This window comes from Amblyomma maculatum, chromosome 10, assembly GCF_055883805.1.
Source record: "Amblyomma maculatum isolate TAMU_Amacu chromosome 10, ASM5588380v1, whole genome shotgun sequence".
NCBI classification, from domain to species: domain Eukaryota; kingdom Metazoa; phylum Arthropoda; class Arachnida; order Ixodida; family Ixodidae; genus Amblyomma; species Amblyomma maculatum.
In genome coordinates this window covers 125,440,169-125,508,942 of record NC_139353.1, presented here as the reverse complement: position 1 = coordinate 125,508,942, position 68,774 = coordinate 125,440,169, and the positions used below count along the sequence as shown (strand labels likewise).

Genomic DNA, 68,774 nt, shown 5'->3' with positions numbered 1-68,774 from the left:
GTATCGTCGGGCGTCGGTGCGTTGCTGGACTTCGATGCGCAGCATGTCAACACATCGGGCTTCTTCCGCACGCTGCAGGTAGGCTTTGACGTCGAAGTTGTCTGTCACGTGCGGCAGCTTCGCTTCGAGTGTCGCCGGGGATTCCCTGTCGTACACAAGGTTGAACGGGGCGCCTTAGCTGTCTCTTGGACGGCTGTGTTATACGTGATCACGTACAGGGCTTGCGTTTGACGTCGACGTACATGGCGAGCATGTCCGCGATAGTTTACCCAGAGGATCTGTAAGTTTTTGTATTTGGGTGGTAGGCGGTTGTCCTCCGGTGGCTTGTCTGACTGTACTTCAAGATGAAATTTGTTAGATCCGCCGTAAATTCTGTGCACTGTCCGTAATGAGCTATTCGGGGGCGCCAAGTCGCAGGGCAATGCGCACCACGAAAAACTTTGCGACTTCTGCACCATAAGCCAGCTTGGGCGTGGCGGGTAAGGTAATCGGTGGCCACGATGACCCAGTTTTTACCCGCTGATGAAGTAGGGAAAGGGCCGAAGAGATCCAATCCAATTTGCCTAAACGGCTTGGTCGGGACCGGTATTGGGTTCAGTACAGCAGCATGTTTGATTGGAAGTGTCTTGCGTGGCTGACACTGGCGGCACGGCTTCAAGTAATGTGCTACTTTGGCAGGCAACCGCGGCTAATAATACTTCTCGCACTCGAAGCAAGATACCCACGCTTTTTCGTCGGTATAGATTTCAGTCTCGCCATATTCATCAAAAAGACCGAGGACCGATGAGGACTGTAAGCGGCGCTTGAGTTCCTCGAAGGATTCTGCCTGCGATGCTTTCCACTCAAACGGCAAGGCTGCATTTGTAATCAGCGTCAAAAGTTCATAGAAGCATGAAAGGTTTTTGACGTATCGTCAGTAATGCGCGCACAGTCCAAGGAATCGGCGCACAGATTTCTTGCTCCCTGGCTGTGAAAACTGCGAGATCGCAGCTCATTTGTTCGAGTCTGGACGAACACCGTCCTTGCTCATGATGTGTCCCAGGAACATGGGCCCGTAAGCGAAGTGGCAGTTCTCTGCCTTCAGTATCAATCCAGACTGCTCGATTGCGTCGAGCACTGTGCGAAGCCTGTTCACATGGCCTTCAAAGGTCGAAGAGACGACAACAACGTCCCCTAACTACACCAGACAAGTATGCCACTTCACGCCAGCCAGTATGGTATCCATTACTCGCTGGAACGGCGCAGGTGTGGTTAGAGGCCGAATGGCAATACCTTGAAATTGAAGAGACCGTCTGGTATGATGAAAGTGGTCTTCTCGCGATCTTTTTTCTCGACCTCAATTTGCCAACAGCCGCTCTTTAAGTCCAGCGAAGTGAAGTACTTAGCATTGAAAAGCCGGTCCAGTGTGTCGGTTGTGCGATGGAGAGGGTAAACATCCTTCTTAGTTATGCAGTTCAGGCGGCGGTAATCGACGCAGAAACGAAGTGTCCCGTTATTCTTCACCAGAGCGACTGGTGCCGCCCAGAGGATCTTTGCTGGTTCGAGGACGTCGTCACGATGTATTTCGTCGACATGCTTGCGAATGGCTTGGCGTTCTCGCGGCGATACACGGTAGGGTCTTTGGAGCAGCGGTCGGACGTATTCGTCAGTGATGATGCGGTGCTTTGCAAAAAGACATGGTTACACCTTCGGCACTAACGGAAAGCACTCGCTGTAGCTTTCAGAAAAAAGTGCGAGTCTGACCTTGTCTTATCCGGGGTAGAACTGGGTTTATGTCGACCTTTATATAGCTGATCTCCTCGGCTTGATGAATCGTCGGCGGGCTGGTCGGCTAGAAGTAAAACTTCTCGGATGTCCGCTAATTCGTCGAGAAAAGCGATCATCACGGCCTTGTTGAGATGGCGGTATTCTGTGAACTTCGTTGCCAGTACCTGAGCTATTCCTCTCAGAAAATGCCTCTTGCGTTGCAAGACATCGCTCCAAGAGTAACTGAGTGGTTGTCCCTTCGCCGACGCATTCGATGGCATCCATCTCCGCGATGTCTTCGGTGGTATCAAAATAGAGGCGATACGGTCCATTCATCATCAGGATGTTTAAAGCGCAATTGTCGAGGTCGTCGTTATAGGCATGGCGTTGTCTGTAAAAAGATTGATGAGCTTTGGTCGCTGGGAAAAACGATGTCTGATGTTCGCTGATCAAAACGATGCCCAAAATCATGTTCGGGGAGCAGTTCTGTAAAACCATGAAGCAGATAGGATATGTGCCGCCATTTACTGATATCCTTGCGGTCCATCGCCCGTACGGGGTAATTAGGTTACCACCAGGTCGTCCTTTTCTTGAGCTGGGCGGCGAATAGTCGCTGTTCACAGAATAATCAGCTCCGGTGTCCACTAATTCAGCAATCATGCGACCGTCAATATGTACCTGAAGGTCACTTGTTGTCGTCCTTGCATTATGTGTTTGCCTTGTTGTTTGATATCGTCTCCATCATGTACTCTGGTAATGGCTGGAGCACACCATTGTCACTCCTTTCGCAGGTGGTCTCCGATTCAAATCCGGTCGTTTGGTCATCGATGTCTTTGTGTGAAACAGCGCTGTAAAGGCTTGGCTGTCGTTGCTCGTCGTCGGCGGTATATGATCTCAGTCGTTGTGCAACCTCAACTCCAAAGGTTGCTGTCTTAGCTTCCCTTAAGGAGACCTACGTTGCACATAGCGTCGACCCGACGACGCGAAACGTGCCCCGAACGGCAACTGTGAGCCCTACAGACTGGAAGACGACGCGTAGTCCTCTCTGCGCAGAAATTAGTCGATGTGTTGTGGTCTCTCGATAGAATGGGGTCATTGGGCGTCGATGGAGAAACCTCGCAAGCCTACACGCCGGTACGGACAGTGACGGAGGGTGTGTCCTGCCTCACCACATTTTGAGCAGCGTGGTCGGTTGTTAGATTTCGTCTAGACGTCGCCATTCTTGGAGGTTGAGGGTCGTTCGTAGACTTGGCGACCGGAGGCCAAGTGGCGACGTTGGCGTGGAGCGTGCCCGTGACAAGGGGAAACTGGAGGGTCTCGTTGCAGTGCTAGACCTTTAAACGCGACGGCGTAGTTCATCACAATGGGTTGCTGCGTACGAGCCGTCACCAGAGGAACAGCCAGTGCATGCTGAACCCTTTCACTGATGACGGATGCAAGTGTCGCTACCTGAGGTGGTTGTGTTGATGGAAGCAGTCGGCGCAGATCTTCTCTAATGACATCGCACATAATGTTTCGCAGTCTGTCTCCCCTTGTAGGTGATTCAAGGTAGGGGCTGGCATACACCGCTTCAAGTTGCCGACCGAATTGGTGCATGCGGGCCTTAATAGTCAATTCGATGGACGATGCTTCTTTTTGGAATTCGGCCACTGTTGTCGGCGGACTCCTGGAAAGGCCTACAAAAATGCTTCCTTCACACCTCTCATTATTAGTTCCACTTGCTGCTCCTCCGTCATGTTTGGTTAGCGCGGCGGAAGAGGCGCTTCTTTTCCTAGACGTAAACGAGGACAGACTCCCTGAGGAGCTGGGCTTAGGACTCAAGAAGCAGTTCTGCTCTCTCTTTCCTTACCACGCTCGCAAACTGTTCCAATAGTTTATTCGTGAAGTTTTCCAACGACGCTAGAGACGACTCGTGGTTTTCATAACATGCCCGCGCTGTTCCATCAAAAGCAAATAAGACGTTTTGAAGCTTCAAGACGCCGTCCCAATTTTATATGCGGCATGTTGTTTATAGTGGTGTAGCTAGCCATCAAGATCTTGACCCCCAGTTCCGCTGAAAATGGGAGGCTGTCGGGGCTTCTGGATCCCGACCGTTACACTAGACTGTGCCTTGTTGTTTTTGGTGCCTTCTTCCTCGGTCCAACGGGGTCTGGCAGCAGACAGTGTTCGAGTTGGAGCCCTTAAAGTCGGCAGCTGGCCGTTTACCCATAGGCTAGCTCCCAGGGCGAAAGGAACGATGCTGAAGTTTTCACTTGCAGGGGTAGGCCGGATCTCAAAGGGCAGCACCTCCACCAGATGGCACGTGTTGGTGAGGATCCCGAAGCGAGCAAATGAAGAGACTGGCGTTGGACTAAATGAACACTTTGTTGTCGTCATGTGTGATGGGATATTTCGGTCACAGAAGAAAACTCCGGTGAAACGAAAGAACTCGTTTATTGGCTACACGTTAACGAAGAAAATTGTATAGAAATTTACATCGACAACCGTCTCGTTCGGCGTCTTGCCAGCCACTGTTTTCGACGACGGTTGGCCGTGTTCTTCTCTAGACCTCCTTTCCTTGTTTCCTTTTTATTTAGGAAGCGACGCCATTTCCGTGGTAACTTGAAGCCTGGAAGTCGAGGCGCTGATTCGGCGGTGTCGATAATAGAGGAATCCTCCTCGGTGCGGGCTCACAGCCGCATTGTAGGCTCTAACGTAAGAGCAGGCGGGCGTCCACGTCTGGTTAGGCCACCAGCGCGTACACTTGTCCAGACCATAAACCTTCTATCACCATGGCATGGACGTGATTCAGCCAATCGCTGTGCCCCTTGGGTTTCCAAGAACTCCTTCTGCTGACATGTGGTGCAGGCCCGCCGAGTTTCATGAGTTACGACACCGGTTGTATCTTAACGGCGCCACTGAAACGGGTCGCTTTGAGGGGCGACAAGCCGCTGGTCGACCGGCCGGCTGTAGCAAACAGCAGTCATGCCATTTCCGTTCTTTAGAAAATGCTACCCAAGCCGCTAGAGCAACTGCAGCGCGCACACATACGCACACACCGCGCACCCACAAGCACACACAACGCATGAGTGGCCACTCGGCCGGCAATCAGGGGTAAGAAGCCGCCGTCCACTGACACATCCTTAGGATCCTGGCCTTTCCTCTTTTTTTGTTCCCGACACTGACGTGCGCCCGCGTAAGACAGTGAGCAACAGCGGTGGTGGTGGGGGGGGGGGGGGGACATTATTCGAAGCGAAGAATGTCCGTCACACCCGTCAACGCTGAATTTAGAGGCGATAAAGAAACATCCAGATAAAGCCGCAAACAATGACCTAGCACAATGTAGAAGATCATAAAAACATACGCGAGTGGCTGGAATCTTCGAGATACATCTGAATGCATCTTGTGCGATACAGAAAATGATCAAGTAGCGTATGGCGACAACAAGCACGCACAAACAAAGAACAAGGGACCGATCCGTGGCGCCAGAATCTGAGTAATAAGCCGCTAGCCGGAAGCTGTAGAATGAAACATATATTAGAATGGTTTGCGGCAGCAAATCCATGTGTTGTGAGGCATAGCAGTTAGCAGGTCTGACACCGCCAAAGCCAGAATGCACTAATGATCGGCAGTGAAAACAAGAAGCACTGTCATCTAAATGTTAAGAATAAAAAATACATAATTGAGGAATTGCAAATATACATAAAATGATGTAATTGCACAAAAATTCCCAACCATCAGTGTATCAACGAAAAGGGATGTTTAGTCAACATCATTCCATGCGCATGAAAAACTCTTTTAAGAACACCTCCTTGTTTTTGAGAGAATAAAGCATCTTCTCTGAGCCTCTCAATTTCAACAGCCGCCTATTTGTGCAGAAACGTTCTTCGTGGCGGCGCCGACAAGCATGGCAGGTTCGGAGGAACTTACATTGCTCACCTACGACGGGAACAAGTAAAAATGCGGTCTCGCCTAATTTTTTTTTAACACAATCTAACCTGCGTAAATTTGCGCTTATTTAAGTTTATATTACTTGTAAAAGGACAGTCAGGTGCTAAAAGAGTAAAATGTTATAATCACTGCCTGCTTTAGGCGACTGCTTTTTGTATATTTAGTCTTTAGATTTAAGACCCCAGGAACTGCACGGCTTTGGTGACATTTCGTCTTACACCATCACATTTATTCAGCCTGCGGCAGGGTTCGGCTCAAAAGGGTGATTAAAAGGGTGGTGTAGTGAGCATTCCACTTCGAATAACGACTTTGCAAATATCAGCGATATCAGCTGCAGCGTGATAGAAACGTTAGTCGTAGTCATTAAAAATATCTTAGGTGTGCCATTTGGAGGTGCCTAATGTTCATAAATACGTATATGAAACACATATCTCTCCTTTGTTTCCTGCTGCATTCCGCGGAGCTTGTGTAGCACTCTGGTGTTAACGGGTTTCCATTCATTCTTTTCCTGTGAGAATCTGTTAACTTAGTTCACTCTGAAATCTGCTATTTTGTCCCCACCTTAATTAGCGCCTGTGTTTCGATTTATATATTTTTTTTGCGAACTGAAAGAGTGCATTTCAATGCCTTTAACTAAATGCAAGCTACGTCTTTGGGCCTTTATTTGATGTTATTGGTGTTTTAATATATGCCGACCAAGCATGAGCAGTAGCTACTAATCATTGCATAACCAAACAGCTTGAATGTACTGCAATTAGTCAGCAAAACTGGGCACGTTTTTCACGTTCTTAATAGTTTTTAGCATGAACAGCAACTACAGCTGCCATAAACACGTGAGAGGGCATTGACTTGTAGTTACAAGTTTTTAATGAGAGCACGTAATGAGAGCACGGCATTTTGAAAGGAAGTTGCCGAGAGGCAATCCAGATCGGTAACGTTGGTGGTGGAGGGAAAATGTAGGCAGGGCACTGCGTGAGGTTATTAGCCTGGCATGTTCTTTCAAAGCTCTATCCTTCCAAATTGCAAACATCCTCCATATGCTTGAAATCTACAACGGAGAATCCCGGAAGCTTATGTATGCATTGGTGAATCTAGTGCAACGATTGCAGGTAGGTCTCAAGTGTGTCCTGGGCACACGTACGCCTCTTGAACGCAACAATTTCTTGCTGGTTTGATCTACTGCACCCTTGTGGGCAAACCAGCGAGAACTGAACTTTACGAGAACTCGGTATCATGATGTCTCGCCTGTAAAAAGGTTTCTCCGGGCTATCTTTTGCTAAACTGCTCAGGTTTGTTAGATATTTCCCATTCGTCGGCTAGGTACTCCAAATTGTACAGGTTGCATAAATACTAGAGTGGAGGGCTACGGAGTAATTTCGACCTCCTGGGGATCTTTAACGTGCGCTGACATCGCACAGCACACGGACGCCACTTCGTTTCGCCTCCATCGAAACGCAGCCGCCGCGGTCGGGTTCGAACCCGGGAACTCCGGCACAGTAGACGCCCGACTACTGTGCCGGAGTTCCCGGGTTCGAACCCGACCGCGGCGGCTGCGTTTCGATGGAGGCGAAACGAAGTGGCGTCCGTGTGCTGTGCGATGTCAGCGCACGTTAAAGATCCCCAGGTGGTCGAAATTACTCCGTAGCCCTCCACTACGGCTCCCTTTCTCTCTTTCCACTTTCACTCCCACCTTCCTCCCTTCCCTTACGGCGCGGTTCGGGTGTCCACAGAGCAAGTGTGACAGTTACTGCGCCTTTCCCTTCCTGTGAACCAATTTAACTTATTTTATTTAACTATGCGTACTTGTAAATACCATACTTAAGAAATCTTTTTATGAATAGCAATTATTCCTGCATTTCCGTTTATAACATCAAGTGCAGCTGTTCCTTTTTTTTAAACAGAGTTTGGCATCACTATCGTTGTAGTATTTGGGTCCTATCATCCGAGCACATTACAGGCTTGTTTTAATGACGAATATTTTTAAAGGTGTTTTCTACGTAGCCAAATGCTTGCATACCTTTTATTCACTAGTTTATACATGGCAATGTTCAGACAAGAGATTTATATGAAGCATTGGACGCATCAAGCAATCGTTCCTGTAAAGGAGAAAGGTCTTCATCATGACAGATCAGAGTAACATGTTTTAATAGGCGCCTTTAAGCGTTTGGAAATGGTTTTCATACTTCAGTTAGGGGATATCCTTGATGATGTTGTAAATACTCGCCTTAGAGTAATGATAAAAGAGTATAGATACGAAGGTAAGTGCCAGTTTTCAGAAGATGCAATTCAGATATAAGTTAAGATAGTATTTTAAATTTGCACAGATTTTTTAACTAATTCAGGTACCTTTTTCCAGATAAAACTGTATTTTGGACACAGATCCGAAAAATGTAGTACTTGAATTTAAACTCGTATATCACACAGCTACATGAGGAACATAACCTCTTATATTCTTTATATATGCGCTGGAATAACGTCCTATAGTATGCGAATATAAGAATACAGTAACATATTTCATGTTCTGTTAAGCATATGCTTTTTAAAGAATAATAATGATAATATTAATAATAATATAAATTAGTTCACCGGAAAGGAAAGGCGCAGTATCTGTCACACTTGTTTCTGTGGACGCCTGAACCGCGCCGGAGGAGATGGGAGGAAATTGGGAGAAAAAGTGGAAAGAGAGAAAGAGGAGTCGTAGTAGAGGGCTGCGGAGTAATTTGGACCACCTGAAGCTCTTTGACGTGCGCTGACATCCCACAGCACACGAACATCTCTTCGTATCTCCTCCATCGAAACGCAGCCGCCGAGGTCGGGTTCGAACCCTGGTACTCCGGCACAGTAGTCGGGCGTATTACCACGGCACGACCCCGGCGGGGCTTTTAAGGTATATTCATACAGTCAAGAATATGCGCCTTTTAAACAAACAATATCATGATTTGCATTGAGCATGTCACCTGCTAAAGTTGTTTACATTATTTTGTCGCCTTTTTCCTTTAACTTGCATTTTCGTAGTTGCAGTACTTTTCTCTCGAAATTTTTAGTGGTAAGCAAACATAAGTTTTTATTTATTATAATCATTGTTTTTGCGCAAATACAGTCAATAAGTATAAGCCAAATTTCATTCTGTATTAAAGATGCATTCACTGTTGGCAGCTTTATTGTGTCGGGCAAATGTTAAATTTAAAGAATATTCATTTAACATTTGTCCGACACAATAAAGCTGCCAACAGTGAATGCATCTTTAACACAGAGCAACATTTGGTTTAGATTTATTCACAGTATATGCGAAAAAACAGTAATTATAATAAGCAAAAACTTATGTTTGCTTGCTACTTAAAAGTTCCGAGAGAAAAGTACTGCAACTATGAAAATGCAAATTAAAGAAAAAAGGCGAGAAAATAATGTAAACAACTTTAGCAGACGACATGCTCAATGCAAATCATGAAAAGTTGTTTAAAAGGCGCATATTCTTGACTCTATTATGATTACTGAACTGTAGTGATATATGCCCGATGAATTTTTTATTGCAAAATACACCTATTTTTGCAAAACAAATTGTGCTACTAAACATATTGTCATGCGCCTATTGTTACTTACCGGTATTCGCTAGTCGTGCTAAGGATGAAGAAGTGCAACAGACTCGGAGAAGACGACGACGCTGAGTGTTGTGAAATCGGTGCCGTCATCAACGTTAGTTGTGCTGACAATTTTCGGACTGTAAATCTTCCACGTACCATCTCTTGATGGAGGTGAATCTATTCGATCCCCTTTCACAAGCTGGATCTCCGCAGCGGCCGCCACGTCGGTACCACCACAATGACTACAGACGTCGCTGCCTCTACAGCCGCCGCACCTGCTGTCGTCACGGCCCACCCCCGTGACCCCAGAACCTTATGCGGGACCGACGATGTTGTTGTCGTCGATTGGCTAGCCCTATACGAACGCTTCAGCAAGCACAACAGGTGGGACCTCACACTAATGCTCGCGAATATAATTATTTACTTGACTGGCTCCGAGAGGGTGTGGTTTGAAACCAACGAAGATGTCCTAACATCTTGGGATATCTGCAAGCAGACGCTCCATGACTTCTTCGGAAAGCCTATTGGGCGCCACATCGCCGCTAAGAAAGCGCTCGCCTCTCGCGCCCAAACGTCTACGGAGTCTTATCTCACTTACGTCCAAGACGTCCTATCTCTATGCCGCAAAGTCGACCTAGGCATGCCTGAGGAAGATAAAGTCGGTCATATAGAAAAAGGCATTGCCGACGATGCCTTCAACCTCCGGTTGTGCAGGGATTGCTTCCCCGTGGACTCTGTGCTGCAGGTGCGCCGACGTTTCGAGCAAGCAAAACAGAGGCGCATATATCACCGTTTCGACCGGCTGCAGAACACGGCTGCTAGCTCCTCCTGTATCAATCTTCCGACTCCTCGACCGCCTGCTAACGAGCGTACGTTGACACGCATTGTCCGGCAAGATCTTGAGGCAATGACTCCCGGGGCCTCACTATCGCATACGCCTGACAACACCCTGCCTACTATATCACTTATTCAGGCGGTTGTTCGTCAAGAGGTTGCGAATATGGGCCTCCCTTTTGCCAGCGCCACCAAACCATGGATTCCGGACCTGCCCCTCCAGTTATTGTTGCAGTCTCATCCAACCGCGCTTTCTTGCCCCGATATCCGTACCGAAATCCAAATAAGTGGTGTATCCATGACCATCGCCCCATCTGTTTTAGCTGTCCTCGCGTTTGACACATTTCCCGTCACTGCCGTAGCCTGTGGTACACTCCATCTCGACAGTTAACCTAAGTCGACCGCCGCAGAGACTATGCCTTTCGATGTTCCTCACCTCGCCCCGACCAGACCCGTGGTGACGCCGGTTCAACTGTCCGTGCTGCCAACCATTCACCATCCCCGCTAATACGACGCTCGCATTCTTCTCTTCCTCTCCGCAGTTCGTCACCGTCCTATTCTGGCCACTTACAGGAAAACTAGTCAATGCAGCTCCCGGAGGTGACGCTGCATTTATGACCCAGACCGAAAAACCTCTGCTGACCCCTGCCCTGCAAAATAATTATATCGACGTCCCTGTGGGTGGAGTTCCCGTTTCTGTTCTCATTGATACTGGTGCCCAACTGCCTCTTCTCAGCTCCTCATTTCGCCGTCGCCTCAAGAAAGCCTTACGCCAGCCGTCTCATCCACAGTTCGCGTCGCCAGTGGTAGTCCTGCAGCAGTGGTTGGCATGTGTACTGCACGATTTACCATTGCTGGCCGTCATGCCCCAGTGTTGTTCATTGTATTTCATGAATGCCCCCACAGCGTTATCCTTGGCACTGACTTTTTAACAGCCCACTCTGCCCTTATTTACTCCTCTACCAGCCTACTTCGATTGGACCTTCCGCTCTTCTCTGAAGTCCCCTCCTGCACACCTCACCTTCGATCAGCACTGTTCAGCCGCCTTCCTCCTAAAACGTCTGTTTACATCCCAAATGTCGCTATTCCCACCCGTCTCGGACGGCGAATATCTCACGTGTCCCATTACTGATGTCATAGCAGCGACACGTGCGTCACCTTTCCTCGTCTAATTGTGCACATCTCTCAGAACCGCACCACGCTCCCTGTCCTTAACTTCAGCTTTGCAACTCAAGCTCTGCTCAAGAGAATTTCACACGAAGCGCTGTCCCCGATGACCGACTGTGCCATTTAAGCTCTGACTACGGTTCATCCAACTGCCGTCCCTGCAACCACTTCCTCGTCCTCTACACCGCGCCCTGATCCGCTTACCAGCATGATGGCAGCTGATTTCCAACCTGATTTCGCCGCTGAGTTACGCAAGCTTTTGCTCGCCTACAGAAACCTTTTTGAGTTCAGAACCCGCCCATTGGGTCAAACTACAGTTGTCAGCCACGGCATTGATACCGGTGACGCCAGCCCTATTCACAGACCGCCCTATCGTGTTTCGCTTGCCGAGCGACGCATCATTCAAACGGAGGTCGGAAGATGTTAGCGAACGACGTAATCGAGCCTTCCAGTAGCCCTTGGGCATCCCCTGTCGTCTTGGTCAAGAAGAATAGCAGTTGGAGATTCTGCGTTGACTACCACCATTTGAATGAGATAACCAATAATGATGTCTATCCTCTTCCGCGCATCGACGACGCGCTTGGCAGATTGCACGGAGCCAGCTACTTTTCGTCCATCGACTTTCGTTCCGGCTACTGGCAGATCTCCGTCGACGAGAGAGACCATGAAAAATCAGCATTCTTCACCCCTGACAGCCTCTATCAATTTAAAGTCGTGCCTTTTGGTATTTTCAATACCCCAGCAACCTTGGAACGCCTGATGGACTCTGCTCAGAGGCTTCAAGTAGACCACTTGATTGCGTTATCTTGAGGACGTAATTTTTTTCTCCTCTACATTTGATAGCCATCTCTTTCGCCTTTCTACGATCCTTCCGCTTTTTCGCCGCGTCGGACTTCAACTAAAATACAATACGTGCAGCTTCAGTCACCGAGAAATCAAAGTCCTTGGTCACTTGGTTAATGCTTCCGGCGTCCAGCCTGACCCTGACAAGATTTTTTATTTTTTATTTATAAAAGTACCTGCAGCGCCCAGGGGCATTATAGCAGGGGGGCAATAACGGTAAACAAATACCTAAAATGAGCATGTTACAATACTGAAAGTATACAGTAAAGCACATTTGTTTAACAATAAAACGAACAACACTGAAAATGTGAGTGCGAGAAACAGGTTTAAAAGGGTGGAAAGCTACTACGACAAATTGGACGCCAGGAAACACTGAAAATGTTTACCTGTTTAACATTGTTCTATGCTCTTAGGAAGACTATTCCAAAGTGAAGAAGTGTGAGGAAAAAAGGAATTACGGAACACATCAGTTCGACATCGCGTTACAAGAACTTTCAGCTAATGGTCGCGGCGTTCAGAAATAAAATGTGGAGGTAGAATGTACAAGCTCTTGTTTATTCCCGTAAGATCAGAGTATATTTGGTAAAAAAAGTTCTAATTTTGCGGTTAGTCTTCGGTGAGCCGATGTTTTCCATCTAAGGTTTTCTTTAATTAATGTGATGCTACTACGGAAGTTATAGCTACCGGAAACAAACCTGGCAGCGCGGTTTTGGATGCGTTCAATTTTTTCCACAAGGTAAGAGCTTTGAGGGTCCCATGCCGCACAAGCATACTCGAGTATTGGACGGACGTTAGTTACGTATAGCTGTTCGTTTACTTTTGTGGGGGCTTTATAAAAATTTCGTCTAATGAGATTTAGCGTTCTAGATGACTTTAAGGTTAAATATTCAATGTGTCGGTTCCATGTCAAATTTTCTGAAAAATAGACCCCTAGATACTTGTAATGTTGGACCTTTTCAAGTGGTAGCCCGTCCAAATTATAGACTCATGTCAAAGATTCACGTTGTCAGAGATTTTCCCACTTCACGTTCATCCAGCGATGCAGGAAGCTTTATTGGCCTATGTTCTTATTTCCGACGATTCGTCCCGAACTTCACAGCCCTTACTCGTCCTCTCACCCACATCCTCAAGAAAGACGTTTCATTCTCTTGGAGGCCTAAACGAGCTGCAGCTTTCTCGGAGCCTATTGCTGCTCTCACTACGTCTTGGCCTATTTGAAACCATCCGCCAATACTGAACTTTGCACCGACGCAAGTGGCCATGGCATAAGAGCTATACTGGCTTAGCGACAACACGGCCATACAAGGGTGATTACGTATGCCAGCCGCCTCCTGTCAACGCCCGAACAAAATTATTTTATCACAGAGCGAGAGGGCCTGGCGCTTGTCTGGGCTATTACAAAATTCCGCCCTTATTTGTTTGGCCGCCCTTTTACTGTTATAACAGGCCATCATGCTCGTGTTGGCTTTCCTGTCTCAAAATTCCTACTGGTCGTTTGGGGTGCTGGGCGCTACGATTACAAGAATATAACTTTTTCCTCGTCTACAAGCCCGGCCGGCTTCACCAAGATGCAGACAGCTTGTCCGGCCATCCCGTCGACTCCCCTAGTCCTACCGACTCTGGAAATGACGCATTTGTCTTGTCTGTCTCGGCCTGTTCTAGCGTTGCCGACGAACATCATTTGGACCCTTCGCTGCATTTCATTATCCTCCGTCCTAGCTCCGACCACCCTGATCCATCTCTCGCCTTATTTGTGCTCCACGAGAACAGCCTATACCAACGTAATATGCGACCGATGGCGCAGACCTTTCGATCGTCGTTCCCCAATACAGCGTACCACCAACCTTGAACAGTTTCATGATACTCCTACTGCTGGCCACCTGGGTGTATCACGCACATATGACAGCCTGCGCCGACGTTTCTACTGGCCGGGGCTCTACCGCTCTGTCCAGCAGTACATTGCCGCATGTGAACTGTGTCAACGTCAGAAGAAGCCCACAATTTTGCTTTCAGGTATATTTGCAGCCAATCCCCATACCAACTGACCCGTTTTCCCGTGTAGGCGTTGAATTTCTTGGCCCCTTTCCAGTTTCCGCCTCGGGCAGCAAACGGGGTCGCTGTCGCCACCTATTACGCTACTTGGTACGCGAGCCATCCCGACCAGTTGCGCCACAGACGTCGCTGACTTCCTTCTAGAAAACGTTATCCTTCATAATTGTGTTGCTCGTGAACTACTAATTGACCGTGGCCGCTGTTTCCTGTCGCGAGTGGTTGACGAAATTCCCTATTCATGCTCCGTCCGCCACACATTCGCCACTGCCTATCACCGCCAGACCAACGGCCTCAAGGAACGTCTAAACCGTTCCTTCATAGGCATGCTGGCTATGTGTGTGTCTGATGACCGCCGCAATTGGGACGTTCATTTCCCTTTTGTGACATTCGTATGCAATTCCTCTGTCAATTCTACCGCTGGATACTCCTCATTTTATTTATTATTTGGCCGACACCCGTTACTGCCTTTCAACACCTCCCTACCCGCGGCAGACGCCACCAGTACTTACGCCAGTGATGCCGTTGCCCGCGCTCATGATGCCTGCCGGATATCTCGTGCCTGGCTCTCTGCATTCCAAGATTCTCAAAATTTCCGGTACGACAGTCACCACCATGATGTCCACTACACTTCTGGATCTCTCGTCTTGCTGTGGCTCCCAGGCCGTCGAGTAGGCTTATGTGAAAAACTTTTGCCCCGTTACACAGGCCATTACCGTGTTTTGCGCGCCTTGACCGACGTCACATACGAAGTTGAATCTGTGCTACCGAAGTCTTCGTCCACCAGCACCAACCTCCCAAATAGTACATGGGTCCGTACTGAACCCCTATTATGTACGTTATATTTCGCCAACGTAGACCGCACCGGGACTGTGATTTTCCTAAAGGGGGGGGGGGGGTAGTGTTACTTAACGTTTTTCGCTAGTCGTGCTAGGATTCCCTACTGAAAAAGTGTATGCGAAATGTACGAGATTGCTACGATGTGTACGAGAAATGTGGGAGATTTCTAAGAGCTATGCGATTTGTACAAGAATTCTATGAGGTCTCTTAGAGCGTCTACGTTGTCTCGTAGAGTTGTACGAGGATTGTACGATGTCTCGTAGGGCGTCTACGGTGTCTCCTAGAGCGTGTACGATGTCTCGTAGGGTTGTACGAGGACTGTAGGATGTCTTGTACAGATGTACGAGGGCTCAAGCAGCTTGTAGAAGATCTCGTACAGTTCACGTAAAACCCCCGCAGACGCCGTACGCACTCTCGTAGAGCTCGTACGCTCAGTTGTAGGAGACATCGTAATGCTCGCTTAAAATCACGATGCTCGTACAGCACCAGCATTCGATTTCGCAGTGCTCATTCAGGGTCCATGCGAGTTCAGTTGGCTCACTAAGCCTCCCCGTAAAAAATTAAACCAGTTATAACATGGTTCCATTCGGCCCCACACTGACCCAATTAGATACAGCCATATATGAGCTCAAATGGGCACAAAATTACGACCAATTTGGCAGGTAACGGAATTACCCAAATGGTTTTGCAAGCAATGGGCACTCCCAATTGTTCTCACGTTCATAATGATCCTTTAGAATCCCAACTGGATTTTCCATATTATACAGGATTACAATTCATATATGTCCTACCCTATTGGATATTCAAAGTGGTTTTGAAAATTTGAATTGGTTCCCGGGATTTCAAATGGCACTTCATATGGTATATATATAGTTATCAATTGGATGTTCTAGTTGGTTTGGAAGATATTCATAGACGTATGTCCTCATCCGTTCAGTTCAGTTCAGTCGTGTCCGACTCTTCTTGACCCTATGAACCATATCACGCCACGCTTTCCGGTCTCTCACTATCTTCCTAGCATCACATAACTTCATCTGCAGCGCCTCGAGGATGCCATCTAATCATCGCGTTCGCTGCCTACCCCTTCTCCGGTGACCCTCAACCTTTCCCAACATCAAATCTTTCTCGAGCGACTCCTCTCTTCTCATCAGATGACCAAAGTAGCTGAGCTTTAACTTTAGAATTTGAACCTCCAATGAGCAGTCAGGGTTTATGGTCGACAATATCGACTGATTTGATCTTCTGGCCGTCCAAGGAACTCTCAAGATTCTCCGCCAGCACCACAATTCAAGCGAGTCAATTCTTCGGCGGTCAGCCTTCTTCACAGCCCAACTCTCGCATCCATACATCACAACTGGAAAGACCATAGCACGAGTTATATGGATCTTGGTTGGCAGACTAATGTCTCTGCTCTTTACTAGGCAGTCAAGGCTAGCCATGGCTCTCTTTCCCAGAAGTAGGCGTCTCCTAATTTCATGACTGCAGTCTCCTTCCGGGGTTACCTTGGAGCCCAAGAAGAGAACATCTGTCACGGTTTCCACTTCTTGTCCCTCTATGCTCCAGGACTTGATGGGGCAAGACGCCATGATCTTTGTCTTTTTAATGTTCAGTTTAAGTCCAAACTTCTCACTCTCTTCTTGTACGCGCATCAGAAGTCTCTTGAGCTCCACTTCACTTTCTGCCATTTAGTGGTATCATCCGCATGTATGTCCTCATATTTGAGAGTTAAATAGAAAAGATCATTAAGAGAATTAAAGTTTGTGTCATAGTTTTACAGTTTATCACCGAGTTAGACAGTTGATACCAATTTCCTTCATCTGGTTGGCGAACCATATTGTATTTACATGTTAATTCCTGAATAATCATTGATATATATGCCATATATATTTCAAGTTTAATGCTTTCGTATATCTACATGGGCGTGCTGCTTACATTTAATGTAAAATATAGGCAATAGAATACATATTCTTTAATAAATACAGAGTTCAGCATGAACATATCACAAAACAAAAATGTATCCGCAATATATATATCATGGCATGAAAGAAATGCGGAAGAAATAAGATGAACTAAGACAAGATTTGAGCATTGTAACTTAATTCATTGAACGCACATCAGTGGCATAACATGCAGAAGGTCAAAGATTAATTATAATGATCAGTGCAAAATATAAGAAGAGAAAGTAGCTACACAAAGTTAAAATAATTTTGGAGCTTCAGCTAGTTTACCTCAATAATAGACGTGACAGCATCTTAAACATGAACTGCATTTTCATTCTGCAAATTTTTATATAATTTTTCTCGTTTAAAGTTATCTACTTTTCAAAATTATTACCAATGTAACAGCATTCCCTAAATGCCCCACTAACACACCTTTGACCCTACATGGCTATAGACATTGCATGCAGAGGGCACACATGGGTTGAGCTTTAGTATCAACGTATTTATTTTGGTAAACTACTATTTTCTGAAATGTCCTCATTAGAAGAGCTTCCTTGATAATTGGCTTCATTTGCACCCTCCCTATTTTGTTAGCTTTATTTCACTATGAGATGTTTGAAATTCTCACACGAGGTCATGTAACTGTGATGCCATGACCAATATGTCGACTAATCGGGATTTTTTTGGTATTTATTGTGCAGAATCTTTTCAGTCGAATGAGAACTGTTCACTTAAAGTTTAGTAAATGATGTTCCTGCTGCACACCTTGACTAGCACTGCCCTTCGTTCATTGTATCTGCCACTATGCTGTGTGCACAATGTTGATGTGTTGCCGCTGCCATGTATACGATAGTCAAACTGGCAGTCAAAATCACCCTTATATTGTGTTTTGCATATGAATGGAGGTGACGCACTATAACTGCACAGCTTTACCACCGTCAGGCATCACAAGTTTGTATGAAGAATTGGCTTGGAGTTTCATCTGTAGAAGGAAAAGTAAGTGTGATAACAGAAATGTGAAAGCCAACTCCAGTACTGAACTTCACGAACTCATAATCCCTTGCAAAGACCACAGAAAGACAATTCTCAAACGACTGAACAGCACTAACAGATGGGGTGGGAGAGAAGATGATAACAATTCTGCTTCTTTCTCTACATCACTCATTTGGCTGATTATAAACAACCGGACTGACTCTCTTTTTCAGCGCAAGGATATGCCGAGCAAAAAAGTTGCTACAGCCTTTTGAGTTTTGACTTGCACATCTACATCTATACGCCATTTTTAAGTTTCCTGAGACTATAACAAACCCTTGCTGAACTGAACTACTCTGAATTGAAGCTTTCTGCTGCATAATGACACTTGCAAATGCTGTCAGTCTCATTGTCAAATGAAAAAAAGAAAAGAAAAAGAAACGATTGAGTCGGTGATCTTAGACTGATGAAAAGATGCAAAAATCCTAGTACTTTATGAGGGGCGATACCAACAGTATATGTGTTGCATCTCGAAGCTATGCATACTATACACATATATGCTGCAGCATAATATTGCAAGGAAATGTCTTTTAGATGGCAAATTTTTCAGTGTCACTGTAGGCTGCGTCACGCGAGATGCGTAACCTATTGAAGAAAGCTGCACGTTCAACGATCGTCCACCAATATATGCTGTGCAGTTTCCAACAGCAGTGCATAATTATTTATGCTGCATGGAACAAGCAGCTTGGCTGCTTTTGCTTCTTTACTGCATGTATGCTGTAGGCCACAGAGACAAGTTGAAATATTTGTATGGTCAGTTTCATTAGTGCTTAATTGAAGTAACGTGCACGCAAACAGGTGTAGGTAAAAACGTCCCCGGAAAAACGTCTCCGGAAGAAACGTCCCCTGAAGAAGCGGCAACTAGGAAAAAACGTCCCCAAGGCCAAAATCGGCCCTAAAAAATATTTATTCTGGAACACACATGAAAAAAACGAACAAATGTTATGCCATTCTTTCTCGGCTTTAAGTTAAATGTAATCATCATATGGAACCTGCGTCCTCTGGGGGCCCGAAATGTTTACAAGAACTGCGTAAATTAAAGCATGTCACTGTCACTGTATTACCGCTGCCATAATTTTTTTTGTCATGAATGCCCGCATCAATTCGATGTTCGCGGTCAATTCCAAGTCGACAGGTGAAACCGCTGTAATAAAGTTTACATGCATCATTCATCATTGCAGTTCGCCACGGAGAAACGTAGTCTACGTCCTATAGCGCAAGACTCCAGCCCCGTTCGGGGACATTTTTTCCTACTTCGCCAATAGGGACATTTTTTCCGGGGACGTTTTTACCGGATCCCCACGTAAACACCCCACACTGTCTTCGCTTGAAGCTTGACCGGTAAGCTATTTTTGCATGTCGCATATCTTGCCTGACTGCAGGCGCCATTCTTTCACACAACTGTTTTTGCTTTTGCTATAAGCTAGAGCCATTAAAATTTCATCACCATTCAAGAGTTGAACACTGATAGTAGTGATGCACACATCACAAAAGAAAGTATCGCTCGCGGGTGACCAGTGGAACAGTGTGCGAGCAGGATTCGGCGTCTGTTTCCAAACAAATCACTTGATCTTCCAATATAAACACACAACTAAAACAATGGCCACTGTCGCTGTTTATGATCAGGAATTTTCGCAAGGAACTTGGCGATGCATTGGGCCAAAGCTCCGATTTGCTGAACCACCGCAACGCATTTCTTATCTGTCAACCCGACGTATGTACATGACAAGCACGCATAGTTTTTCCAGCATCGCAAAAAAAGAAGCGAAACTCACGGTGGTCTTTTCCGCCACCGCTAGCTTTCGCTAGCACCGCCACATTTCTGAATGCGCAAACTACAGGCGCGCATACACGACAAACATGTAGCGTTAGTGCGTAGACACTTGACATCGTGCTTGCCGCTGTTAGGCGAACAGCAAAGCCGTTGAAGTCGGCAACTTCCGAAACCGAAACAAGTCGAAACCAGCCGAAGCGGCCGAAGCTGTAGTGCTAGTCATAGCCATTGGTGGCGGCGTCGCGCTTTCTTTTGTGCTGCTGGCGGCGTCATGCTCTCGAGATTTGCGAGGCACAAAGCGCAGCAAAATAGCTCGTGCGATGTGCAGAAGCGTCGTCAGGTTCTGTGTAAACCTGTGCAAAAAGTGTGCCGGCGTGCCCAACAGATAGTGCGTCTTCCTTTGTGCGCTTTCACTGGAAACACTACGCTGACGGCGGGACTATTGGAGGGCGGTCACCACCCGGGACACGTTTGGCATCTCAGATGTAAGTAAATTTCCTTCTGTCCTGCACATTCTTCTGAAAACAGCGCAGAACTGGTCATGCATGCCAACACAATGCTAGTTTGTTAGTTCGTAAACAACAAGACGCGTTCATAACAAACGGTTGTTTGGTTTTGACAAAGTAAGGGGCGGGGGGGGGGGGGGTGTTAATGCTTTTGCAGTGTCTTGGAAAAGAGACAGTGTCGTGGGCTGCACGATTGGAGTAAAATATGCCGTACAAATCATCATTCGTAAGCTCATTGCGGAGTGCATGATGCCGGTGCCGTACTGCGATTCAGCCTTCGGCAAGAATTTAGTATGGGCAACTTCGTAAGTGCCTCGACCCGGTCCTTACGTTGTGCTGCAGTTGAAGCTCCGGCGCTTGTGCATTGAATTTACACGGACTGAATAAGCGGTAAAACCTACCTGCGTTACGACAGGGCTAGCTCATTATTCAAATGTTCTATAAATATTGCGGATTATGGGATAAGGAGCCGGCGAACACGCGACGGCAGTATGATTCAGCTGTAATCGTACTTAAAGCACCATTGTCGAGCCTTGGGTGCAAGTAGAAGGCAAAAAAAAAAAAAAAAGTTTTTTAGCTATTTTTGAATTTTTTCACCTGTATTGGCTTCACATTTTCTTTTGCATAATTTGTTTTGACTGAAGTAATCCACAAAAACTACAAAGTGCATATAAATGACAGACACCAAACTCAGGCCTTCAGACCAGAAATAGCAGTAAGGTGTAAAGTTAATTATGCATTCAACAGTACCAATAGTATTGATTTTCTTCTGTAATTATCTACAAATGAAGCAAAAAAATCTGAACTAATTGTGCTAAGATGCCCCATCGACATCTTCCCTGATATGAAATGTGAATCAAAATGTGTGCAGGTTTTTTTGTACTCAGTGTATGAAATTCATGCAGGTTTTAAATTGAGGAGTGCATGCAGGATTCCAAGCAAAACAAGCCTTTGCTCAAGGTATCATACCAGTGTGGTGTTTTTGTTTAAATTTATGCATGTTTTGTAGAAACAACTGTAGATGTTGATAAGGAAGTGGTTTCGGGGGGTGGCTGCTCCTGGCCCTACGGTGCTGCGATTGGTAGGTCACCGCAGCTTGCGGCGGGGGCTAGCCTGCCACTGGATTTCTATCTGTTGTAGGCAGTCTTTGTACCTACTACCGTTTCAGTGGTGGACGACGGCTGTTGCGACGTGCCTCTCTCTCCCACTTTTTTCTTCTCTATTTTCTCTTCTGTCCGCACGAGGCAGTGGAGGTGGCTCAGCTACAGAGCCAGTAGTAGGCCCATGCATTTTCGTTATCTTCTTCCTTTAGTCGCAACAACAAGTGGTGGTGTGTCTGGATCTAGCTCATGAATGGCTACCACATTTATGAATCGTTTGGTGGCCGCATGCACTTCCATACATAGTTTGAACAGTCACGTTACATTCTGCAATTTACTTCTTTTTACTTTTTGGATGGATGTGTTTCCACTTTTCAGTGCGTAGCCTTTCACAATTCATAATTGATCGGGTGAGCGTGTTTTGACATGATAAAAGGTTTGGCAGTTCGATAGCATTGGCCCGTCATGATGCACAAGCAGCAGACTGCTTGCTGCGCTGGTGCCAATATCTTCCTAGATATCACTTGATCATCATGTCAGTGTTGAGATCATTTAATGGAAGTGTGCAGATAGCTATAATCCCACATTTTCTTCACTGGCTTGCAGGCAGGAACTTGTCAGCAAAGCAGCTTTAAAAAGGAAAGCTCACAAAAATTATTTCTCTAATTGTCTGTTAAAACTGAAAAAAATTATTGTATAACTAGACTGCTCACTCACCATGTCAACTTCAGCAAAAAAAAAAAAAAAAAGGGTTGGATAATAGAGGCAGTTGCACTGCAGTCCTGATAAATATGTTGAAGTTGTTGAAACATAACTTGAGCTTTGAGTGCAAAATGAATCCAAGCTAGATCTGCTAGAGAGCAAGTAAAGTTGAAAGATGGAAAGATGGCACTTGACTGAATTCTCTTGTGAAAATTTATATATCTGGTCCGACTCTGCACATTCTTCCGAGTTGACGTAGTGGGAGCTAGGGATGAACTTTTGCCTTTCTTGGTGCACTGCTTGTGTGTAACCCGAGTTGGGGTGGAACATTGCATGTTCAGAGGGTGGTAGGGAAGCAAACTTGGTGGCACTAGGAAGGCTATGAACAATATGAGGATGATAGGCTGCCTTTAGACTGACTGGCTTGCATTTCTCGGTGTGTTTTGTATGTGCGAATGTTCCATAAGCTGCCACATATGTCTTGGATTTGATGTTGAGGTGACTGGAATGATCAAAAACTCAATGTTATGATCGAAGTCCTCAGAACATGCTGTGATTTTACTCCTGGATTAAGTTGCAGACATTGTTTGCTGGGCATACATACCTTTGAGAGGAAATCCAGTAGATGAAGGTACGGGCAGAGTGCTTGCTTATTATTCAACCTAACTGCTCAAACAAAGTCACCATTTTCTGGAAACAGATTGTTCAAGCTTCCAGCCTTCCGGTTGTTCACCCGTGCAATACAGTGAAGCGCATTTACGCCTTGGCACATGGCAGGCTCAGGGGCTTGTTCATCGCTACTGTACTAAGTTAGACCTCAAGTGGACTCGAAATGCCTTTTTCCATTGCCATGAAGTGGGGTTTAAAAGAAGGTTTGATGACGGACATACTGTTTGCTCTGCTAGCAAGTAACGAAGAGTTAGCATAACATTTCTTACAAGTTACACTATCTGGCACCTCTTGATGTGTGTTGTGCCTGCTGCGCCACTGAATCCTTTGTGTGAGATCGGAGGTCCCTGCAGGATTACAGACTTATAATGCTACTTAAATTATGAGCAGATCGAGGTGGTAGATAGTAAAACTCTGTTAATGGTGAATTCCAATAACAGACTGTGGTCACTTACAGAACATTCTTTTCTGCTCATTTTGGACCAACTGTATTCCAAATGCAGATCCGGAACACAGGTTTCATCTTCCAAATGCAGATGAGGAGCGATTGCTGAGCCAAGATCACTCCATGGAGCAGTCTGGATTGCTCTGCCGAAATCAACAGGACCGGCTGGAAATTTACTTGAGTATGTGTTCAGCTGCACCTACCATTTCCAGTAGATTGTCTCTGCTGCGCTTGCTGTGCCCTCTGCAATAATCGACTATTGGTACTTGCCGCTGCTACGAATGCAAATTGCTGTCATGAACTAGTGCTCACTTTTGAGGACAGCAAGTCTGAGAGCAGCAGTATTCTGCAATAATCTTTTTTAAAGACCTCAGCTCAGAGTGCGACTGGAAAACTATGTGCAGAAACAATCTTTGTGTGCTATTTGTGAACTCGAAGCCATTCCTCAACTCTGAAACAGTGAAAACAGTGATCTGAGCCTTTGTTTTATTTGAGAATAGTGCCAAAGAAATCTTACCATGCTTGCCCGCACTAGACTATCTGAAAGAATGGCATAAACTGTTGAGGTCAACACCATTCTAAGACCTATTACAGGTTTAAAACAGACGACATGTGTACACGAAGCACAGGCTAGCGCACAGAATGACTGGCAATTCCTCTGTCAGTCCATGGGCACTACCTACTTGCGCTAGCATGAGTTCCAAACACAGTCGGGACACAATCTGTGCTGGATGCAGGTGCTCTGTTGTGGAGCGGGCAATCCACTTAAGTTCTGGGATTGTAATTCACTATGTGTGGAGGAAAAGCAAGTGAACATCTCTCTGCTGGCATATGTCACATTGCCTGCTGCCATCGCTTTTGGTTTCAATATGTGCTAGTGACAGGAATGCTCACAGCACAAGTGGGAGTGGAGACACTGATCTGCGCCATTATGGAAATGCCAAGATGTTAGCATGGGCAAACATCTCTTTGCATCACCACGAAGGTTGCTAAGGCTCAGCTCCATGTATGAGCAAGCGAGTGCAGTGCGGGCATATGTCAGACAGCTCGTTAACTATGGGCCTACAGCAACAGCTGCCATACCTTTAATGAGAACTCTAGACTAAAAAGGCAATTTTACAAAGAGCAAAGTAAATGATGATAATGACTTTTTTTTTTTATTTAACAAAGCAGGTGGTCAGAGTGAAGAACTCATGCCACGACTGTTAATATGCCTCTACTGCCCCATTTGTAAAGCAAGCAGATTGAAGTTCTCGAATGAGCATGTTTACAGTCGTGAGCAGCTCTGTTAGATGTGTGTCCATAGGGTGGCACATTGTTTCATTGTTCAAAAGAATACTAAACAAAAGGTGGTTTGGAACTTAAAGGGGAAAGAACAGAGAAGCTGGCTGTATTTTTGTTTTGTTTTTTCCTAAAAAAAAAAGAAGCTGGCTGTAGATGCAGAAATACTGTGAATGGTGAGAGGTGGACAGGTGCCAAGCAGTCGTGAACTGCACCTGGACTTTGCAAGGAGCCTCATGCTACTCATGAACCACAGTTTGGCCATACCTAGCTTATATAAGCTTGACTTGTACAAAACATGCCTGCAAATGCAACCCTGCCTCAAGGCTGCCTACACCCTGCTGTGGCAGCTTCAGCGTTTAGGACATTTGACTAGTGAGCTGGGTGACGCGGGCTCGGTCTTAGCTGGGGTGGTTGCATTTCGATGGTGGAAAAATGCTAGGTGCCCATGTGCTTTATAGTGTCAGTGCACATTAAAGAAGCGTAGATGGTCGAAATTATCCAGAGCTATCTACAATGGCTGACCCTCGAAGTCAGTTTCTTTGGCATGTTAACACCATGATCAAATCAAGGCTGCCTACTGTTAGCATTAGTAGAGTACCTTCGCAATGCCACAAAGTCTGCCCCTCACCACACTCCTAAATTTCGTTGTTTGCAACTCTACTCAGGTTACTTAGTTTGATGACCCCTTTTCCTGAAACAGTAGCAGTTGACGAAAAGAAGTGTAAAAGCATATCTCACGCCCATGCACTGAACTCCGAGAAAGGTGCTGATTTGGTCATAATTTTTTTTTTCATGAGAATTTGGTCAGTGTCATAATATGACCCTTGGAAAGTCATATCTCTACTGAAATGTTCATGGTATAATCTGGGTAGCTTTTATAGATGGCTTGGATGATATCATAAGTGCTATGATGGTGAACTGTGCTTAGTGTCTGCAATACCTGCATGATGAAGATGGTGAATGCAAATTAGACAGATTTTTGCTCTACTTTTGGTTCACCAGTGGGTGCCTAGTGAGTCGTCAGCGCAAGCTATCCATAGGTTCACTTTCTTCATGCAATTTACATAGCTGTGGAGTTCTCATAATAGCAGAAGTATCATATTTATGGGTCACTAACTTTTTTTTTTAATGTAAGATAAGTAAATACGCCGTCAGCAACCTTAGAGCGCAGCATGCTCTTTACCTGTATTACCTGTTTATCATGGATAGAATAATGATGCTGTACTCCTGTGCTACTTTCAGTGTTCAATTCTACACAGTAGCACATCACTATACTCAGGGTTAAATGTCTGGCTATGCAGCTGAAGCTAGGCAAGAAAGTGAAGGCAACATACCTCTCTTCCCTTGCCATGTAGAGTGGGTTACTTCAGCGCTAGTGACCTTGCATTAACTCTCCAACTTTCTCCCTTCACTTCAAGCCTGCACATGCCTAGCCCAAATAGTGAGCAAACCACTCTCCTCGGCAAAGAGACTAAAACTTGTCTCCTTTCCTTTCGTACCTTGGCTGCTTAGCCCACAACATGTCTCCATGTATAGCAAGATTCAATGCCATATTTCCTCTTACTGTCGGAGCACCCTCTGCTTCTGCTCTACCACCCTTGCAGCAGCCCAGTGTTTTGTTTACCACAGAAATTCATGTCTGTGCAGGCTACACTGGCATGGAGAGGTGCATTTCTGAGCCAACTTTCATGCTCTATGATGATACTCTCTTTGATCACCTTTAAGTTGCATCAAACCTGGTCATGTGTGTTGGTCAGTACCAAATGAAGTAAATTTCTTTGACTAACATACTTTGAGAAGGATGGCAATTTGCATGAGTTGGTAAGGCGTCATCTTGAAAGTAGCAGCACGAAAAAACAAGGATGTGAAAGGAGGCAAGCAGGCAGTAACTCGCAACTAAATTTTATTGATGCAAACATGAAATATATAAAGCCAAGCAACGCCGCAAACTGCTCAGTCACTGATAAGCAGACAGCAAAACATCAATCACTAAAATATCCGAGCGGTTCCATTTATGTAGATATAGGTAGAGGTACCAACTTGGCTGTGCATTGTAAAGAATGCACTGGTTGCTTTCAGTTTCTTTCAGCTGCGCACATTCTGGCTGTCATCCATTTCAAATCAGCTGGAAAATCATTGAAGCTGAAGGCATTTCACGACTAGGTAATGAATGTGCTAGTGAGCCGTCCATCGTGTTAACATGCAGTGAGTTGGGATATCTAGATTAGGGAAGTGCTCTTAAATTTTAGTGACCCATGTTTTGCTTTCTGCTTATAAGTGATTGAGTGGTTTGCATTGTTGCTTGACTCCTTTATATGTTGCAAGTTAGCGCCTGTCTTGTCTCCTTTCACAGCCTTGTTTTTTTGGGCTGCTTGTTTCAAGATAAAATACAATTTCTGCTACTTAGGTCATAAAATGAATTCTAATGAAGTTCCACATCTCTTAGAAAAGTAGTATTGTAGTTACAGGCATGTATTAAGGCCCTGCACTACAAATTAAGAGGCTCGCTCGATATAAAGCATAAAGGGAGAGCTTGTCTGATCTTGGGCCTAGTGGGCATTAGTGGATTATGGATAGGTTGATGTTAAAATGTACTTGCAGTTAAAATCAAGTAAATGCTTTATTTGTAACTAGGGGCACTGTGATGCCTGACCTGTTCTTTTGCCAGGCTGGCGACGAGATGGAGTGAAAGGATTTATTTCAGTATTGGTATGTCTCGGGTGATGTCAACATTGTTTCTTCTCTGGCTTTATAGGCAGTCGCCCTTCAACGAATTCAATCCTAAAGTGAAAGTTTGAATCCAAAAAAATATTAATCTAGGATTACTTAGCAGGCAGAGGCGAATTCATACAGTGACTTACACCAGCATGCCACGCATCATTTCAAGAAAAAAAAAAGTATTGTGGTGTTCCTATTCTATGCCTTTATTTCTTGCTCACAAAGCCTCTGCATGTAGGTCTTGCACTATATTACGCTTTGATTTGTTGGTTCATGGTACTTTTTACCTTACAGCAAGCTCCATGTGGCTTCAAAGCAATGGCTTCTTCAAGCTCTACAATACCCTTTGCCAGAATCACACAGTGCTATGGTGGGCAAGTAGGACATTGATGTAAGTGCTGAAGACATTTTTCAGCATGTGTAGTTTCTTATCTGCCTAACCTACTATTGCATTTGTGGCTCCTTATGTTTATTTTGAGGTTCAGGTTTCTTCAGTGTTTTCTTTGATTGCTGCCATTGCTTACTGGCTATGGCATTTGGCTGCTGAGCCTGAGAATATGGAATGGAATGGTGCCTGGGGCCTGTCGATACAGGCAAAATGCAAATTTGCCTACATGTTGGGCAGTGCCAGTGCACAGTTTAAAGAACTTTTTGTGGAAGAGGGAGGGCTCTGGAAATTAGCCCAGAAGCCCTCTTTCATGATGTCTCTCATAGCTCATGTTCAGCTTTAGGGTAATAAAAGGACATTGAGGACAAGCTGAAGCTAGCTTGTGTTATACATTTCTGCATTCTATTCACTAAAATACTATTTTACAGAAAATGCAAGTTTCTTTTTAAGGTAGGAAAAGCCAGAAGTTTTGAAACAAATCTCATTACCAGCTGATTTTATAAGATGTGAGGATAGTACACCTTGAAGTGAAGCTCATGCACCTTCACTGTGGTTGCTGCAGTTGTTGGGCTAGTTATATTCCTCTGACTGCAAGTTAAATTAGCAGAGTACAGTAGGGGCAATGCAGTCGATATAGGTTTCAGTAGTCTTGACATTGCACTGCTTTCTCATAAGTACTACCATCTTTCATTTGAATATGATTGACAGTATTCTGAGTAGTGGCAGGCCGGCCACATGTGATCAGAGTTCTTGAGTGCATACTGGTTGCAGATTTTCACCATACCGCCATGGCTGGAATGCCACGTACCGGGATGCCAGTAGCACTGCAGCAACTGAGAAGGAAGTGGTTGAGCGTTTAATTGGATGGGAAAATTCAGTGTTATCTGTACTTTTAAGTGTTAAGCTTATGTAATTTGTGCATGTGGAATCACGTCAAGCAGTTATTACTTCTCGGCTAGCTGTATTGGCGGCGGAGGTACTACAAACTACTGAGGAAAGTGTTGCTGGCTTCTGTCCTCATTGAAATGCAGCTGCTGATGATAACAAATGTGGCAAGAAACAGGTGGCCTTGCTTCCACCTTGAAATATGTGCGTGTTTGTGAAAAGCATTGTTTTGAGGCTTAAAGGTAACCGATACCATACCCCTTCCATGGAGAGTAGACCAAAGCACATCCTCATAATTTGTGAGTGAGGAGGGAGAACTCACAAGTTTCAGCAAATGTAAATGGCGGTATGGGGTTGTTCTGGCAGAATACTTCTGCAGTGCTTCTCTCCTCAGCGAAAACCCCTTCACTGTGGCGGTAAAACCTGTTTTGGGGGCAGAAATAGGGTGCTGCCAAGAGACATCTCTTGTGACAATGACTACATCCATTACCTGCTCCACTCTGTATTGGTTTGCTCTCTCTATTAAAGGGATTAAGCTCTTAAGAGCACCTTAACCTTACAGGTACCATTCATAACCCCCCTCCCTTCCCTTCTGGTTTTCAATAGAGAAGGCATGCTCCTCCCAAGATTCGTGCATAACATGAGACTTAATACAGAAATATTCAGCATGGCACCCAACTTCTGCTGCAACGGGGATTGGGAGAATATTTTTGCAGGTCCTCGGTGCACAATCACATAATACTTCATTGACATAGCCTACTATATGTCACCTACACATTACTCGTGGAGTTTGTATTCTTTTTTTTCTTGAGAGAAAAGCGCTGTTCAGTCAAAAGGCACGATGCAGGGGAATGTGGAGTGAGCACTGATTCTGTGTGTTCGCAATTTTTGCTTAGCTTTCGTTCTTTTTCTTCTGGTGGTTTGGCAGGGTTGCTGATATTCGAGCGACACAAGAACTGAGTCATGAGTCTGCTTCTTCGCAGTGGGATCGTGCGTTTGTTTTCCTCATTGTAATGAAAATGTGCAAGGGTACTGACCCTATGTGGGGCTGCGAACATATTTATAGCGCATGAGTTATTTGCACACATGCACACCACACACTTGCAGTTTTGTAGTGGTGAAAAGAAGTAGCTGTCAAGACTGAGAGCATCTTCTAAGGGCACATAAATGTTGATGTTTGAAATTAAGCTGTGAATTTATACAAGATGTGGCTTAGTTATTGAACTAACAATTTTTTAGCACTATAGTTGTTTCATGTAACGGGTTTAACTTAAGGTACAAAGGTGGCCGATTGAGCCCTGTGCTCTAACACACTGTGCACAGAAGCAGTCAAATCTTTAGTCCTCCCTATCTTCTGCTCAGGCCAAAGCAACTCATACCTTGTTGACACAAAAGTGACGTGTCTGTATTATTCGTGCATATCCTGCGTGGCGTTTTTTTTTCCTTTTTCATTCTACTGGGAGGGAGTGAGAAAAGGGCTGCAAGGTCTTTCTCGTCTATGCGGGAAGGACGAAAGGGTACTGGGAGGTTGGCTGTCAAAGTGCTTTAAAACGAGTGACTGCTTCAAGCTGCCCGGGGCGCTCAATAAATTGTGGGTGGGTGGGAAGGGGGAGTGGAGGTAGTGGGAGGGGGGTCTAGCTGTTTTCTGAGCTAAGCGCACAGCAGCAAAAATGGGGGCGGGGGGGGGGGGGCTTGGCCAGCGCAGGTGGTGCTGTTTCAAACGAGTGACCGCCTGGAGCTGCCCTTGGCAAAGCACAGAGCAGTATGCACGCTTGCTCCTTTTTTCCCGTAGCAGTGAGGTGTGCGCTGCGATAGCCTGAGTGGCAGTGGAGGGAGCACTGAAGATTTGGCTGCTTCTGTGCCCGTGCACTGGGGCAGGTTTTGTACCTTAAGTTAAGCCCGCTATGTGATACAAGCCTGAATCACTTTGGGGCATTAAACCCCAAACCAAACCTTGTGTGAAACATCTTGTATACTATTTCATGGCTTAATCCAAACATCAATGTTTATGCACCGTTCAGAAGATACTCTGTCTCGACAGAATAATTTTTTGCGCCACTACAAAACTGCATGTGTATAACGCAAATAACTCAAGCTCTGGTACTGAATATATGCAGCCCCACATACGGCAAGTACTCTTGCACATATTCATTACACTGCGGAGAGCAAACGCACCATCCCGGTGACATGATGCGAAAAAGCCGACAACTCCAGAGTCCCCGCGTAGCTTTGCATACCCATACAAGCTGTACACTAAACTATCGAAAGAAACAGAACGAAAGCAAAAAATTGCAAACGCACAGAATCAGTGCTCACTACATTCCCGCGCATCTCGTCTTGACTGAGCAGTGCGCATCTGTTAAAAAAAATCTAGGAGATACATATATGTGTCGTATAGGCTACGTCATCCATGTGTGACGTGACTGTGCACCCAGGACTTGCAAAAATATTTTCCCACAGGAATTGCGCTATGCAGGATAGCTGATACTCTTTAGTTTTGCAAAGAGCCTTTGTAGATAATTGTGCCCCCATTTTCACCCTGGTCAGTTCAAGGAGCAAGAGGCATGTAGGAGCACAATTACCTATTATAATCTGTATGATCCTGAATGGGCCAGGGCTCTTGTGCCATTCGCAGGGCAGCGTACAGCTTGTGAGATTGAGTATCGTGACAGGAAATTGGCACTTCACAAAAAATACTTTCACTTGAACTTCAACTCCATGCAGCCCTCAATGCCTGCTTTTCATTTGTTGGCAGTTAGGTGACCTTGAGGGCTCATCGACTGCCACTCAACTTGTAAACACGGGACATTATATCATTTGCTCGCTATTTGTGCTTTGTTCTGCGAGTTTATCCAGCTTTTCACAAAAGTGGATGCAGTGAGTATGCACAGATCTGTTTTGTGAAGCATTGGCTGAGTGACGGCCCAGGTCAACCCTGTTCAACCCAGAACGTCTGGCATATTGTTTCGTGGATACAGCTTTGGCTACCCTCCTGACATCCCAGCTTTTGACACCAAGTATGCATAACCATGGCCTATCACAAACTGCAATGCTGTAATTGATCATCACATACTTCTGTGGTGCTGCACATTTCAAATTGTCACTATATGGGAGCAATGTTTCAGAACCTACTTAATGCAGAGCTATGATACACATTTGAGGACTAAGAGCAAGTTTGCTCTGCATGGTGACTTCCAGAGACAGGGACACACTTGTGGGGAAAGGCATGTTGCGTACATACCTTCCAACCCTTTGATTTTCCAGAAAACCAGATTTTTGACCGAACTTTCTGATTGCACGATCACTGCCCTAAATGTTTCGATAAGGGGCTTCTGCCTGCAAAGAATGGCTTTTGCAAAACCGGCACTGCGGAATCAGCAGCCACGTCTTAACTGCCAGCATCTCCATCAAAGGCCCCACTAGCACCATTGGCATCATTGGCTAAGCAGGAAATCAATCAAAGCAGACTTTAGCTGAGCGAGAGTAGGTGTGGCTGGCTGCACACACAGTTGATGTACTGCGTTTCTTGTAGGCAGCGGTGCACAGCTAATGCAGCCACAGTAGATATAGATGCTTTGCTGGCTTCGCTTTCGATCTGAACTAAGGGCAGCTGCTCGGTGCACTTCACGTTAAAGGGTTTTTCCAAATGTCACGCCATCTGATCCTCCTGTATTGAGCTCAGCCGCATGCCTCATCTTACCAAGCTGCTCTATGCACAACAATGGCGTGATTGCTCTTCTTTCAGAACCATCACAGCCAACAACGGTCGCAGACGACATTACGTGTAAAAGGGCTAGTAATGGTTTTGAATTGAAGACTTACAGCACTCCGATGGTGCTGAGAGAAAACTGCGGTGGTGGGCACGCAGATCAGTTTTGCTTGAGCTATGGAGACAGCGAGAACACTCGGTGACGGCCTGTAGATATCTCGGCGTACAGCTTTAGACATGTATTGCACGCTTGCTGCTGCATGTGTGTATGCTCAGGATGTTTAGATTAGGACTCATCAGACACTGCCTGAAAGTGGCAGCCTCCCCCCCCCCCCTTTCGGACATTGAAACATCAAACATGGCCTCTTCATCACCCCCTATTGGGCAGTCTTCCCATTTTTGGTCTTAGCACATACGTATAAAGGAAGCTGGGGGCCCACTAGCAGCGCAGTTGAGCCTTTGGAACAATGAACATTTGTGCTAGAGGCATCAATGGCTTAGTTGTCATATCAGGGTAGTACAGACGTCTTCAGACTCGCGGTGCTGTCTAAGTGGCTGGTTCACTCGTTTTGTGGAGACATATTCACGGTAGGCAGAAGGCATGGCTTTTCAAGCACAGTGACCATTGTGGCTCCCATCCCAGCTTTGTTTGTAAACCAATCAGGGAGTTCAATTTGTTTGTTTGGGTGCATACGTTGCAAAGCAGCATGCATGTTTTCTCCCCTTGCCCCTGAGCCCTGCAAGGTCAAAGAGCAAGTGTAGCAGCAACATCAAACCAAACCCTAATAAACAAATTTGGTCACTAAATTTCACATTTCTCAATGCATGTCATGTTCTACATGAACTGTATCGCAGCGGCAGTGAGTTGTTTTCAGCTGTTTTTCACAGCTGCCTTTTCATGCATCCTGGGAAACATGTTCTGTTAGCCTGTGAATATAGAGGTTGCTTCTGAACGTTCAGAGGACTTGACATTAGGGCATGAGTCTGTTATGCCTGTGGAATAGTTTTTAATTCAAATTTTGCCCTTGGGGTCGAATTCACAAACATGTCTCGACTTGACACTACCTCAGCTCTATAAAGTGAAGAAAACAGTCTTCTCTACTCAAGGTTCAGTTGAGATTCTTGAATGCTTTTCAGCATTTCTTATGACTTCGTATCCTCTAGAAATATCCCTCCACTCTAGGCAGCACACATGGCTTACAGGGACAAGACAAAGGCCAAAATTTGGCCTGGAAAGTACATGCCACTACGTGTAACCTGGTCATTTTCGAATGTGAAGTCCTTCTGAACAACATCAACAAGCTGCCTCAAGAGTCGCAGCCTAATAGGTTGCGGCAGCCACTTTTTGATGGCGACGAAAAGTAAGGCACCCGTTTGCTATGCAACATCAGTGCACATTAAAGAACCCCAGGTGATTGGAATTTCTGGAGCACTTCACTACTCATAGCCTGAGTTGCTTTATTGCATAAAAAAAAGTCCCAGCCTAGTAAAACTGCTCTGTTGTGGCCGATGAAAGACACGAACGCAGGCAGCTGGGAATGGAAGTGAGTTTTATCACCAACGCCTCTGCCTATATAGCCCTTGTTTTACGCAATATCAGATGTCAGTTTAGGCGCATGCGCAAGACAAGGGCTATATAAGCAAAGGCATTCGTGAATAAAACTCACGTTCCTGGCTGCCTGCGTTTGTGTCTTTCTTTGGCCACAACAGAACAAAAATATGTTTTGCAAACTGCATGAACAAGGCAGCTGTGAAAAATGGCTGAAAACAATTCACGTCTGGCAACATTTTCTGTCATTGACATAAAGCTTGTGTAGAATAAGATTTAGGCATTGAGAAGTGCTAGAATTGCTGTGAAATCTAGTGACCTAGTTGCGTGTTTGCACTCGAAGTGCTCGGCGGTGAGCGTTGAGCACATGTAAAGTGCAAAGAAGCATATTGCAGCGCATGCACCCCAGCCAAGAAATTTGGCTTTCCAGAATCAAATGCTGCTTGTTTCCAAGCAAGCTAGGATCTGTAATTGTAAATGTACTTGACTGCGAATATCCCTGAGCCACTCTGAAGACAGAATTGACCCCCCCTCCCCACAGCACCGTGCGTCTAAAACATTATGCACCGAGGCAATCAGCAAGCCATCGATGTGTGCAGCACAGGTGTTCCATGGCACAACTGCACCTCCGGTACCTCCCTCTTCCTATTTACAATATGCCATTCCCTACAATTGCACCACTGTTCACAGTGGTTCATAGAAACCCCTGCACATGCTTTGTTTGCTGTTAGCCGTCAAATGCTTGCTGCAATTTGGCACTCGGCACGCTCTGAAATGTTGCTGAGGCATCCGGTGACAACTTGAAATATGCCTATACCACAGCAGTATAATGCGGTGATCAACTACAGCATTAAAAGCTGCACCTGACAACAGCTATCCATACTCATCGTTAGCTGCATGGACTTCGGGAGACTTGTCTTGGTCGTACTTGAAACAATGTTTCAGTATTTTCGAGTCAGATTGAGGTTCCCACAGAGCCAATGCTTCAAAGAGTGGGTCTGTGAATCTTATTGTATCCGCTTTAATGAAAGGCTTTGTATGCAGTAGAATGAAGTCCGCACAGCGTGTGAACGCTACAATGCCTCATGTTTGCAAGTGGAGGTCGAAGTAGCCCTATATTAACGTCATTGCAACTTTGAAATTCGTGAGAAAACTTGTTTTCTCCTGCACTCGAGGAGCGATTAAAGTAAAGCTTCATTTCTAAAAAAAAAAATGCCTCGAGGATCGCTGGGACTAAAGGTTTCAGTCAAGGTCTCCATGCATTCTTTCCGCATGGTATTTCTCAAGAAGACTTTGTTGGAAGGAACGCTCGGAGGCCGTCATGAATTCTAACCAAGCCTTGAGTAGAGGAACAGCTGTTTCCTTCACTCTGGAGCAGAGGCAGAAGGTTGAGTCGAGGTGCATCTTCATATGATCATATATGTAGGATTGCATAATCTTTCAGGTTTATTTTTATTCTTTAGCCGTGTATGCTGAGCCATATCCAAGAGTGCACACTTCTACTTCTCGAAGGCCGTTTAAATCTCCAGTTTTGCACTGCTCTCTTGACTTTGTAGTTATTGTAGCTTTTCATGAAGCGGTGTACAAATGTCATTGATCGATAGTGAAGAAAAGAAGCCAGCAGTCGGCGAGGCCAAGGAAAGCACTGGGGATTGTACTTTGTGTGTTTTTTTTTTTAATTTTTACTTTGGTAATCACACAAATTAGTAATGTAATCTGTTTAGGGGAAAGATAAATGCAAAGTAGAAGGAAAAACAACGTGCCGATGGTGGGGACCGAACCCACAACCTCCGAATATCGCGTCCGGTGCTCTTCCAACTGAGCTACATCGGTTGCTGTTCTACCTGCTACTTTCTTGGGTATTAATGTTGTCTCTATATGAACCTTGAGAGTGTTCACCAGCGCCACCCTCAACCATAGCGGTGGACGTGGAGATGAGGGTACTCGTCTTTTTATTTTTAATTTTTACTTTGGTAATTACACAAATTAGTAATGTAATCTGTTTAGGGGAAAGATAAACACAAAGTAGAAGGAAAAACAATGTGACGATGGTGGGGACCAAACCCATAAAGTACAATCCCCAGTGCTTTCCTTGGCCTCGCCGACTGTTGGCTTCTTTTCTTCATGTATTATAATGAGTACCCTCATTTCCCCTTCATTTATCTGCTTGTCGCCTACAGGGGTCTCGGTTCTGGAAGTCTTGAAGCCATAGGTAGCATAAAGCACAGCTTTCGCCCTCGCTCTTGATCACATTCTATGTGACGCTGGCGGTAACACAGGACATTCCACGTCCACCGCTATGGTTGAGGGCGGCGCTGGTGAACACTCTCAAGGTTCGTATAGAGACAACATTAATACGTAAGAAAGTAGCAGGTGGAACAGCGGCCGATGTAGCTCAGTTGGAAGAGCACCGGACGCGATATTCGAAGGTCGTGGCTTTGGTCCCCTTCATCGGCACATGCTTCTACTTTGTGTTTATCTTTCCCCTAAACAGATTACATTACTAATTTGTGTGATTACCGAAGCAAAAATTGAAAAAAAAAAAGTACAATCCCCAGTGCTTTCCTTGGCCTCGCCGACTGTTGGCTTCTTTTCTTCATGTATTATAACGAATACCCTCATTTCCCCTTCATTTATCTGATTGATCGATAGGACATGGTTCGAAGGCCCTTGAAATATCTGTTCGACTGAGGTATTAAAGTTTGTGGGGGTCTGATGCTGAACAGTCTGTATGCTCGTGTCAGTTCCTCAGATTTCTGTAGTTCAGAATCGAAACTTTTTGAATTGAATTGTTGTCAAATAATAGTATAGCACCTACTTGTCCCTTTCCCAAAATGTTTGGAAAGACATGAGCTGAATTTTTGGATCTGGGATATAGTCCTGCTTTTTTTTTGCATTTTGCAGACGTCGCACAGTGAAAACCTGTATCCAAGCCTGAACCCAACAGGTCAACAGCAGCAGAACAAGGGAACCTATATCCAAGCTCCAAACTGGTGGACCGAAAGCAGATGTTTTGTGACCGCAGTGTGTCAGCCATGCTGAGACATGGCATGAATAAAGCCAATCCAGGTGACCACATGTGTCTTTTCCAAGCATGCATGCTTTACACATGAGGCATATCTCATGGAGGGCATCATTTCGGCAAAACATTTTGTCACAACTGCAGCAAACACTGATTGAGGCCTTGCACAAGGCCTAAAGCTGGGATATTAGTATTATGCGCAACACAAACATGAGGAGTGGTGTAGGAGCCTTGCAACCATGCAGAGTATCATTATAGCATGGTAGCATTCCTATGTCAATGTCTCTCGTCCTCTAAGATCACACTGCTGTTTTGCATCTTTTGAATCCTGAGTCTCGAACAATCCTCATGCTGTGTGCGGGTCGGTAACCACGCACAGGTTTTTGCATGCCGTACCTTTTGAAGCGAAAGCTTGTCTACGCGTATCAGACTGCAGCTTCGCGTGGCTTCACATAGCCTAGTTCTGCGCATGCGTGTGACGTCACAGCCAAGGCCAGCTGTGCAGCCTCCTCGCCAAGCTCTGCCAGCATTGCCTAGCAACGCTTAAGAGGTGTGCGACTCCTCCTCAAAAAAAAAAAAATTTTGTCTCCACCGGGAATCTAACCTCCATCCCTTGGATCCCCAGCCAAGCGCTTTACCACTGTGCCACCCCCAGATCGTTAAACGCTGTTCACAACTCCGCTTGTCTACTGTGATCCAATGGCTTGGCGACACATTTGAATGTATCAAATACTAAAATATAGTTAAGTCAGTCAGTTAGGGTGCGGCCGAGATGTATCAAATACATGTTAATTAAACCAGTCAAGCTGACGCCACGCTACCTGAAGTTGAGCCAAAAAAAGGGCATAGGAAGGGATTGGGCGTGCAATTTGAAAGTACCAAAGACTAAAATAGTCAAATCAGTCAATTAGGGTGACGTCAAGGATGTGACACGCAACCGGAAGTAGAGCCGGAAAGGGGCATAGGAGGGTGTTGGCACGCAATTTGAAAGTACCAAAGACTAAAATGGGTAAACAAGAATTGAATTAAGCAACCAACAGCAGCATCCGTGCTTTCATATTACTCCAATGCAGATTCTGCACTGCTCTAATTTTTTACACACCTGTCATGCAACAGTACTATGATACATATTTTCAAAACATTTTGATGCAAATACAAGAATTGTAACGCAGACTGAAGAGTCTCCAAACATAAATTGTGTGACATTACACTCCTGCTACATATTAAGGTTTGCACTTGATCGACGATGTCAAATACATGACAAGAAAGCGCAACTTCCCAATTCAACCTGCGAAGGGGACGGGCAAATCAGGTGGTGATAAACTGATTAAATTTTGGCATGCAGCAGACCTCAAGGAGCAGAAGAAAATAGGACATGAAACATCTGGCCCACAGACCAGTGGCAGCTCTTAACATACAGCTCTGCATATATACGCGTTTAGTTTTGTGATGGGATTACGCAGTAATGCATGCCATGTATGTCGTACACTTCACGTAGGCTGTACGGCCACGTTGGGTGTACGTTCACCTAGGCTGTACGTTCTCCTAGGCTGTACGTTCTCCTAGGCTGTACGTTCTCCTAGGCTGTACGTTCACCTAGGCTGTACGTTCACCTAGGCTGTACGCAGCAATAATTGCGTACGGCAGTCTTGTACAAATCTCGTACAATTTTTCCAGTAGGGTTGATAAAGTGCGACAGACTCCGAGAAGGTGACGCTGAGGGTTGTGAAATTGGGGCTGTCATCAAAGCTAGTTGTACGGACAGCTTTCGGACTGTACATCTTCCTCGTAACAATATAAAGAAAAGACCTCGGCGCTTTCTTCAGGCCGTTAGGAAAGCCGTTAAGCCCAGAATGAATTTTTAAGAGCCTAATACCCAGTGATGTGACAAATTTTCAAAGCCTAATTAAGAAACCACCTGATTGAAAGACTTAAGTAAAAATATTTAATAAGGCTTGCAGCTTGCTTAGGAACAGCTGAATGTTTCAGGATAGCGACAGCTATATGTTCGTTTTCATCAGTCGTTTGTTTTTCGCACATCGACTTATGGATTTGATTTAGCTGTAACATGTAGACATGCAAGCAGCTCAGGGCGAAAGGAAACCGATTCAAGATAAAGTAGTTTTATTTGAAGTAGAGAGAAATAACTGTAGAGGTTATGAAGTTATTGGAGAAAATAGAAGCTGCGATTTTGCCTCTACACACACGTGCTAGCGAATGGAGCGTTTTATTGCAGGTATTAGTTAATCATTAAACTAGCAAAGTCGGCTGAAGAGCAAGTTAATGATATACTTCAAATTATTTAGGTCCATGCTGTACAAGAATCGATGCACAATAAAATCTTTTACGGTAATGCTACCGGTTAAGACGTCCTGCTTAAAAACTAATTTAAAAGCAATTGAAAACAAACACATTTTGCATGCCAAACATCCGAACTAAATTGCAACACGAAAATAATGTTCGCCAAGAATATATCGCTCTAGAAAACATAATGACTCCATCTCTCTATCACGAACTTGTGTCTATGTTTGCCGGATGCTGTATACTGTCTGCATAATCAAAATGTAAACAAGCTTTAACGATCTGTTCAAACAGCAAAACGAGTGAAAAGCTTGTGTTATTGAAGTATATAACAATAAAATGCGGTTATTCAAAGATGATTGCAATAGCGAGTTGGCTTGCATTCTAAGTTTATAGACAGAAATTTCATACCACCTTTTCCAATGCCGGTTTTCAAACAAACGCACATCTTTGCTACTTTATAAAATACCATATGCGCATTTCGGCCGGTGAGCTAAATGTGAATTGACGCTTCATCTCCGCAGGGTAGGCGAACTGGACAGATACAAAGGCACAGACTTCACAATCCAGCTTCCAGAGGGCTGCCACTGGAGCAGCTTCAAGTGGTTCTCTGCGTTTTGCATGAAGGCACTGTCCCCCCTTGCGGACCTCAATATAGACTCAACTCTCTCCAATATGCTGCCCCTTCACAGTCCGGAGTCAGAGTTTCACCCGTAGTCGAGAAAGCACCACCTACAAAATACGAGAGCTAGCATTTCCAGCCGAGTGGTTTTTTCAGGTTTAGCATTGACGAAGCCATGAAATGGCGAATAAATGTTTCCAGCCTTCACGTTTTATTTTTCAATAGTATTGTAGGAATATTGTAATATTAAAACACTGTAATATTCCCTTTCCAGCGTAGTGTTGGAGGCTGTTATTGAAAATAGCGCGTCAAGATAAAAATAAATTAGCATCAATGTTTGCAATGACGTCCACGATTGTTTTACCGGTTTTCATTATTGATCTGATACTTCAAAAAGTACATTTCATACATATAAAATGTAGAAATATTCGACAAGACATATTAGGTCACACTGCCGTACCCATTTCATTTCGTCTCACATCCACTCATGAGCCCCAATTGATGCACCACCTGAGAGATAAAAAGCCTCGGTCAATCCAAGCGACACGAGCTCACTAGCATGTAGAGTGAGTAGCTTGCCAGGATTTTATTTTTAGTATATGCCGCATGGGCTCCCACTTCAAAAGGATTTGAGTAGTTGCCACCTCCTGTCCATTCAACAGTGACCATATGTGGTTTCATAAAGATTCACGCCACAAGCGGGCTTTCACAACTCACCAAAATTAATTTGACATTTTTCATACACTAGAAGGTAACAAGGGCAATTGGAGTGCCCATTGAGTCTAGAGTCATCGAAATGTTCGAGGGGCACTGAGTTGCACCGCTACCACGCAGAAAATGTCAATGGCCCCTAAGTAGTCAGCTTGTGATCCCACACATGACACCACCACGGGTAGCAACAACCAGTAAAAATATGAATTGAAGCAGGATAAAAAGGCGCAGATATCGCACTTACTATTACTTTTAATTGACAGTTCGTTCGCAGAATATTCAAATACCTCAGCTCGGCATGACTGAGAGGTCCTAGAGGCAAGCAACGGCGGAACGATGCGACGCGCAATCGCAGCATTAATTTTTGCCGCCGATGCTGTCGGTCGCCTTCGCCGCGTTCTTAGTTGCTGTCGTTAGATGCACTTGTTTGGCTCTTCTTGGTCTTGGTTGTCGTAAAGCGTGCTTAAAAGCGAACACGCGCGATACGTTACGGCACGGCGCACTGCTACAGAGCAGCTGCACACGCTATAACATCGCCAGGTTGTTTACATATAAACACCGGGCATTCTTAGAGAGACATAATTCTGGCATCCGAAAAACTAGTTGACGAACTGGGTAATGCAGTCTAAATAATAAAACCAGAAGATATTTTGTTTCTTTCAACTTCGCCTTGTATTTCACCCTAAGGTGAGTGCAGGGCTGCTCCCAATGATCATTTACATTCCAATAGTCATTCGCGAACCTCTGAGTGAATGTCGATTGAGTTCAATCGTCATTGAAAACCACTGAGTGACAGTAGCCGATCCCATCGAGTTCAATCTCCATTGATTCAATTGGCATTGAAACTGCCCGTGTAACAGGAGAAAAGGCTGTCAGGTTATCAATCAGTCAAAGACCTGAGGCGAAAGATAAATTTGTATAGTCGCTTTTCGACCGAACGAGCGTTTTAAGCTCTGACGTACGACATGGGACTTCGATGGAGGAGCAATAGCTGCGCCATCATGCTATTTGGCTGATGTGGAAGGTAAGTGTTGCCTTTGTTAGGTATTATGCTATTTTAGAAAAGACTCCTTTTTTTTAAGCTGGACCAGAGGGCGATCAGCGGCGTGAGGAGGCGGAGTAGGAAAGAAAGCCAAATGCCTCGCACTAGCGATTGCAGCCCCGAGGATATGGTACATAAAGAATTCATCTATTCGCAACTGTATTCAGAACAGCAGGAGCTGAATCCAAAGCAGGATATATCGCCACATAGCCTCAGTCTAACGATGATTTTAACCATCGTTGTTTATTTAGTACATTTTTCCATTCATATGAGCAGAATGTTTAAAAATGACTAACAAAATCCCCCTTTCAAGTGTTCAAATATTTATAAGAACCTTACTGCCTTCATATATTATATGTATCAATGTAGTTTGCTGTTGAGGAAGGTAAAACGTTTTATTACACAATAAATACAGGTGCGGGCTGTACTGCGTAGGCAATCTAGTTCTGTAGCCCATTCGCTAAAACCGGCGACTTGGCTCTCAAGAACATCCTTATTTGGTTTTCATGAGCTCAGCAACCAAGCTTGGCACCTTCCTAGCTCGCTCATATTGGTGTGCAGTTGCAGTATTCGCCGCGAGATCGACCTAGAGGTGGCGCCACCGTCACTCCGGTAGTGTGGATCAGCAGCTGGCGGTGCTCGCAGAAACGCACGCTGCGTAGGTCTGCTTCCGAGTTTACGGCGGGTTTGTTGGCAATGAAAACGTGTCTTCTGCAGTATTTCTGCAATATTGCAGAAAAAAGTCGAAGGATTTCGCCAATGCAGCAGAAGAAGAGCGGATTTTAGGAAAACAAAACAAGCAACCACCAGACTTCCATATTTACTTTGCACGTTTCTTGCGCTGTACCACGCTCACGCGCCTAATGCTAGGGCCTGCCTAATGACAGCTTTTTCTTATTGACTTTTAAACAGTTTGCGCGTGTCTCATACGAGCGTGACCGGCTAATTTAGTGTCAAGCCCATGCAGATACCTGCAATACTTTAGACTGAATTGAGAACGTATGGTTCATTATATCGTACTTGACTCGAGGATTAAGCAGGTTAAATATAGCACTGGCAGCGCACTGCATGGCAAGTTGCTTTAGACTGAGTGCACATCCACTGTGGCCCAGACAACCACGCACAAGTATTCCCCAAAAATGAGATCACGCCGACAATATACAGGAAACCTCGCCGCACAGGAAAGCTGATTGTTCACGTGCACAGTGCTGAGTGGATTGAATTTGCCGAGATGCTTTTTGCGGCCACTGTCATAGAATGTGATAGTGTATTACTACATGCGCCACTAACCGTAAGTGATTTCCTGAAACCCAGGAAAGTATAAGGGATTTCTGATGTGTGTGATGTTAATAAGTAATGGTAAATTAGTAGTATAATTATTTTTTTTTGCAATGGCAATACATTTCACCGTGTGAGAGAACTTTTACACACTTGACAGAATTTAAAATATTCAGCGATTAATTTTCAGTAACGTTAAAGTGCAAGCTGCGAATTACTCGCTGCGAAGACATCGTTATAAACTGCGCATGGGCACTGTCATGTTTTGGGAAGCAATTTTACAGGCTGAAAATTTCTTTATCACTAATTATTTAGCAGTGACTAAATCTTGTGCGAGGTAAAATATTAGGGTTGCTTCCAAAACAGATGCCAGATATAAAGCTATTCCGAAAGAAATGGAGGTCATCTTATCATGCGGCTATAAAGATGTATTTATGTATTCCCGAACATAACACTGATATTTAAGCCCGCATGAAGCTGTTTTACTCCCCTTGTCAGAAACGACGAGTTTGCTCGGAAGACAGCACTTGGACGAAAAGGGATTATAATTATTATAATAGGCTACCAATAAAGTACATAAATCTGGGTGTATTATGTAATATTTAGGGTAACAATTACGTGCAGGGAATATGTTTCTCAAACATTCGAGCATTTTCCTAAAGCAAAATGTGCTCACTAAAACTATTATGGACGCAAAGAAGCCTTCAATAACAAAAAAAGAAAAGAAATGCATATTTGACCAGGTTTAACGCATGAAAGCGGCATCGGCTATGACGGATGATTGCAGAGGCTGGTTTTGGTGTCGTTTTTTTTTCATTATTAACACCACATTTCCCACGTGGGATTGCTTATTGTGCAGGTAAATCCCACAGCAGAGGAGCGCCTTTCGAAACGATTGTGATTGAATCCTCCGTTCTCAAAATTAGCAGTCGAGCGCCCTTACCATTGAGACACCGCGACAGAGGTTTAAAAGCAGAAAAAAAAAGTACTCACACAACTCTATCGTGCATACAGAAGGCACAGTAGGCATAGAGTGGTCTGTTCAAACTGCATTCTGCTATATGAAGTAGTCGGCGGTGGCATATGTTTTAGTAGCTGCTGTATTCCAAACAGAAACGGGAATATGCGATTTCTGAGCGTTTGCATTAACTTTTATTGACGGCAGCGACCTGTTTTGCTTTGACACGGCGGTAACAACAGTACCACGTCGTTTGAAACATTGCATGTCAAAGGATCTCAAGCGCCGAAGACCGCGATGAATGATGTCCTTATCCAAGCATGACATGTTCGATACGGACAAGTATTTTTTTTAATGAAGCGTGGGGTTAGAGACTGTTCACATTTATTTTGCAAGAGGCACATAGGTAAGCAAAAGCTGACAATAGCCGCGAAACAAAAACACTCCTGTACACGCCGCATGCGCGCGCGTAAATCACTGCGGGCCGGCACGCGACGCGAAAACGCATCCATACTGAGTAGGTTTCGCCGCTGAGCCGCAAGGTGGCGACTCTGCTCGATCTCGAGGCCAATAAACCTAAGCTTTGTTGTAGGCATTTTACACATGGTCTCCATGTGCAACTCTGTGCTGGTTGCCATAGTGTGAACAGCGTTTCTGATGGCGTTTGTGAAATACCTCAAGTGCACACGTAAGCATTCAAGAGCCCCTAACACGGCGTAGAATGTCGGTTTCAACTACCTTTCAAGTTATCTGAAATTTCTATGAATCAGATGAAGAGTTGATCCTTATTCTATTCCATATAGTACACGAACCGTACCCTGAAGTAGTTGTGGCTCTAGGTAGTAGGAAAGGAAAATGCACGGGCCTGCTACTGGCTCTGTAGCTGAGCCACATCCGCTGTCTCGTGCGGACAAAAGAGAAAATAGAGAAGAAAGAAAAAGAAGAGGGGAAAGAAAGACGCGTGCCGCAACAACAGCCGTCGTTCACCACCGAAGCAGTGGAGGGTTCGATGACGGCCTACAACGGATAAAATTTGGTGGTAGGCTAGCCCCCGCCGCAAGCGGCGTTGACCTACATATCCCAGCCCCATAAGGGCCAGGATCCGCCACCCCTCACCACCTTCCGTACCCTGTATAGCTGTATTCACGTAGCCAGTTGCGGCATCGTTTCCTCCTTGCGTCTAGTTACAAGGATTCTAAGGAATATAGCTGCCACCTAGTCGTAGCGCATCTTCGGATCTTCTGCTGTGGTGTAAGCATTGCGCTTAAAGGGATTTATTTCGCTTTGTAAGGGTGTCTCCTGGCAGTGAGAGACCACTCGAGTGCAAACCAGAGGACATCTCCTTCGGCATTTGCATTGTGGGAACTTAGGTTTCTACCACAATGACCTCCAAGGTCGCATCTACTATCGCATTCCACCCAAAAGCACGGTCTGGCTTCCAAATATCATTCAAATATCAAATATCCTGAGGAATTGCCTTTATTGGCTGAAGGTGCTGAAAAGATAGCTGAAACAGCTCTAATGGCGGAGACCAAACCTCCTGATGCAGTTGAAATACTTCCAGAAGTGATTCCAGTAGCAGTCGCACCTTCAACAAAAACCGAGGCTCCAGCGTCCAAAGAAATCGCCGCGCCTCCTGAAGGCACAGCAGTGGTAGAAGTTAAAACAACTGAAGAAGGTACCGTCAAATATCATTCAAGTGGACTGGTTCGTTTGAAGCATGCATCGAGCTATTATAAATCTGGTATCTGCACCCAATTAAGCATTTCTTGCTCTTCAACAAACCAGAACAAAAAGCATACCCTCCTGGCGGGAGAAGCACAGTGTTCCTTTTGCGTACCCACCTATCTGGGACAAAATGTTTTTTAAAGCTAGATCTGTCTTTGAATTGCTGGTTTAGCAGCCTCTCCGCGTTTATTGTTGTGGCCTGGAGGCGCCAAAGTATCGTGGGATTGGTTCCGTACTGGTGTTGAAATGCGATGTATAGATTACGAGTGGCGCCGGCGATGGGGCGTGTTACCACAGCGATAACGCCGAGCCATGTCATATGTCGGGCCGAATGACCAATGCCCAAACTGCAGCTGCACGGAACACATGAGGCACGCGTTCTTTGAATGCCCAGTCGCGCTGGTCATGTGGCGCTGCTTGGTGAGAAGGATGTTCTCTGTGCACGGTGGCCCTGGCGCCAGGCCACCACGCGGGTGTTTTTAGCGGCTAGTAGTCGCCTGTGTATATTTTGCGCTGAGGAAGAGGCGTTGTCTTGCTGAAGTCCATAGACAACCAGCCAGGGCCTTGTATCCAGCGCTGCAGCGACTGCGTCTTCTATTGTGGAAGTATCTCTCTGATCAACTGGACAGAGATGGAGAGGCGCTGTTTCGGCAGCGCTGGCACACCCGTTTCTTCGTCGTTCGGGACGGAATAACTATTAATATGTGATTGTTGCTAGTATCGCACCTTTCGTTGTCCTCCCATGTATGTACTACAGTGCGTATGTGTGTATATACAGGTAGCTATGTGCGTGGAAGACAATAAATTCCCTCTACTATTTCCATGGTCGTCGGCTAGACGTGAGGATATACCCCCATATCGCACTTAGCTACACGTCAGTACAGCTTCAGTATCTGCAATGAGGGCATGAAGCATGTCATAATATTTCTTGCTTATCAGTGCATATGCACAAAATTGTAATGAAGAAACTGCATGCAATTCAAGATTTGGCCCCTTCATGCACCACTTGGAGTGCGATTAAGGTCACCGAAGTGGTACTCGCTCTGCATGCTGTGTATGATACCGATTTCCAGCTTGTTACTGCTTCAAAATTTAGTTTTGACCCTCCCCCCTTTACACCACTCTGCGTGTGAATAATGTCACCACATTTGGACTTGATGCACATGCAAGATGTCATACTGATTTCTAGTTTGTTTGGTTCTACCTGTAGTTTATATACGCTGATTTCTAGTGCATAGGCACAAAATTTTAATATAAGAACTGGATCGCATTCAAGATTTTCCCACGCTATGCACCATTGGGTTTGCGAGTATTGTCGACACAGTTGTACTCGGTGTGCATGAAGTATGCGATAACGATTTTCAGTTTGTCACGGATTTTGAACAAAATGGCAACTAAAGAGCTTAGAATTCAAGCTTTGCCCCCGCTAAGCACCACTGTGAGTGCGAGTAATGTCACTACAGTTAGGCTTCAGTGTGAATGCAGTGTGGTATAGTAATATGCAATATGTCACTGCATATGGACAAAATTGTAGATAAAGAAATTTTTATAATTCTATATTTTCTCCTATACGTACACCATGCTTGTGCGAGAAATATTACCAAATTTCGCTTTGGTGTGCATGCAGTGTGATACTGAAGCCCACGGGACTCTGCATATTCGCAAAAATTGTATTGGAAGGAGCGCTAGCATTTTTAGATTTGCTCTCTATGCACCACTGGAAGTGCGAGTAACATCACCAATATTGGAGGCGGTATGAATGCAAGATGGGATACAAATTTTTAATTTTTCAGTGCTTATAATAGTTATGAGTCGCTTCGGAGCGAGCCGGATCTTCGGAGCAGCTCCTTTCAAAGAGCGGGTGAGCCATTTGGCTCCGCAAAGTCGGAGCCGAATCCGCCGGAGCAGTCGGATACGGAACGGTCGGAGCCATCGGAGCGGTCGGAGCCGTCGGATCTTTCGGAGAGCTGGTTGCTGGTTCTCTCCTTCAGTAAACGTTTCCGTCACAGGCGGGTGCGACTTCCGCACCGTCTATTAGCGATGCGAGAAAGCAACCTCCTGCCCTTTGTCGCAAGATTCGCAATAATGTCCTCGCCCTCGGCTGTATTTTTGGCGGAGTGCGCTGTTCTTTTGGAGAACGAGTGAAGTGGCTCTTTTGCTTTTATACTACGAATGAAAATCTGCTAGATGGCTGGAACGGCTATTCTAAAAGCTGGTTCTCTCTCGTTCAGTGAGCCTTGTCTATCGGAGTCAGGTGAGGTTTTTCAAAACGGAAAGCGAAAAAGCAATTATACCGCCCTTCCTTTTCAGTATCAGAACCAACCCATTGCCTTCGGATCTTCCCGCGAGTACCACGGGCGCACTGCGGCTGGTGCCCGCACTTTTTTTTTGTCTTGTAGTTTTGTTGTTTCGTTCAATGCCGACGAGTGAGGATCGGTACTCGTGCTCGTCCGCTGTGTAAAGTGGTCCGCGGAAATTCCTTTGGCTCTGCCTGTGTAATATACTGTGACACCTGAAGCCACTGAAGAGGGCAGTAAAGAAGCCTTAATTGGCAAGGAATCATCATCATCATCGTCATCGTCAGCCTGACTATAACCACTGCAGGGCGAAGGCCTCTCCCATATTTCTCCACCTAACCCGGTTCTGTGCTAGTTACATCCACTTGACCCCTGCGAACTTCTTGATCTCGTCCGCCCACCTAACTTTCTGCCGCCCCCTGCTCAGCAAACGGAATACCGGAAATGGACATGGAAAAATCCTAACGGGGAGATTAAAAATGAAATCGACTTCATATTGTGTTCAACACCCGCCATTATGCAAGATGTAGAGGTAATAGGGAAAGTGCGATGCAGTGACCACAGGATGGTCAGGTCCCGAATTAGCCTAAATCTGAAGAAGGAACGCAACAGATTAGTAAGAAAGAAACCCATCAAAGAGTTAGCGGTGAGGGGGAGGGCAGAAAGTTCAGGATCTCGCTACAAAATAGGCATTCAGGTCAAGGGATGGCGACATTACCCTAGAAGCAAGGAACATTAATTTAAGAGATATCATTACAGAGTGCGCGGTAGAAGTAGGCGGTAGGATAGTTAGAGAGGATACCGGTAAGCTGTCTAAGACGAAAGATTTGATTAAGAAACGCCAGAGTATGAAAACTTCCAATCCAACAGACCACTTCGAATTGGCCGAGATATCAAAGCTAATCAATAAGCGCAAGGTGGCCGATATAAGGAAGTATAACATGGAGAAAATTTAGCATGCGGTAAAGAACGGGGGAAGCCTTGAAGCGGTAAAGAAGAAATTGGGCATAGACAAAAACCAGATGTACGCGATAAGGGACAAGGCGGGCAACGTCATCACGAATATGGTCAAGATAGTCAAAGTAGCCGAGGCGTTCCATACAGATCTCTACATCAGCCAAAGTAGTCAGGATCGTAATGAGATTGGCGATAGGGAAAAACAGTCAGACGTTTCATCAGTGACGAAGGACGAGGTCAAGAAATCACTAGAAACTATGAAAAGGGGCAAATCAGCTGGAGAGGATTAGACAACTACAGCTTGCTTAGAGGAAGTATTCAGAAACTTGGAATGGGAGCAGTTAGGGATAAGGGTAGATTGAAAATACCTCAGTAATCTGCGATTTGTTGATGACATTGCCTTGCTAAGCAACTCGGGGGATGAATTGCAAATAATGTTTGATGACCTAGACAGGAAAAGTAGAAAGGTAGGCTTGAAAATCAATATGCAGAAGACTAAGGTAATGTTCAACAGCCTCGGGAAGGAACAGCAGTTTACATTAGGTAGCGCAGTACTGGAAGTAGTAGGCGAATATGTCTACTTAGGACAGGTAGTAACCGCAGATCCGGACAATGAAAAGGAAATAACAAGAAGAATGGGATGGGGCGCATTTGGCAAGCACTCGCAGATTATGACTAGCAGCTTACCGGTATCGCTCAAGAGGAAAGTACACAACAGTTGCATCTTGCCTGTACTCACCTATGGGGCTGAAACTTGGAGGCTAACCAAGAGTGTTTTACTTAGGTTGAGGACCACTCAGAAGACTATGGAAGGAAAAATGGTATGGTAACGTTAGGAGATAGGAAGCGTGCACAATGGGTCAGAGAAATAACTCAAGTTGGCGACATTCTAGTGGAAATTAAGAAGAAATGGACATGGGCAGGACATGTAGTGCGAAGAGAGGATAACCGATGGTCGCTGAGGGTAACAAACTGGCAAGGAATGGAGCAGCTCATTGTCATGTTGCTGTTCGAACGATGTCTCACGACACTCATCGATCGTGCATTGTTCACTGGTGCAACAACACCATTTGTAGACGAAGTCTTTCGTGCCTCAAAAGACAATGGAACGTGCGGGCGGTTTATTCTTGATGAAATAGCGCGTAGGGCGCGGACGAAGACAGAAGGAGACACAGAGAACCCTGAGTACAACTGTTATACATCTGATCAGAAGAGAAGTGAAGGAAGCCAGTGGGAGGTAAGCAGAGGAAAATAATGACCATGGGCTCGTCGCACAACTGCCGTTCGCGCCAAACACAAAGAAGGGACTGGACACCAGGTCACCATCATGAACAGTAGAAGATCCGGCGACCTGGATTCGACGGGACGGTTCGAGGCCATCCTCTCCTGATGTCCTCGAGGCCGGGCGTCTAGAATCGAAGCGAATGTTGTCGTACTCCAAGCGTACTTGGTACGCGGTCTTTTTTGATGTGCAGAACGGAGCCATGCTCCGGAGAAGAGAAAAGCAAAGCGAAGTTGGTCCGAATGTTCCGCATTCTTTCGTAGTACCTTCCTCAGTCGTCTCAATATGCACAAACCGCAACTGCAGTCACAACAGCAGGCAGAAACTAATGCTGAATGCCACCACTTGCTGCGTCACGTTAAGGCCAGAATTGAGTTTACCTTTTATTACTAATATATATATATATATACCGGGTGTCCCAGCTAACTTGAACCAAGGGATACAAAATGATACATTTGAGGTAGGTCAGTGAAACCAATTGCATTCAACTGCCAGCCTCCTTGCGCACTAAAGGCAATTTTTTGTTTTGCAATGACTTAATTAGGTAATTATGTTAATTTTTCTAATTTAATAAATATCGACTTTAGACCAAACATGTGAATTGGAAACTTGTAGAGCACCTTCAGAAACCCCCATTCCATTAATTGCGATAAAGAAAGTCTCACGTGTATCTTTTTTTCTGGGCTCAAAAGAAAGCCCGCGAAATACAAATAATACCACGTGACTAGCGCATTTGTGCGCCGCGATTGTGGTGCTCTCAGTCGTGGTTTGAGCGAACGAAATTAGCGGCGGCCGTGTCTTGGCCCCGTTAAAGCGGCAGGCCGATATGCCTGCACTGGCTTCTTCGCCCGCGTCAGACAGCCGGCCCACGTGACGATGCAAGTAGCGGCGAGAGCGGCGAGCCGAAACCACGGAATTCTAACAAGGCCTGCTTCTCTCCCATCAGCGAACGTCACGACAAACGGATGAGCGATACGGTATCAGCCACTGAATCTGCGCATACAGGCTTGGGTAAAGGGGCGAGATGACATCATATGACTCGACTAAAATTAGCGCTGCATCTTCATTTGCCGGTTCTTTATCGTCATCCGCTTGTCGTGATGTAAGCTCCTGCGGTGCGTAGGGCTGGCCAAGATCGCGGTGGCGACGGGCGAGCTCGAGCTCGCTCCAACCATCGCCAACATTTCTGCCTGCCGCTGCAACGCGACAATCAGGTCACGGCCGCAGCTGATTTCGTTCGCTCAAACCACGACTGAGAGCACCACAATCGCGGCGCTCAAATGCGCTAGTCACGTGGTATTATTTGTATTTCGCGGGCTTTCTTTTGAGCCCGGAAAAAAAGATACACGTGAGACTTTCTTTATCGCAATTAATCGAATGGGGGTTTCTGAAGGTGCTCTACAAGTTTCCAATTCACATGTTTGGTCTAAAGTCGATATTTATTAAATTAGAAAAATTAACATAATTAGCTAATTAAGTAATTGCGAAACAAAAAATTGCCTGTAGTGCGCAAGCAGGCTGGTAGTTGTATGCAACTGATTTCACTGACCTACCTCAAATATATTATTTTGTAACCCTTGGTTCAAGTTAGCTGGGACACCCGGTATATATATATATAAGATCCGGCTCCTTCTGAGCAACCCCCCTAACTCTAGAGACGTAAGTGAGCTAGTGAGCCGTTCATGTGAGCCGGCTCAGTTCAGTGAGCGGAGCCGCTCCAAACCGCTCATTTAAGTGAGCCTTCTTGCCCATCTCTAGCTTACACACAAATTTTTAATAAAATATTTTGTTGGGATTCTTTATTTTCCCTCTATGGATCATTGGGTATGCAAGTAATGTCACAGCTGTAGCAGTCAGATTTCAAGGCAGCCATGCATACACATAAAATTTTATTCAAATAACTGGTTGGAATACTATTTGCTTCTATATGCACCATTGTGTGCGCAAGTAAAGACACTACAGTTGGACTTGGTGCGCATGAAGCGCGGGATACTAATTTCCAGTTTGTCATTTTATATGCACACAATTGTAATAGAACTGCTTGCAATTGTAGATTTGGTCCCTCAAAGCAACACTCGGAGTGCGAGTAATGTCATCAAAGTCGGACTAAGTGTGCATTCTGCATGTGATGCAGATTTGCAGTTTTTGACAGCATATGCACAAATTGTAGTTGTGGTACTGCTTGAACTTATAGATTTGGTCCTCTGTGCACCAACTTCCATGCTTTTAATCTCCCTATTCTTGGTGTTATGAAATGTATGATACCGGTTTCCAATTAGTTACTGCATATCCAGAAATTCGTAATGCAAGAACTCCTTGGAATTCTATTTTATCACTGTATACGCACAAAATTGTCATAAAAGAACTCTAGGCACCACTGGGAGTATGATTAAAATCAGCATAGGTGGACTCGATGTACATGCAGTGCGTGAAGCTAATTTTCAGTTTGTCACTGCGTATGAGAAAATTGTAATGAAAGAACCACTTGGAATTGTAGATTTGCAACATTACTCACCATTGCGTATTCCAGTAATGTCACCACAGTTGAACGTGATGTGCGTGCAGCAACTGGTTCTGATTTTCGGTTTGTCCTTGCATATGCAGAAAATTTAATAGATGAACTGCTTGGAACACTGAATTGGCCCCTTTAAGCACCAATTTATGTGCGAGTAATATCACCACAGTTGGACTCTGTGTCCACGCAGTGTATGATACTGATTTACAGGTTTACACTTCATATGCAAAAAACTGTAAATAAAGATCTACTCAAAATTCTAGATTTCATCCCTCTATGTAACAATGAATGTACTAGTTATGTCATCAGAGTTGGACCACGTGTCCATGCAGCATGTGATACTGAGTTCAAGTTTGACACTGCATATGAAAAAAACGGCAATTGAAGAACTGCTTGGAATTCTAGTTTTGTCCTCCCCATGCCCGAATGGGCGTGCGAGTAATGTCGCCAGCTGGACTTGGTGTGCATGTAGCGGGTGATAATAATGACTGGTTTACCATTGCATATGAACAAAAATGTAATGGGATAACTGAATGGAATTCTAAATTTGCCCCTTCTATGCACCATTGTGCGAGTAATGCGACCCAAGTTAGACTCAGCGTGCGTGCAGCGTGTGCTTCTGACTCCCAGTTTGTGATTGCATATGCAAAATGTGATGAAAGAACTGCTTAGAGTTCTAAATTTGATTTGACACAACTGCACTGAAGAATACCAGTTTTATATGCTGAAGCTCAATCAGCAAAACTGGTCCCTCCTGCATTTAAACATTTAGATTTGGGAAAGGATATGGTATTAGCACGCTGCCGCCAGTAAGTTAAATTCTGAATGCTCTGTTACATTGTTTTTTTTTTTAATGTGTACCGGGTCCTGTATTGATTTTTATTTTAACTGCCACTGCGCAAAACTGTTACATTTGGTTGGAGTGTAGGACACTTGTCACTCATGCTTACTGCAGTTCAAGCAAAAAATATTGCATTGCCTGGTTGCAGAAAATTCATACTGACACAGTTTAATTCGAGGAGCGTGCTAACATTTGCTAATGGTTGAAATTGTGGTGAAAAAACTATTAAATTTCAATCATTAGCAAATATTTTAACTTAGGGACGGGACTATCTTCTGAGGGCCGGTGACAGCCCTATCTTTATCGATGTTCCACCCCCAGGTGTCTTCGCTATATAATCTCTGCCTTTTTGCAATAAACCTCAGTTAATAATCAGCGCCTTGTGTTTGTGCTTTCTTGTGTCTCTGTGTCCCGTCCTTTGCGCTGTTCCTTAATGATGCAAAACCAACTAGCCCGCCAACTCGCTCTTATTGCTGTTCCGGCCGAAGTCTTTGAATTTGACGCGTCAGATTTGATTTGGTCCGATGCCGCAGGCTTAGGCTCTACAATTTTCTCGTCTACAGAGAGATACCGTGCGGTCTCTTGCTGCTGCGCGCCTTCCGGTGCAGAAGACAGAACGCTGGTAACCTTGATAATCTGAGTGCACGTGGGAACTTTTACCGCTAGGTCTTCCGCAGTTGTTTTAGCCTCAGTGAATGCGTCAGTACTCTCATCGATTTCAGCAGGAGCGGTTGTTATTATGTCGTTGTTGCCAATGGCTCCCCCCTCACCATTTGCGATCGCGCTCCATTTTGTTAGTACGCTTGTCGCCTTCCACACGGACAACGCTTCAGATTCGGCTTTATCTCAGCTTTCAGCTCTATGATCAAATGCCATGCACGTGGATACAATTTTGGCGGCCTAATCAAACTGTGCCGAAAGCTGTGGTGTTTCTTAAGCTTGCGTGGTGATTTCAGATATTTGAAATTGCGACCGGCGCTGTTTCGCGCACGCCAACTGAATCACTCGATACGGTGAAGGTCGACTCCGCCGGCTCAATCCTCTTGGCAGTGTTCGATGCCGCGCCTGCTGAATCGCCTGACACGCTGTTTGAAAGTACTGCTGGGGCCGCTCTTTCGCGTTCTCTTTGATTCCAACTGCTTTAATACATGTTCCCAATTGTCCCTCTAGGTCCATGTTTTATTTCTAATATTCTCACTTTAGCGTGCACTCTCCGTGCTTCTAATTCAGATAACAAATTTGCAGTATCGAGTTCTTACGTTCATTATCAGGCTTCATTCTCTATCTTTCTAATTTAAACTTTGGTTTGCTGCCTTTGTTTTTGCATTCATCGTATCCAAGCCATTATTTTTGCCTCTACCTCTTGAAGTTTCACTAGGTCTTTACTTTCGTATTTACTACGCAGTCCTTTAGTCTGAGTTTATACTGCTCATCTTTGCTAGTGTACTGCACGTCAACAGCAAGCACCCCGCACTCCAAATGAGCTACGTACGCTAACAGCCGCAATAAATCTGCTCACTTGTAAAACAGCTGCGCCTTCTTTGCCGCGTCGCTCCTCACTGTGGGGCACTTCCGCTCGTCGATGCCTCTGATGACCCCACGGAGTGTCCCCAGCTCTATGCGCGTGTTGATGAAGTTCGAACCCCTAACGACCGGGAGATATCAGCACCTCAGCAACGGCTGCTGCTTCACTACCGTGCCGCTGCTCTATGGGACTCCTCCTTTCGACATCGCCTCAGACCTTCACCTCGTGGGGTCCCTGGGCTCTTGCACACTACAAGACGTTCCCACCCTCAACGAGCGGGGAGGTTGGTGATGGTCCAAGCACAGACACGCATCGCATGACATGGGCAGAGCTGGGGTTCCTATGTGTGGTGGCGTCTTGGGTCGCTGGCGTTTTCGGTCGGTGTGTGGGGTCATATGGTCGATTAGCTCTATCTGCGTCTTGTGGTCGGGGTGAGGAATGGGTCGTTCAAACGGACAAATCAATTCGGGTCTGGCAGGCTGGGAATCAGAAAAGCGATGCTTCCTCGACCTTCTGCCGACGGCTCAAGAAGACAAAAGGCGCCGAAGCTCCGGGCCAAGATAGCAAGTCATGATGTATCTACCCCACACCTCAAAACAAAATGATACAGGGCAGCAAGCCGATGAACACAGCGAACAGAGAGAAGATAACCGAAGACTGATGTTTAACGTTGATGTTTTGTTTTTAGAATAGTTACAAGATGAACCCTGTACCATGTATTTCTGTTATATTATTGTATTATCGACCAATGTATTATGTCACGGTTGTTCCCCCCTTATGTAATGCCCTAACAAAAGGGCCCTTAAGGGTAAATAAATGATGTTGATGATGATGATGACTGGTGAAGGGTAGATATTTTTAATGAATTGCGGCGGTCTAACGCCAGCGCCCCTGCTCGCGCAACTGCCCTCTTCTTTCTAGTCTATAACAATGTGACCAAAGTGCCGTTAAATAATCTAATGAAAACTGTTGTACATGCACAGTCTCAAACGGGTAGCTTTGCTTTCACGTGCGGACGAAATGATTTAACCTGTTGTTTTTAACTCTCATAATAAAAACGGAGAACAGTATACCATGACGTGAATTAAATCCGTGCTTTCAACCCAAGGTGTCAAACTCTAAATCAAACAAGGCCATAATCTCACAATAACTCACCTCAGCGAAACAATGTTTGGTTTAGATTTAACTAAAGCTTTTGGTAATGTGCATCATTCGGTCGGCAATTTTAAAAGCTTTGAGCTCACTTTTCGTGAGAAGCGCACCTATGCCTACGTGAAAGCATTTGTCTTTCGCTGAACAGCAAAAGTTGTAACTACGTTCAGTTATCTTTCCAAGCTTCAAAGATAATCCTTTTTCAAAAATTATTCATCACCCACAATTTCGTGTTGAACTTATCTCACGTCCCTCGTATGCATCGCCAAGACGACCATATTCATAAGCTTGGCGTCTCTTTCTGCAGAACAAACACTTTCTTTCAGTCAATTGTACCTCGCACATTGAATGAGTGGAATCACCGACCTTCCTCGATGGTCTTCATCCCAATCACCATTCACAGCAATGCAGGGACACTGAACATGATAACGGATTAGAAATACAGAGCTCATATACGAAGCCAGCTGATATACAAAATACGGCGTAAGGCAGGGGAAGATTTTTACGATACAGAAAGATGAGCGATGGGTTGAAAAGTACATTGGTACTGTGGAAAAAAAACACAAGCGGTGGGAAAAAGAACGAGAGCACGCAGGGAGGTCAGTATCTTCGGCAAGACGACTTTAGGAAAGGCAACGTCCAGTGACGGTTCGTCAAGCTCAAAAAACGCCAGTTCTGCACCAGCACAGTTGACAACCGCATTATTACGCGACAGAACATACCAACTCAAGATAAGATATGAGAGCAGGAAGGCAAAACAACGAAATCTATTGCATAGACACCTTCCTGAATGATGACTTGAGCTGTGCACAATGCTGGGCACGTGCCGTGTATAGCGAGAATCCTGAAATAGCTATCATCCCTTTGCGCAATGAACAGCAAAGACTTGAAGCCATGGCAGAACTAGCCGAGCCGGTGTCGACCAGAGCCAATACAACAACGTCCTCAACAGAAACTTCAAGCAAATGTATGGCATATACGTTAGGCATTTTACAGTTTGCTCGAGAAGCTCGGGCAACGTTTGAAAAAGAAGACCGAATGCTACAACCTAACTCAGCAACCAAAAAAGAAAGGTCGCAAGAAAGCATACCAAACAACAAGAACAAACTCAGAACAACGAGAACTGAAGACCAACATGGCTCACGCCACTCACAGCGTAGCTACCAGGAGGAAAGACACGTGCCGAATCTGGCAGTGGAACTGTAGAGGTTTCAGGAACAAAAAAGACTTCAGCTTGCACATATTGGGCAGCAGCCAAAAGCCTCGTGTAATACGTCTACCAGAAACCGTAATTACTCCAAACATTCCAGGATACGTCTCGCATATCGAGGAAAACTAGACACGAGTGGCCGAAATCAGGAGCAAAACAGTCACAGCGATCAAACAAAACTTCACGCAAGACACAGAGCACATATTAGTAGAGGGCCTTCCCACCCAAAGAAAGAAAGGATAAAAGCTTATTTATACTCAATATATACAGCCCTCCGAGGGACAGGAAAACGGACTTCGGGTCTATTATTGAGACCACTCGGAAGAATGCAGGAAAGAACGGACTAGTTATAGCTGTGGACTTCAACGCGCCACATCACACATGGGGATACCGAAAAAACATCGAGAAAGGAACTCTCCTACTAAAAGCAGCGGAAAGGGCCAATCTGAAGTTGTTAACCGACTGCGGCACCCCGATGCGACAGAGCAACAGAGTAAACAGAAATACGTTCCCAGACCTCGCAAACGTAACCGAAGAAAGAGAAGCGGAGTGGACCAACACAAATCTCAACTTCGGGAGTGACCGCTTCATATGTGAGACACTGGTGAACGCAGAAAGTCTGCACAGTTCACTAAGGAAATCCAAAGTAACGGACAGGCACGAGCTCAGGAAAGACCTGGAAGAACGAAGAGTAGAAAACCTAACCCAATGAACAGATCAGATTCGAGCCAAACATAAAAAACACACTAAAACGATCTCAACCCAAGACCACGTACAGGAAGTAGACCGACACCTACTCAACCTATGGGACGCGAGAACAGGGCTGACCAAACGATAGAAAATCCAAAAACATAACAGGAAACTCAAAATTCAGATCGCAAAGCTCAACGACAAAATTCAGAGCTACGCCCAGAGGTGGCCAGCAACAACTGGAACCAAATCTACATCGAACTCAACGGAAATCCAGGCAATGCTAAGAGCTGAAAACTATGCAATGCTAAGACACCTAATTGACCTAAGTCAAAGCAGGAACGAAAATGGCAAGGCAATAAAGAGAATGCTTCACGTGAACTAATCGATAGACTCTGAGATCGCGGATCAAATATGGAATAGGTACACCGGAGAGCCAGACGGAACAGTCAACATCGATCAGAAATGTGCAGGAACATCCAACCTAAAGCTGGACGCGGACATTACAGTAGCGGGAGTATACGCAGCGGCCAGATCCTTCGCCAAAAACACTGCACCTGGCAGAGACCAAGTCAGCAACGCAGTATTAGAAATCTTAGCGAGCTGAAAGTGAAGGAAATAACTAAGTTCTTCAATCAAATCTGGTCTAGCGGAAATCTACTCATAGAATGGAAACATGCGGAAATTATAACTATTCCCAAACCTTAGAAGAAGCTAGGCCTGGACAACTTATGACCTATCTCGCTTACATCTTGCATGTGAAAATGGCTCGAAAATATCATCAATAGCCTACTGACAGACTACCTGGAAGGCAAAAAACTACTGTCAAACTCGATGTTCGGCTTCAGGAAGGATCTGTCAACACTGGACGTGATGCTGCAAATCAAGCACAACATTTTGGACAGCATATCAGCCAGAAACGAAGGTATCTTCCTCGCAGTGGACCTAAAAAGTGCCTTTGACAACATCAGCATATTCTCGATAGTATAGCGGAAACCGAGTGCGGTGAGAGGACGTGCAATTACGTCCGGGACTTTCTCAGCTTCCGGACAGCAACGATAAGGGTCGGCGGCATCAGGACCAATGAAAGAGCAACTGCCTGGAAAGAAACCTCGCAGGGATCCGTCATCTCGCCCCTTCTCTTTAATCTGGCCATTATGCCGATAGCAAGGAAATTGGAAAGCATACCTGGAATTCATCACGCACTCTACGCCGACGACATTACGGTGTGGACGACGACAGGATTAGCGGGATAAAAGGAAGACAAATTGCAAAGAGTCCTAGACATGAGAGTATATACTAATTCGTGTCGCCAAATTGTGTGAAGTGGAGCTCTTATATCCTTAAAATAAAAGGCTTCTACCACGCCGACGCCTCCCTCAAAGCGCAGCCAGGCGCAGCTCTCCACGAGCGGCGGTCCCCGAACGGTGGCGCCGCGGCGATGACGACGGGAAGTAGGCGCCTCCCATCGGTTTCGGGCGACGTAGCAGGCCGCACCTAGTGCGCTTCCATCGAGTGGCCGTGCCCCTACTCAAGTTTGTTATTAGCCCTACCTAACACATCTCCGCTCTCACGAACGACGAGAATACCCGCCACCCTCCCACTGTCAAAACATTTGGTGACCTAAGCTATCGTTATTGTTACTCTTTTATTATATATTTTTTCAATTTCAGTTAACTAAAGGAAACATTCCAGAATAAAAACCATGCCCGCCGGTAGAAGGAACGTTTGTGTAGTTATTGCTCATTGCGTCAGTAGAAACGCTGATAAAACAATGCAGATATATTTAACACCAAGTTTGTGCATTTGCATGAGTTCGAAATAATAACATTCTGACTATTGCATTGAGCAACGATGCAGTATATAACGGTCGGTTCAGCATTTCTGCGAAGTTTTATTTCCATAGCCAACGTCCCGGCCCATGATCATACACAAAACAATAGGAGAAACCTTTTAGAAACTCTTTGGCGGGTGGCAGCGCTGCCAACCCTAGGGATTTTCCTCTAGATCTAGAGAAATTAAACATTGTTTAGGGGAAAATGGATTTTTGATATAATCTAGGGAAATTTCGTTTTCTCGATGGGTCATTTTTATTTCTTGTTGTGCAGCAGGGCTCGTTGCTTGGCGGTTCTTCACCACGCTTGATGCGATGTATTGGCGTCACTACGGCCAGTACACGAGCCGTGTCGCGCCACGGCCGGTCTCGAGAAAGAGCGCGCTTCTTTTCTCTTACCACCGCCCGCCCCGCCTCGGTGGGGCCGCCACCACCCCCTTGGTGCTCGTGCACTAGAGCCGTTCACGCGCAAGGGAAAGGCGCGCTCGCTTTTAGCTTCGGCCGCGTCAGTTGCAACTGGCAGGACCTGTAATCTTGCCCCTAATGGTTTATAAAAATGCCGTAATCAGCATAGAACATTTATCGTGTACGAGGAATAAAATACAGTCAACAATCCACTCGCGCGCGCGCGCCTTCGTCAGTGCGGCCGTGCACGGTCGAACGAAGCTTCGGGTACACTTCAACAATTTTTAGCCCTAAGTTTTGTACAAAAATAAATTTACCAGGCTATGCAATATGCCTTTGAATGTTTTAAGCAGGTGTAGTGCGACCTGACGTGAGTGCATAGTGAACTGTTGGGTGGAGATTCTGTCAGCCGCTACGGTTTTCGTTTAGATCAGAAGAGGCACCGGCAAAAATTCCTGGCGCGTCTCAGATTCAGAGTAAAGAACAAAAATTTACTCATATAGTAAAAAGTTCACTTGTCTAGTGGAGCTTCGATCAAAACATATCAGTTGATTGAAAGACCGAACATGTATATGTAGTCACGCGACTACTCTTAATCAAGGAAATGGTCATAAACATTTGAACAGAATCGAAAAGAGCGGCAAACAATAAAAAAATTGTCCTTCAAAGTTACACATTGCACTACATATTCATCAGTTTATGAAATTGCGACCTGCGTCTAGAAAATTCAGTCTCAAAATCTTCCTGCATGGCTTGTGCACATGAGGCGCTGGCCTCTCGGTCTTCTCTTTCACTTTCCTGGTATAATTAATTAAGAAGAAAAATTCTGAGAAAATTTTCAAATATCAAAGAAGTGTACCTAATAACATAGCTGTTGCCAACTTCTTTCGGGCAACTCAGTGTTGAATTATGAAATGCTGACTGAATCAGGATCTTAAGTACTTCGAGAACATTTGTGTGTAGTAGGTGCGCGGCAGCTTTTTCGAAAAAATAAAAAGCTTGTCCAATAGGGCAACAAGCTCTAGTTTGGGATAATGCAGTCCGGTAGAATCTTGTCCTCGTAGAAGAGTGTACTACATGGGGCTGCTTCTTTCGCTAGTTTCAAGAAGAATAGCGCAAGCGTCACACCTGAAGTTGATTAACTAAGCGATATATCCAGCGACGTAAAGTAAACCGGAATATGTGACAATGGGAAATGGGATGGTAGGAGATGTCATCACTTCCTTCAGTGCCTTGATTTTGCTCTCATATGAAACGTCCGTCTTGACAATGTAGTCATGTGCCGCTAGCTGTTACGGCCCTTGCATCTAGCATATGTCGTTCCCTTCCGCACATTAACCTTACTTTCCCGAAGAGAGCCTCAATGGGTCGCTATAAAGGCTTGAAATGAGTCTTCAGTGAGAGTGTCCTTCTTTAACGCTTTAGAAGTTTCTTGCATAGTTCCGATATAGCAGGTGAACTCATTTGTATATAACTCACTGCATCAAGTATCACCTTCATCATTTATTGGCCTCTTTTTACCACTTCGAGAACAAGTGGTTTCATGAATATCAAACCATTTTTCATTGTTTTCATAATAAGCTTCTTTGCAAGTTTATTTGCAAAATTAAAATAATGTTTATGATACCACACATTGGCTAATATATGAATTATAATAACATTTAAAACTCAACCTTACATCATTTACTTTGACTGTATACTAACATTTTATATCATGCAAGCATTCTGCAATTTACATTACATATTTATGAAATTATTTTCATCTTCGGTGCTACATGGATGGTTTCGCATGTAGCGCTAAAAGACGGTTTTGCTTTTGCAGACGAGTTGCTGTCATGTTAGCCTTGAAGAAGCTTCAATGTGATCACTGCTCATTCAGTTTTTTTTTATGCCTATTCTTGTATAAGCTTGGAAAAAATTCGGGTTAAAAGGGACAAAAGTAGCTACCATGCCGCAATGTATGTCATACTCTTGTCGAACGTTTGCTGGGCGACAGTGTTTTTTATATAAAGACTCCGTTCACCTGTGTAGTACGTTGACGACATGCCGCTACAGTATCTACCTCCTGTGTTCTCTCATTTTGGGGCTGCACTCACCACGAAACTCGCGAGCGACAGCGAAAAACCAGGCAAAAGCCACCCGCCGCCGCTGAAGCAGATGCGGAGCGAACAGTGAGCAGGTCGCGCCCCTTGCGGCGGCGGAGAGCGTAACTCAAGGAGAAACGTTCCCATTGTTCCCGCGGCGACTGAGAAGGCCGTAAGAAAAAGCGCGCGCTATCCCTCGAGACCGGCCGTGGTCGGGCGCTCTTCTCCGTTGGCAGGTTTACTGGCAGGGCGCCGTCTCTACTAAAAAATAAAAAAAAGAAACAGAGAAGGCTTACTCGGGCTGCGATGGGCGCACCCCTCATCGGCGAAAAGGGCAGACCGTCGTGGCTTTGCCTGGATACGCGCGCCCGGCCCGGCCGCGCCGCACAGACGCTGCATTATACATGGCTGCAAAGCTCGCGCGTGGGTCGCATTCCTGCTCCGCTCTTTGTATTCGCGGCATTCATTGGTCACAGTAGTCACACATAGATTGGTGCGGTGCAGTCTGCTATAGCACGCGGTTTCAATCGCCAGGTACAATGTCTTTAACGTCTCCAAACAAGCTCTACGAAGCAAACCGATACAAACATTAGATCGCTGCCGCCGCGCCGGTCCAGGTGAACTGCGTGCCTACGAGCAGTCATGTCCGTATTCGCCACCTAAAAGACAGCAGACTACGATTCCCTGCATTCGTAGTTTTTCCCAACACGTGAGAAAAAAACAAAGGGGGGGGGGGGGGAGGAACTCATTTATATAATGCCCCTGTATTATCTGGTGCGAATTAGCATGCACTACACAGGGAAAGCGGCGAGCTCGTGGACGCCTTTGATTATTGTATAACCTTTATTTAACCTGTGCTGCATCCTATATTGGCCAAACGGGTCACTGTCCACGATAGCGTGCATAAACTCCAGTGCAATGTAGAAAGAATTATCAACGAGCACCTTGGGCTTTTAATTGCGCATTTATTTCTTTCTTGCGTATAATAGTTTCACGAATTTAAAACGTGGCTTTTTTAATGCTCCTAGGCCATGCCGACAGCCGCTTTAGGCTTTCACTAAGAGCATTTTTTTTTTCATCCAAACCGTGTCCTTCTGTCACACAGTTGTCTGAGCGCCCCACTAAATGTATTCTTTAAAATATTAGGTAAAGACACAGTCTACGCTTATCTTGTATCGTCATTTAAAAGCTCTCCTTTCTGTTTGTATGTAGTGTTTTGTTGCAATATTCAATTATTATTTGGTGACCATCACTTGTATACCCAGTGTACAATAAAGAGAGCTCTTGAAAAATGAATCGTTTCAAATTTACAGCTTTCAAAGTTGATACAACGTATGGCAAAAGTGTCTCTGGGAAATAACAGAGCTTGCGATTCAACTACGCATCTTTTTTGCGACGCCAGAACATTTTTAACCGTATCTAGAGAAATCTAGGGAATTTTCAGTTACATTTTGGGGGAGAGGTGGCTTTTGAGGTTGGCAGCACTGGCAGGTGGAGTAAACGAGGTGCACCTACACCGCGCGGCCCTCTCCACAGTGATCGACCAAATTGAATGGGTGAATTGGCAGGGTATTGACGACCCCGCGCAAGAAATCGTCCACCACCTTGAAGCTGTTCAAGGCTTTTCCCGAAATGTTCATAGACTGTGTCTCTACCCTTACAAGTACACCCCACGTGGTCCACCCCTACTTCCATCTGACCAGGCAGGGAGCGGAGTCCAGGCTATACTCTACTGAGGCGCTCAAATATTCAAGGCTGTGTTTACTTCGCGAGAGGGTCCCGGTGTACCAGTGCGCTTCGCTCACCGTATTTGACAAGAACAAAGCTCTAAATATCTCAATTCAGTGCTTCGGATATGATAGAGCCACTGCTCAGTTGATAATAGTAGTAATCTTTGTTGCCACTTTATTATTCAGCATAACAAAATGTCACTTTTAATGGTTATTTTATTGATTTCTTTGAGGCAGTAACAATTACGAACACAGCCTTGTGATCACTGTAGCAAACGCGACCATGGCTTCCTCGTTTCCTTGGACACAAACAAAGAAATGCGTCCTGTGGGGTGCGACGTTAGTGGACGGGAAAGGTTCATAAAGTCGTTGAAATGATTAATGTGAAAGCTATATACTGCTTTGTCACAAAATATCTTGGCAAAATTCGTCGACACGAAAACGTCGCCCCAATGAATGAATGTGAAAAAGATAATTGGTTTTGGGTATCACAATAATGAGTGTACAATATGCAGTAGTGCGGTTGACCAGTTGATATACTTAATTAAATCGATATAATGAATAAATATTCCGATAAAGGGACGTCTTGTGTGAATATTTTGATGAAAAATAGTGTGTAAAAAGATACTTGGTGCGTAAAATAGAGGGGTGAAGCTGAGAACAAAAGTGGCGAATTAAGCAGGCAATAAATATTTAGTTTGTAATATTATTTAGGTAAATATTTCAGCCACATAGGGTCACAAACAGACGACTGCAGTCTACTATAAATATCAATATTTAGTTGGAATTATTCATTTCTGTAATCAGATTTATGTTGACCCCCAGCTCCTTCAATCCTCAATCGCTCGACATTCACATTTAACGACAAGTCAGGTGGCAGTCAAGTTTCGCAGGTATTTCACGTGAATATGGGAGGTGATGTGAGAAATAAGTGGCATAAAAATATCACGTTAGTATGATACGATCATATGACATGGCCACGTAACAGTCAGAGTGCATGAAAATGCCTCGTGGCTGTGAGAACGGCAGCGACCTGAGCGATGGAGTGCCGTCCGCTCGATCACTTACAGCGCGGCGAGCGATGCACTTTGTGAAGAAGGAACGCCCAGGCTGCGCATTTCTCCATTGCCAAATATGGTGCTCTAGAAAGTGTTAAGCGAAGTCATATTAGCCTATTCTAACACAGGAAGCGTCAGCAAAATGTGTCGCCGGATGTAACGGCATCAGGTGGTGACATCACCAGTCATGATCCTAAGGGTAGTCTGACAAGTGAGATTTATAAAGACAGTGATTATTCAATATTTATTTATTTATTTTACCCTCAGCGTCCCAAGATAAAATAGTCATGGTCATTAATCATAAGTCAGGATCAGTTCTTTCATCATATACGATCATTGAGTATATCACGTTCCTACGAGACTATCACTTGAGTGTCATGTGAAGTCAAGCTGCATCAAAATGTTGCATTACTATGAGAGTATCACATGACAGTCATATTGCATGAAACACCATGTGACATGAGAGTATCAGTTTACAAGGTCACGTGGCAATGAAGTTACATAAAATTGAGAGCATCAGATGCAATTTCACATGACAGAAAAGTTGCACGAGAACGCCACGTGGGTATAAGGGAGGAAAAGCTTTCTTGTCAGATTGCAAGTTCGTGGGCGACTTCACCTCCGTTTGACCTCCTTACAGGGGTGACCTCCAAGGCTCAGTTAACAAGAGCTCTCTTTGTTGCATTCTCCTGCCTGGGCAGTAGCTGGCAGGACCATGCGAGGTAGAGGCTTGACTTCACATCCACATAAGATGTGATCTTGTGTTGCCAGTTCTTGGTAATTTAGCCATGCGGACTTATACTTTTCGTTCGTAATAGACGATAACCTGAGGCATTATGATGGATCCATTCTGTATCCTTCTTAGCATCGTGGCCTGTGGTTGGCTAATGTCTTCTACCTTATAGTAGCTATTTATCTCATGGTATGTAGCCAGTGTGCTTCATCAGGAGGTCCGAGTCTGACGAGCTGATCTCCTATTTCGTCATACTTTGTGCTATAAACCTACTTCTAGGTGCCCTGGATTCCTTGAGTCCGCAGAGACACATAAACATTTGATTCAATGTTGTGAAGTGCAACCCCGCAAGATGCGTAGTGCTGCCTCGCCTAACGCGCTTTCATAGGAACTTGTAATGGCTTGCTTGAAGTCACTTAAGGCTTTGCGCATCGATGTATCCCTGATCGCTACGCAACAGCAGCCTTTTCGCTTTCACAACTGAGGCTACTTTAACCAAAACCGTGCTAATTATACTTTCTGCCCCGGTCACTGCACATAAAGTAGATTTGTGATGTGTTTTGGTTAGCTGCATCTGCGTACACTGCATGGAGTTTCAGTCATGCATGACGTTCAACACATCATCTCGCGCTGTTCGTCTGCCATCGTGTCTGTCTCGAAGAATATTCTGAGGTATTACATATAGGAAGGCGCCCGGAAGTGCATTTCGGCGTTTCCATTCTATTAAAGGATTATTGTTGAGATTGCTCGGTATGTGCCTCCTGGCCTCAATGCGAGGGGTCTTTGAAATCTTTTGCCGGCCTCAATCAGTTCATCTAGGGTATTATATACTCCTAGCCTATGAAGCCCTTTATTTCTGGCAAATATGGCAGCTTTCCGGAAGCACCTTTGTATGCCGCGTATATGACACTGTTCACAGATTGCTGCTCATTAAGACGAAGATGATAGCAGGAAAAGGAGTAACTGATTCGACTAATAAAAAACCCTCGGTACATTTGGTACATAAGTAATGTCTCCCGTTGCGCTTTATGGCCACTTCCTGAGGTCTTCAGTTATTTGGCGCGCGGTCGTCTGTAGCCTTTTGATGTCTTGCCATTGTACGTGTTACGCTGGATTAACACCCTGATAACCGGAACGTACGGCACCGGATTCCTATCCACGCAGATTTTTATGCTCTGTGAGCTTTTCTTAATCATTTGTTTTTTTTTGTTCTTTCTCGAATAACCAGGCGATCAGTTTTCTTAGACGAGTAGGTATGTCCACTTTGTTAAACAAAAACCTGAATGACCTCTGTTGCACTCTCCATGGCCTCACCGATATCCCCATTTAATACACTTTTTCAAGATCATGATATCATCAGCACAAATTGAGTGTTTATATGTGGGATGCTTTCAAATACAGGAGATAGAGTTTGCATGGTGATGCTCAAAAGAAAAAGAGGTAGAACCCCTTGTGGAGTGCCTCGATTTTCTACCAAGATTAATATTCCTAATCTGAGTTCTCCTAGATGAATCTCGGCATTCGTCTTTCAGGAAATTAGCGTGGTCGGTATAGGTAAGGGTCGTTCCATTTATGACTGCCAGGCTAGTGAGCACAGCTGCATCCGAAATATTATCGAAGTGTTTACCCACGTCCAATATAAGAATAGTTCGAGTAGCCCTAAATGGTATCTGATGAAGATTGTCATTTTATATCTGCCGAATGATATCTTGTGTAGACATCCCAGTCTAAAGCCGATTATAGAACAAACCACATGTCTCTGTTTCCAAATATGTACTTAAACTTTTTAGGATAGCACCATCACTTTAGCCAGCCGACAGGTGAGGAAGATTGCTTCAGTTTCAATTTCTTGCTAATTTAGAAATAAAGATGACTCCTCCATACTTCCAACTTGGAGGAGGAGCTCCATCTTTTTAAACTCGATTGAAAGATCAGTGATCTCCGTTATTGACTGATTGCCCAAATTTCATGCCATATGGTCCTCACCTTATGGTCCTCAATGAGTTCAGTACAGGTCTGACTTTGGATTCTGTGGTATCCTTGTATAGGCTGTAATACCTTTGTCGAGTCATGTGGCACGGCTATGAGGTTATCAAATGACCAGGTCACGTGACAGTGAAGTTGCATGAGAATTTCAGGTCTCTATGAGAAAGCAATGAGGCAGGAGCGACCAAGTGCCGCCAATCCCAAAATGACAGGAGCGCTTCAATGAACCTCGCGCTAAGGAACGGCACGTGACAGGAGCGACGGTGACCGTTCGGTTTCATATTTGCAGGAGCATTCCAACCAGGGCGTGACAAGGAATGGAAATTTCGACTATGCGGTACGAGCCCTGGCGGTTTGAGCGCGTGATATATACCATGTTAAGCAGCTACGCTCAGGCTTTCGCATTTCTCATGCAGAGATTCTGAAGTGCCATCGTAAGTTTTTACATCGAAAGCTTCACTGCGCTAGGTGTAAGCCAAGATCACCGTGACCACGAGTTTTGCCTTCAAATGACCTTCAGGTATGACTTTAAAGAAGCGTTGGTGTCCTCGATTCCGTGGTGTCCGAACAAAAGTATACCTCATGGGCCTCTGAACAATATAGAGGAATGTAGAGCATTGATATAAAATGGAACTGCTAACGAAATGGAAGAGATACACACACGTCTACAAAAATTATAGCATGATTGCAATAATGAAAAACGGGCTGCAGCAGATTACATAAATCGAAAATCAAAACAGTACACTAAGAAGAATACTAAGGCCAAAATGAATCAATTCATAGAAACAGTAGAAAAAGGTTGTGAGTGAACACAAAAATATTTAATAGAACGGTATATTCGTATACAAATTGAATGAGAAGCAACTGGGTGCAATGTCAAAGTTATATATAATAACAAAGTACACAGCGAAACGAAATAAATGCAAGGACACAATATTCAAATCGAAGTGAAACGATTGCGGCTGTAGTAAAACATTATATAATGACAACACTGTCCTAAACTGATGAGCGTCCTTTGCAGCTACATTATCTGATAGTAGGTGGTTCCACTCCCAATGTTTTTTTTTGGAATAAAATAATTTATGCACCCTGTTGTACTGCGATTAGGAATGCCAACTTTTC

At 45.0% G+C, this 68,774-nt stretch overlaps 1 protein-coding gene across 1 annotated transcript; it reads left to right on the top strand.

The window, feature by feature from the left end:
- The first annotated feature begins 19,981 nt into the window (after positions 1-19,981).
- LOC146177409 (uncharacterized) lies at positions 19,982-37,077 on the top strand. Its single transcript, XM_084580453.1, has 4 exons — positions 19,982-20,221; positions 23,217-23,339; positions 27,455-27,551; positions 36,596-37,077. The coding sequence occupies exons 1-4, from the start codon at positions 20,008-20,010 to the stop codon at positions 36,627-36,629; spliced, it is 468 nt and encodes a 155-aa protein (XP_084436579.1). The 5' UTR covers positions 19,982-20,007; the 3' UTR covers positions 36,630-37,077.
- The last annotated feature ends 31,697 nt before the right edge of the window (positions 37,078-68,774 follow it).

What these genes read in the sequence shown, in the direction of transcription:
- LOC146177409 (XM_084580453.1), top strand. Translation starts at nt 20,008, where the DNA reads ATGCTCTCGAGATTTGCGAGGCACAAAGCGCAGCAAAATAGCTCGTGC. An exon ending in ACACGTTTGGCATCTCAGAT is followed by an intron (nt 20,222 to 23,216) that starts GTAAGTAAATTT and finishes TTCCAAATGCAG; the next exon opens with ATCCGGAACACAGGTTTCAT. An exon ending in TGGGCAAGTAGGACATTGAT is followed by an intron (nt 27,552 to 36,595) that starts GTAAGTGCTGAA and finishes TGCATTTTGCAG; the next exon opens with ACGTCGCACAGTGAAAACCT.